Here is a 72089-nt window from a genome sequence, read left to right as displayed (position 1 = left end):
TCACTCCTATATTTTCCTAATATTTTTATAGTATTCTCGCTTACTCTTTATTACTTATCACACTTCTTCGATCCACCAAGATGTGTCTTTACCCCGTGGCATGCTTCCTTTAGATTCCCCTAGAACTTCCTTCAGTACTTCCTTTATAACTATGCTCCATCTTAGTCTACACTGAATCTATATCTAAATCCATGTTACGAGACCAAATATCTTTTGTGGTCATCTTATCCACAAATATTTGTTGGTTCTATCTTTACAGCTTCCACCACTTAATCTTAGTCTCCACTTGTGGTATTCGTTTTCTTATACATCTCCTATTTCGAAAATCAAGCACCACTACTCTATGTTGAGTTGCCGTACTCTCACTAGGGATCACCTTACAATCAATATAACTCTTTCTCCAAACACTCCTTTCTAGGAAAAAGTCAATTTGGCTCGCATTACCGCCACTCCGATAAGTCGCTAAGTGGGAGGTTCTTTTCATAAACCAAGTGTTCATGATACTCAAGTCATAGGCTAATACGAATTCCAGATTATCATTTCCTGCTTCATTCCTATCTCCAAAACCAAAACCTCCATGGACACTCTCAAACTCATCTCGCCTAGAACCCACATATCCATTGAGGTCACCACCTAGTACCATCTTCTCATCCCTAGGAACCTATTGCACCACTTCCTCCAAATCCTCCGAAAAATCTTGTCTTATAGAGGCATCCAATCCTATTTGTGGTGCATATGCACTTTATGATATTCACGACCTCGTCCCTTACCACAAGCTTAATACTCAGAATTCGATCGCTCTTCTGAATTAGATTCGACAAGAGTTATCACATACGTATGAATGAGAGTGGAGAATCAATTTGATTGATGAGGGGAAAGGAAGGAATGGATGGGAGAAATTTTACTATATGTCTGACACACCACGCCGTCTGTGCACCAGATCAATAATTTGATGTCATGTTATATATTTTAAGGTTTAGAATTTAAAATTTGAGGTCTAAAATTTTATATAAACAATTAATTAAAATATATAATTAACTAATTACATAGTGTTAATGTTTTATTGTTTGAGATGTTACGTGATATCAAACTATTCATCCTAAGCACCATATCATTCATGCGTTAGGCATATGGTAAAATCTTTTGAACGAATTATTCCTATAGATCTGGAAACGTAATTTCTATTCCTAACTAGTTTTGTTTAATCAAACAATCTCAAATCGAATTATTGTTTCTCATTCTCATTCCAGACCAATTTTCACCCAACAAAATGTTAGAAATTAATATAAATGTTATTTTTTAGCCTTAACTATTAGCTTAATTTTTTAATTAATTAGTTTCTTGACATGGTACCAAAACCTCTTAAACTAAAGTGGTCGAGTGTTCGAATCCTGATAAGTCCATTTAGTTGATTAAATTTCTACATATAGTAAGATGGATCTGTATTGTACACCCTTCAAACGCATAGAGCATGTTTGAAAGATCAAATTGTTCTTAAACCTTAACTATTAGCTAAACTTATAGTTTAATTTGATTCCTTTACCCCAAATACCCCCTATTATTAGCTTAGCTAGGATCATACTTAACAAACTACTCAATAATGGGTTTTTGTTTGAAGTGTTTATAATAAATTCCTGAAATTGGAAAATGGTTTTGAATGTTAATAATTGATGAATATATAGGAGAAAGAGTGGGTGCAGTGGTGTAGATAGATTTAGCCACATTATATATGATTATGAATTAGCCACATTATATATATATATTATTATTGTTATTGTAGTAGTTACAAAATCATGTATTATTATTAGAAATGATTAGTAAATATAGAAGGGAAGGGATTGGTACCCACTAAGATATAGTGAATAAATACAGAATAATTACTATGTATAGGAGTAATGATTTAGAATAAAAGATTTGTTACCCCACTTCCTAGATCTTTATTTTGGCTTTAATTACAACTACATAAATATCCTAGCTGGCTTCAACCATCATGCTAAAAAAAGGGATTACTAACTTTTAATTCTAAATGTTTTGGAATGATGAATGATTTCTTAATTATACTCATACCAATATTTACCCAAGATATGTTGCATATTTTTTCATGAAAAAACAGACTTCATGGAAAATCAAGGTTCCATGCACGTGCACCCATATTTTTTTTAATTTTCTGATTAATATACAGTCCGGAAATTGGGATTTAAAATTAATTAAAAGGGATAAAATATAAGAAAGTATACCTAAAAAAAGAAAGTAATGAAAAATTCACAGTGAGATTTTAAATTGAGATGAAGTACTATGATTAATCAAGAAAATTTTCGTAATGGTTAGATTTTTTAATATTACTTCTATTTCTATAACATAATTCCCGAAAGAACAAGATTTTGTTGCGTTCAATACCAAACTTATTTTTATTTTTTTATATTTTATATTCAGATTATTTTTATTAATTTGTGTAATATGTTTTTTTATTTTATAATTTATTTGTTGATTAGTTTAAAACATGTTCATATTAGACATTTTAAATACTAATATTAACATTTAAATATAATTTTACCAAACACTAACAATTAACCAGTTACCAGTAACAGCTAACAGCTAACAGCAACATCAACAACTATTAGCTAATAGCTAAACCAAACAGGTCCTAATCTAATTTTCGAAGTACCTCAATCATTAACAATTGTGATTCAATTCATTATTTTAAATTATAATCAAAATTATTCAAATATTTCAACTAATATATATTTAATCTTCAAAAATTCATATGAAATCATAAATTAATAATTTCATCCAACTCCATGTGTTAAAGTCACTCAAAAAATTATATAGATAGATTTTTTTTTATTAATTTTAAATCAAAATACTATTAGCAGATTATTTTTATGGCTACTATCCAGGGATTCCGTTTTGCTAGGGATGGGGGTTGGAGACGGGTTGTGCTGGAATCTGATTGCAAACTCATGATTGATGCATTGGAAAGAAACGGACAATCACTTGGAGCGGGCTCGATGATCCTCGACGATTTGATTTATAAAATGAGCCTGCTTGAGGAAGTAAAGTTGTCACATGTTTATAGACAGGGCAACTGTGTTGCCCATGAACTTGCTAGACGTGCTCGTCTACTTAATGATCCTTTAGTTTTTATTGAGAGTGTGCCTATGGGTGTTGACGCTCTTTGTCTAGCAGACCAATGTAATTTAATTCCTCTTTAATGCAAGTGCAGTTTTCCCCTAAAAAAAATTATTTACTCAAATAATAATGTGTATAAGAAATAGGAGATGGAGCATTGGGTGGTCCAAGAAGTTGAGTAAGAATTGATAGATGGTGTGGTTTCAAATTCCAACACCAAGAAATGAATGAGCCCTCCAACGTACGAAATCTCTTCCTCCACATGGCCACCTTTGGCCCCCACCTTTCCTAGTCACACCCTCTGTTTATTTATGGGTGTTGTTAAACTCAGCCCCAATTTCCCACTCCTAGTCCCGTGAAAGGACGAAATTACCCTTTCATGGGTTTTGGGGTAGAAAAAGCTATTTTTTTGCTCTCTCGACACGCGGGCGTATGAACATCACGCCTCACCGTGTGGTCGGGCGTGACAGCCCCACGCCTCACCGTGTGGTCGGACGTGGGACTATCACGTCCGACCACACAGTGTGGCGTGGGGCTGTCACGCCCGACCACACGGTGAGGCGTGGTAGACACACGCCCGTGTGTCGAGAGAGCAAAAAAAATAGCTTCTATATCCCGTAAATAGACCGTTAAACCCGTAAATAGTCTGTTAATCCCGTATGCGTATCACGCCCGACCAGTGGTTCGGGCATGTGGCTATCACGCCCGTACCACTGGTCGGACGTGATACTCATACGCCCGAACCGCAGGTCGGGCGTGATTCTCATACGCCCGACTGCGATTCCTGCAAATTTTTAAAAACCACTAACAGATTCAATTCGATGCAAAAATCAACGAAATAAAGCGGTAAATCTTACCATTTTAGCTTTTCCTTTACGGTTTCTATCACCATCCATGATTCGGTTCACTAATTTGTCCGGATTTGAGCAAAAATCGTATAGACTTCTTGAGAGGTTTTGGGTTTTTTGAAATTTAGTGCAAAGGGTATTTCGGTCTATTCACAGGGCTAGAAGTATAAATTTGGAGCTGGGTTTAGTAAATCACTTATTTATTTATGTTTTTTGAGCTGGAATATATAGTTCCATTTAAAGATTTTCTTTCTTCACATTAAATAGTGGGGAAGGGGATTTATTTTCTGAAATCATCACAATATTTAATTTCTAGCTTTACTAGTGAAATTTATGAGGCATTTTGGTTCATTGTGATAGACTTATATTTCCTTTTGTTTCGTATAGTTTTTGGCATTATTAGGATAGGAGTATATATATATATATATATGCATATGTATTAAATATTAACCATGGTAATTAATTAGGTTTTTACATAAACAATGAGACTTTATTAATCACATTATTTAAATTATACAATGTCGATATTAGAATCTGAATCCATGATAATATCTGATTGAAAGAGGTTGTTTATGTATGCTCTCAGACTTGCAATTGATGACATATAGAAATGTCCTCGAGCCCAAGTCAATCTTTTGACCAAAGCCGAATGAGGTCTTGAAATATTCACGAGACTCGTAATATTCCTGATAAGGTTTTCAATGACATATAGCAGACTTAAATCAAAGATCTAACATAAAAGTTATGACATGTTGTACTTCCAACCAAACTCTAAAATCCATGATTTTATATTGAATAGTTGACTTTTGATAAGGTTAAAATTAGTCTAAGTGTTTTTTTGAAGAGTCGTTCTCCTAATTTCAAGAGTTGAACAGAACTAAACATGCATGATTACAACATCAGACGGAAAATGGTTTGGCGAAGTTTGGAGGCTTTTCAGAAGTCTCACAAGTTGCTAGACATGTTCATGGGCAGGATCGATGGGTTCGAGCTACACCTATGGGTTCGAGCTACACCTAACTGAGCTTACTATATAAATACATTGTCCTAACCTAGTCCGTACTATTTTCGGGTAAATTACACCTATGGCCACTGAACTTTACCCATTTTCACATTATGGCCACTAAACTTCATTTCTTCCCGGTATGGCCACTGAACTTTACACGTTTTAACACTGGTGGCCACTTAAAGTCTCAAAACGACCATTGATGGCTAAAAATAAAAAATCCAAAGCATTAATGATATTCTAAGGAACTTTAATTCTTGAAATTTTCGTTTTGAGGTCATTTAGGTGGTGTTTGGTTAGGAGAGAGAAAGTAAATTTTTAGAGAGAGAAAGCTCCAAAAAATGTGATTTTCGAAAATAAAAAATGTGGTTTCATGGTAAATGTCGTTCTGAACAACTTTAATTCTTGAATATTTTCATTTTGAGATCGTTAACGGTCATTTTGAGAAGTTAGTTAAAATTGAGTGGCTACTGTTGTTAAAAATAAAAAATCCAAAGCATTAATGATATTCTAAGGAACTTTAATTCTTGAAATTTTCGTTTTGAGGTCATTTAGGTGGTGTTTGGTTAGGAGAGAGAAAGTGATTTTTTAGAGAGAGAAAGCTCCAAAAAATGTGATTTTCGAAAATAAAAAATGTGGTTTCATGGTAAATGTCGTTCTGAACAACTTTAATTCTTGAATATTTTCATTTTGAGATCGTTAACGGTCATTTTGAGAAGTTAATTAAAATTGAGTGGCTACCGTTGTTAAAAAGTGTAAAGTTCAGTGACCATATCGGGAAAAAATAAAGTTTAGTGGCCATAATGTGAAAATGGATAAAGTTCAGTGGCCATGGGTGTAATTTACCCTACTATTTTCACATCAGAGTCGGAAAGCACTAGGTCAGGCTAAATAAACCAGTTCCCAAATCCGTCCTGACTCCTCAACAAATATATTTATATTAAAAAATAAATTAAAACGAAAATCTATATATAATATAAAACAGTAATGATGGAGCTGAGGTGTCACTTCCTCCTTTTTTACTGATAAAAAATATAATATAAAATATAATATAGTAACTTTAGTTATATTATTATATTTATTTATAAAAAAATTATTTTATCCGTACTATATCTAAGAGTTATGCAGAATTTAAATTAATCCCTAAAATCTCTCTAATTCTCTTCATATCTATATCTAAAAGTTGTGTAAGGATCCTCTAGAGTTGAAAATCTTCTAGAGTTGGTGGAGTTGTAATCTCAACCATTAATTCTAACATTAATGGATGAGATTTAATTGATAAATTTTAATATTTAATTAATCATTTATTGATCAATCAAATCTCATCCATTCATTTTGTAATTAATGGTTGAGATGATTACAACTCCACCAACTCTAGAGGATTTCAACTCTAGAGGATCTCTAGTCCTAAAAGTTCTACATAATTTAAATTAATCCCTAAAATCTCTCTAATTCTCTGCATATCTATATATAATATAAAACAGTAACGATGGAGCTGAGGTGTCACTTCCTCCTTTTTTACTGATAAAAAATATAATATAAAATATAATATATTAACTTTAGTTATATTATTATATTTATTTATAAAAAAATATTTTATCAATACTATATCTAAGAGTTCTACAGAATTTAAATTAATCCTTAAAATCTTTCTAATTCTCAGCATATCTATATCTAAACGTTCTACATAATTTAAATTAATCCCTAAAATCTCTCTAATTCTCTGCATATCTATATATATAATATAAAACAGTAACGATGGAGCTGAGGTGTCACTTCCTCCTTTTTTACTGATAAAATATATAATATAAAATATAATATATTAACTTTAGTTATATTATTATATTTATTTATAAAAAAATTATTTTATCCATACTATATCTAAGAGTTCTACAGAATTTAAATTAATCTTTAAAATCTTTCTAATTCTCAGCATATCTATATCTAAAAGTTCTACATAATTTAAATTAATTCCTAAAATCTCTCTAATTCTCTGCATATCTATATATATAATATAAAACAGTAACGATGGAGCTGAAGTGTCACTTCATCATTTTTTACTGATAAAAAATAAAACATAAAATATAATATATTAACTTTAGTTATATTATTATATTTATTTATAAAAATATTATTTTATCCGTACTATATCTAAGAGTTTTAGAGAATTTAAATTAATCCCTAAAATCTATCTAATTTTCTGCATATCTATATCTAAAAGTTCTACATAATTTAAATTAATCTCTAAAATCTCTCTAATTCTCTGCATATCTATCTATATATAATATAAAACAGCAACGATGGAGCTGAGGTGTCACTTCCTCCTTTTTTACTGATAACAAATATAATATAAAATATAATATATTAACTTTAGTTATATTATTATATTTATTTATAAAAAGATTATTTTATCCATACTATATCTAAGAGTTCTACAAAATTTAAATTAATCTCTAAAAGCTCTCTAATTCTCTGCATATCTATATATAATATAAAACAGTAAGGATGGAGCTGAGGTGTCACTTCATTGTTTTTTTACTGATAAAAAATATAATATATTAATTTTAATTATATTATTATATTTATCTATAAAAAGGTTATTTAAATTAAATGTGAAAATAAAATAATAATATTTAATTTATATAGAACCATTATATCATTAATTGTAATTATTAAATTATATTTTTGTTAATATTTATATATTAAGATGAATCCGTGCATCGCACGTGTCAAAAACTAGTTAAACCTTAAAATACATCAAACTAAAAGTGTTAGTATAAATTGTTTAAAAAAAAAAATAGTTAGTATAAATAATATTTTTCGTTGGTGATGCATGCCTTCGTTATTGAAATAAGTGTTTTGAATTTACAGTTTCTTGGCTTTCATGCAAATACGTACTAAAGTTGGACTTGATTTATCTGAATGTGAATATACATTAAAAAATAACAAAATTTGTAATTGTTATTTTATTACTAACTAATTGAATGAACTGTGAATTATTATTCCGATACACGTATTGGAAAATTGTTGAAATTATGGAATGTGTGTGCAGCAGTATCGAAGCCGAACCAACAAACTTTTATTGGTACTTGAAGAAGAAAGGAAGCATGTGCTTTATTGTGAATTACAAAGATCTCTTAATTTATCAATTACCTGTTGGCTTCTACTCTAATGTTTTAAGCAAATGGATTCATTCGTCCAAAATAAAAAAAATGGAATTGAATATATCAAGGATCGCATTTATGAACTTTAAAGTTTACAGATGATAGTTTTAATATATATTTTTTTTTAAGAATAATAGAAGGAAGAAGAACAAAAGGAAGTAAACAATACAAGTTTTATGTTGTTTCCAAGAGGAAAAGATCTGGAATATATTTTTTGATGAGAAGAACGTGCAAACTATGTTGTTGGAGTTAGAGGCAGTATTTATTGATCGTTCGAAAGCATAGATGAAACTGTTGATACTTACACCATATTATAGAATGGAAGTCAGGATAGACCTGACAATTATCGTGTTCGTGTCGTGTCATTTCGGGTTCGTGTCAAAAAGAGTAAACTCAAACCCAACCCAAAAACTTTTGTGTCACAATCGTGTTAATCTGTTCGGGTTAGTGTCGATTTCATATCGTGCTTTCGGGTTACATGTAATTTTGTTATACATATATATTAATGATAATTTGTAAAAATATAAGAAGCATGGTACTATTTTTAAATATTTTATGTCATTTTTAGATTAGTATGTTAATACTAAGAATTGAAAAGTTAATGATGAGTATCAAGTGGAGAAATAAGTTCTGGTTTTGCCCCTTTTCATGTGGGTTTCTTTTTCCTCTGGTACCTTCCATATAGATATACTTTTTCTTTCATCTCGACCATCCTTCTCCGATTCCGTCTCCCTCCTGGATCTGCTTCTTCTGGTTCTGCGTCCAAGTCCGTTCATCCCGTTTCTGCCTCCCCTTGCTTCTGTCTCGTCTTGGCCTAAATGGGAAATTTCACGGCGAGTGCATCTCCAGCAGCTCCCGCGAGAGGAAACCTGGAGCGTCTTCTAGGCTGTGAGGCGCATCATTATCTCTGGCCAGATCTGGCAGATTCTTGGAAGGTAGTTGATCGAGGGAAGGAGAAGGGAGAAATTAGTCTCTTTAATGGTCATCCCTTTCTAGCCTTCACCAGTAGGCGTGCTTTTAAGGTTTCGGGTCCAATACCTCCGTACCACCCTTGTTGGTTTGTACGTGTTTTTCGAGTTTGGTTCTCTGATCCTTTTCTTTGGCCTGCTGAGGAAGTCCTGGAAGTTCAAGAAGTTCTAAAAACCGCTCTCCAACTTGAGGATCTGGATCTACAAGTGTTTTGTATCTTTTCGGATTCCATTTTTGCTGCTCTGGACTTTTATGTTAATTTTGTAGTTGGAATCTTACTTGTTTTGCTTAGATCTTCTTTAGCCGTGTTGTTTCGATACTTTACTGTATCTTTATTTCTCCAATCAGCGAACCGGGTTGTCCCTTCTTCTGTTCGGACTCCCGGTTCTCAGCCTGATTTTCTGGTGGATTATTATCCTACTCTGACATCCGATGTAATCTCCTTTATCTAATGAACTATTCCCGTAAAACCCATTAAAAAGTTCGTTAATATCATGTTAGAAGGTCATATAATGTGTTTATAACAATTTAGGAAATTCGAATCAATATTTGCAAGTAATAAACAATTTTATTATCTTTATTAATAAAGTAACATAAAAAATACGTGAGAATATAACAATTTTTAAAAAAAAAAATTGCGCACAATGCGCTTACATTAAAGAAGAAAGAAAAATCCCCACCAGACCCGGATGTGATTCGAACCCATGACCTCCCAAGGAATATAACAATAATTTTCAATGTTCGTGTCGTTTTCGGGTTCACATGTCAACCCTAATCCAACCCAAAAATTTGCGTGTCAGTTTCTTGTCAACCAAAAAATGGCACATTACCTACTAAGCTAAACCCAAACACAAAAATTGCGTGTCAATTTCGTGTCGTGTAATCAGATCGTGTGCACTTTTACCATGTCCTGGATAGTCGAGGAAAACCACATGTTGTTTATGTTGATAATAAAGAAACAAAGATTATTTCAGCCAAAGAAAATCATCCTGAAATGAACTATTGTGCTATAATTTTCCTATCAAGCATGGAGATCCGGCTTAGCTTGCCATTAATTGGATCCTCCTTGTTGATACCAGATTTTTATTTATCTTTTTAGAAACCTAATTGGCTTGATACATACGCAACCCCCTGAACTTGTCTTTTTTTTATTTTACCCCATAAACTTAAGGGACAACCTATTGACCCCCTAAACTTCCAAAAAACCACCCAATTTACCCATTCTCTTCGACGTGGCGCTGACCTGGAAAAATACAAAGCTGCAATAATCCAAGCGCCACGTCAAAGAGGAGGGGTAAATTAGGTGGATTTTTGGAAGTTTATGAGGTCAATAGGTTGTCCCTTAAGTTTAAGAGGTAAAATGAAAAAAAAGGACAAGTTCAGAGAGTTACGTATGTATTAAGCCAACTTAATTCTTCCCGATTAGGATATCATAATCCTATTTTAACTAGGAGTATTTGGCAGACATATTTATCTCCAAAATACATAAAATTCCGCATCTTTAATTATCTAAATAGATAGAGTAGAGTCGTATATAAAAGTGCACACGATCTTTGTTTCTTTATTATCAACATAAACAACATGTGGTTTTTCTCGACTATCCAGGACATGGTAAAAGTGCACACGATCTGATTACACGACACGAAATTGACACGCAATTTTTGTGTTTGGGTTTAGCTTAGTAGGTAATGTGTCATTTTTTGGTTGACAAGAAACTGACACGCAAATTTTTGGGTTGGATTAGGGTTGACATGTGAATCCGAAAACGACACGAACATTGAAAATTATTGTGCTATAATTTTCCTATCAAGCATGGAGATCCGGCTTAGCTTGCCATTAATTATCTTCACTCGTATATAAAAGGTCTAACTCTATTAAATGATATACTTTTACTTCCGGTGCAATATTACTCCTATTATTGCTATTATCCCTAATAACAAAAAAAAAATCCAAAAAGAATGGTTAAGATGCAAAAATACCCCTAATGTTAAGTCAGGAGCAATTTTATCCTTAACGTCTAAAATGGTGTAATTTTGTCCCTTATGTCGGAAGCCAAAAGCAGTTTTATCCCTAACATTGATAAATTGGGTCAATTTGAGAAATAATTCATCAAACTGTCTTCTCGGTCATGAATCTTGTCATCTACACTTCACACATTAATTCCTTATTTTATCAGTAACAAATCACAAACCTATGTTGGGATGTGAAAAAAAATAAGAAAAAAATATTACAAATATACTGTCTTTTGTACGAATTAGACAAAAAAAAATTCAAAAAATTCACCGAATTTATAAATATTAAACTCCAATTTTATTATTAAATTACAAAAAACATTATATCCTTTTTTTTTAGAACAAATTGATATGCAATTGGTGCAAAATAAAGAAAAAAAAATGATTGTATGTTATAATAGTGTCTGAAATTGATACAATTATCAACGTTAGGGGTAAAATTGCTCTTGGCTACCAACATTAGGGGTAAAATTGTACAATTTTAGACGTTAAGGGTAAAATTACTCCTGATCCAAAACGTTAGGGGTACTTTTGCTCTTGGCTACAAACATTAGTCTAAAAATATTTTACATAGCGTTTTACCCCCCTTCAAATCCTGGATCCGTCACTGCTCTTAACTGACTTGACATCGAAAAGTCCCTCACTAAGATGTGGTGAACATCAAAGAAGCACATAACCGATTCTTTCAGAAGTCATATAAATCCTTCGAAATAATTTTTCACTTATCTTATCAATGACTGAGAAGACAACTCCGTTAATAATGTCTAAAATTGGCACAACTTGCTAACTTTAAGTCCTTAATTATTCTATTTATGACACTATTACTTTTAGCTAGAAACAATAAAACTTTTTTTATAATTTGTCCTTAAAACAATTGTACCAATGTCATTAATGTTTACTTGAATGGTTAAAAGTTTCAAACCTCTTAAGTTAGAAATTTCAAATTGAAGTCTTAGGAATCGCTTAAAGAGTGTTTGACAAGCTTCAAACTGAATAATCAATAAATTATGTAAAAAATATACCCGTGAGATTTTTTTTTCATATATTTGAAATTGATAATAATAAAATTACAGTACATCTATTATTGGGTGATATATATGATTATCTCTAATGATTTAGTGCATTATTGTAAATTGGGACCTAACCTACTCCTTATGGTTAAGAGAAGAAGGCAATACTTACATTCTGGCAAGTCAATTACTTGTTTGGCAGTTTGTTTTATGGCAACTTCTAGGATACCAGGAAATACCAAATATGCATATGATGTACCTCCAAGCATAACAAGCACTTTTTTTTTATCAATTAATTATGTCCAAAAAAATGATTTTGTGGCTGAATGAAATTAGAAATGATGATCCAATAATATTTCATTACTTCTAATCCTTTTGGTACAACCAAACACGTGCTCTGATAAGATATATATCAATTTGTATAATAGCCACAAAACCCATGAGCTTAATCCAAATTACCTGAAATCACTACATTAATTAGTATTAGTTAACACTTATTATGGTCTAATTTGAGTAACAATACAGTGAAGATATTATAGAATCTGTCCTCTCTGCACCTAGATTGGAATCCAAAAATTGTTCTTTCATTTTCAGTTATAAGACACCAACTAAATCCAAGGAAAGAGTTGAATAAAGATTTGCTTTGAGAGCTACTTAATAGGATGGCTAAAATGCATTTATGGTCCCTAAACTATAACACTATTAACTTTATGACCTCTGCATCTTATTTTGTGGCCAAAATTCTTTGAATTATACATTATGCTAACAATAAAGTTCAAATCAAAGAAAACCCATTAGCATAATGATGACCTATAAACATGTATTTGACAATAATTTATGGTAACACTGATAAAAACAAGAGTCAATAATACGTTCAAATTTGTTCATGTGTTAAATTTTTTTCAATGAATTTTCTTTTATTTAAATTTTCACGTGAAGTTTAGAAGTCATAATATTAATAGTGTTATAGTTCAAGGACCATAAATGTATTTTACTTTAAATAAGACTATAAAGCATTCTATATTTTTTAGTTGCAGAGGGAAAGAGTGTGTTAGGCAATTCTCCCATAAATACTTTAAAGAGTAGATTTATATCCTGAATTTCTTAACATGATATCAGAACGATTATATGCTCTTTTAATAAATATATAACATTAGCTAATTATAAAGACAAAGAGTTATACATAAGTCGGAGTCAATCCATCCTTTAAAGGTATCTTTCATGTTAAAATTAAGACGGAATTTCTTCACATGAATAAAAGAAACTAGTAATTTGGATATAGATGAAGGTATAAATAAATGAAATCTAAGAAAAAAAGTATCAAAAATAGGGATGACAACAAATAGGGATGCCAATGAACAAGGTATTCCTGGGTAATGTGATTCTTATAAGTTATACCCTTGTTTATTAGTGGAACTATTCATCAAGTCTCATTACTCTAATGAGTATACATTTGAAATCTCATTCTCGTTTTATTTAATCTATGGGCATGTATACTTGTTAAAAATCAGCAAATAAATTATAAATTTAACGAAATATAAATAAAATCAACATTTCACAAATTTAACAAACAAATTTAAAATTCAAAAACTTAAATTTTTAAATAATTCAAATTACTAGCAAGAAATTAAAGCAAAAGCTATTTAGTCATCTTGATATTTTTTTTAATTTTTTCTTCCATGTTTATCCGCATGCTTGATGGGTAGCGGGTATCCAGGAGATCTTTCTATTCTTGTCCCATATCCGTCATGGGCACTTTTTTAAATGTCATTCCCATCCCAAATTCTTTTAAATAATTGCATTAAGATTAGATAATACCGAGTATCAGCAAAACTCATGCTCATTTGACATCCCAAATGAGAAGGGTAAAAATTTGGAAATAAGATGCAAAAGTACTTCTAATGTTCAAAATCAAGAGCAATTTTACTCCTAACATTTAAAATAATACAATTTTATTCCTATGATTGGCGATCAAAAGCAATTTTACCTCCTATGACAAGTTTGGTAAATTTTAAACATCATTAAAAAAACACATTTTATTCTCGTAATCTGAATCAATTGCATATTAGTTGGTTCTAAAAAAAATTACTATTAAAATGACCTAGGTATGCCGTGGAGATAACAAGATTCATAGCTAAGAAAACATACGCTTGATGAATTATTTGTCAACCCAACTTGTCAACAGTATTTTCGCACTTATTCCAAAAAATTGTGAATGAGTTTCACAGGAACAAGTTGTAAAGGAAAATTTCTCCCACTCTCCCCTAAGAAGACCTACTATGAGGAAGGGGTATGGATAGAGATTCTAAGTGATTCCCTCATGATAAAAAGTAAAAGAATAAAATGAATAAAATAATAGATTCAGAGGAAGAAAAAATAGGAATAAAGAAAAAAAAAGAAAAGAAGGCGGCCACAATAGAAGCTTATCATTTGAGTAAGACTATAGACCCTCTAACAAATTCCCAATCACATGCCCCCTTTCCCCTATTTAACCCCCTCCCATCCCCCTCTTCCCCCTCCACACACTCTTTCTTTCTTTCAATCTCAAATCAAACCATACTTTGCTCTTTTTTCTTCCTAAACTAAACATACCCTCTTCTCTTCTTAATGTTTAATAACAGTAGTCGTGATCATACTTGTATTAATATACCAACCATGTTTCCTGAGGATTTTCTGGCTCGGAGATGTATATGGGTGAATGGTCCTGTAATTGTAGGAGGTGGGCCTTCTGGTTTAGCTGTTGGTGCTGGTCTTAGAACACAAGGTGTACCTTTCATTATCCTTGAAAGAGCTAACTGCATTGCTTCTCTTTGGCAAAACAGAACCTATGATCGTCTCAAACTTCATCTTCCTAAACAATTTTGTCAACTCCCCAATTTTCCATTCCCTGATGATTTTCCTGAATACCCTTCTAAGCATCAGTTCATTACTTATCTTAAATCCTATGCTAAACACTTTGATATAACACCTAATTTCAATGAGACTGTGCTGTCTGCTAAGTATGATGACACTTTTGGCTTGTGGCGAGTCAAAACTGTTTCTACAAGCAATCCTAATGTCCCTACTGAAGTTGAGTACATTTGCCGGTCGCTTGTTGTAGCCACCGGCGAAAATGCTGAGAAAGTTGTGCCGGAGTTTGATGGTATGGAAGAGTTTTCTGGCGATGTTATTCATGCGTGTGACTATAAATCCGGCGAAAGTCATCGGGGAAAACGTGTTCTTGTGGTTGGCTGTGGTAATTCAGGCATGGAAGTCTCTCTTGATCTTTGTAACTACAATGCAAATCCATTAATGGTTGTTCGAAGCTCGGTAAGCAAGAAAACATTCTAACTAATTCTGCTATTCTAAATTGGAAGCAATTAATGTAACGTTCTGTTTTTTCTGTTATCATCTACAGGTTCATGTTTTACCAAGGGAGATTTTAGGGAAGTCGACATTTGAATTAGCAGTAACATTGATGAAATGGCTACCACTTTGGCTTGTTGATAAGATACTGCTAATGTTTGCGTGGCTAATTCTGGGGAACTTAGAAAAACATGGGTTAAAGAGGCCATGTGAAGGGCCATTACAGCTCAAGAATTCACAAGGAAAGACACCAGTATTAGACATAGGTGCTTTGGAAAAAATAAGATCTGGTAAGATCAAAGTTGTTCCTGGAATCAACAAGTTCTCCAATGGAAAAGTAGAGCTTGTTAATGGTGAAATTCTAGAGATTGATTCTGTAGTTCTGGCAACTGGGTATCGCAGCAATGTTCCTTCTTGGCTAAGGGTGAGAAAAAAGTTCTCTTTTTTCTTTTTATTTAGTTTGAATTGTTAGGATTCATGTTTGTTTGACAGTTATGGAAGTTAGGTTCTGTCAATTTTCTGATTAAGACATATAGTTCCAGAAAAAAAAAATGAAGCTGTGGTCAGATTGTTAGTTAGTTTTGTTTGATTGACTATTTTTTTGTCTTATCCCAAAAAAAATCTCAACTTTCTAATTCTGTCATAGCTATATATAAAAAAAAATTGAACTTTTTTCTCATTAAAATTTGTGTTTATTATGTCCAGGAGAATGAATTTTTTTCAGAAGATGGAATACCGAAAAACCCATTTCCAAATGGGTGGAAAGGAAAGGGTGGGCTTTATGCAGTTGGGTTTACAAGGAGAGGGTTAACTGGTGCATCTCTAGATGCTATAAGTGTTGCATTTGACATTGCTAAGAGCTGGAAAGAAGAAACTAAGCAGAAAAGGAAAAATATTGCTGCTCGCCATAGGAGATGTATTTCCCATTTTTGAATATAAATTCACAATTCTGTTTTTAATTGGTTTTATTTTATTCATCACAAATTGGATCAGTTCATTTAGAAAATAATTTAGACCACCAAAAACAAATTGACACATTAGCCCTCTCCTTCAGAAAACCCAAAAATTTGCAGATAATTCCTCTTTTTTTCTTAATTTTTTTGTACAAAGGAAGATGAGGCTTCTTATAAGTGTTTACCTCTATTTGTAAGTTATTTTAATGAAAATTTCCCTGGTTCAAAGAAACTATGTGTCCAATGTAACAACTATTTAAAAAATTTAAACTGGCTTTATATTTTAATAATTTATTTGTTAGAAGACAAAAAGAAAAACAAAGTCAAATGAAAAGGAATGCTTGCTGATCTATGGTCTACCTAGTAATAAATATGATTGATGGGCTATATCTCCAGTGTTGGTCCACAGAGGGCCCAATAAATATTGTGGACCCCAGATCCATTATTCCTCCAATATCACAAAATCTCTCTATGGTGATTCTGACTCTGACTAATATGTTATTTTGTATTTCATTTAATTAAATTATAATAATAGCTTTTTCATGTTGCTTTGCACATGGATTTTAAACTATAAGTGGAAAACACAGTTGAAGTCTCAATATTGCTATATCCTACATTATTTAATTTCTCAATCTTATTGCTAAAACATTACCCAATTCCTCCATATTAAAGATGTCTTCTTTAAAATAAAAAATAATAAAAAAAAAATCCTCTATAAATTTATACAACTAAGGCAATTTTGACAAGATTTGAACTTTAACTAGCATAAAATTTTAGAGGATTTAATGTATTTTAAAAAATGAATGAACTGACTAATCTATTTCACAATAAGTAAATAACCAAATAATTATGTACTTTATTATAATAAAGAAAAATGAGTAGACATTTATTTATCAACTTTTATGTGAATTCCCTTTACTGAATATTTTCATAATTGTGTTTCTTAAATGTTTCCATTAAAATGTGAGTATTCACTCTTAATAAGATTTGAATTTTAGATTTGATGTAAAGGAAGAGATGCACTTACCTCACTATGGCTCAGATAGATGGATAGTGGAATTCCTACATTATTTAAAAGCAGCAGCAACAACAACAACAAAGCCTTAGTCCCGAAATGATTCGGGGTCGGCTAACATGAACCATCATATAAAACCGTGAAAATCAAGTCGTGTCAGCGACACAGATTCGCTCCCTCCACTCCGTCCTATCCACTACCATATTTTCCTCAATTCCCAATAAACTCATATCACTCTCGATCACCCTCCTCCAAGTTTGCTTAGGTCTTCCCCTACCCCTCACCACTACATCCCTTTGCCACTCTTCGGTTCTCCTAACCGGCGCATCAAGCGCTCTACGTCTCACATGGCCAAACCACCTTAGTCGGTTTTCTCTCATTTTATTCTCAATAGATGTAACCCCTACTTTTGTCCTAATTATTTCATTACGCACCCGGTCCTTTCTCGTGTGACCACACATCCATCTCAACATACGCATCTCCGCCACCGACATCTTATGGATGTGGCAGTGTTTCACTGCCCAACACTCCGTACCATATAACAATGCTGGTCTAATTGCCGTCCGGTAGAATTTTCCCTTCAATCTATTAGGCATGCCGGGATCACAAAGGAAACCCGTAGCACTCTTCCACTTCGACCAACCAGCTTTAATCCTATGGGCAACATCTCCATCTACTTCTCCATCCGTTTGGATAATAGATCCTAAATACCGGAAGCAATCCGAGGCCTGAACAACTCTCCCATCTAGGGTGATTGTCCCTGCCTCCCTACTCCTACGGCCGCTAAACTTACACTCCAAATATTCTGTCTTACTTCGACTCAACTTAAAGCCTCTAGATTCTAGAGTTTGCCTCCATAGTTCCAACTTCATCTCCACTCCTTCTTTCGTCTCATCAACCAACACAATATCATCTGCAAACAGCATGCACCATGGTATACCATCTTGAAGTGAACTTGTTAGTTCATCCATAACGATGGCAAAAAGAAATGGGCTTAGTGCGGAACCTTGATGCACTCCAATCGTAATAGAAAACTCTTCAGTTTTCCCAACACTAGTACGTACACTCGTGCATACTCCCTCATACATGTCCTTTATGATGTCAATATATTTCCGCGAAATGCCTTTCCTTATCAAGGCCCACCAAAGTACTTCCCTTGGTACCTTATCATATGCTTTCTCCAAGTCAATGAAAACCATATGCAAGTCTTTCTTCTTATTTCGATAGTGCTCCATTAATTGTCTCATTAGATGGATGGCTTCCATAGTTGATCTTCCCGGCATAAAGCCAAACTGGTTTTCCGAGATCTTCACCGTCCTCCTTAGCCTTTGTTCAATCACTCGCTCCCAAAGTTTCATAGTGTGACTCATTAATTTGATTCCCCGATAGTTGGCACAATCTTGGACATCGCCTTTGTTCTTATACAAAGGGATTAAGGTACTTTTCCTCCATTCTGATGGCATCTTATTATTTCTCCAAATTTTGTTGAAGAACGTCGTCAACCATTCGATTCCTCTTTCTCCCAAACATCTCCAAATCTCAATAGGGATGCCATCAGGTCCTACTGCTTTCTTCAACTTCATCTTACTTAATGCCATTTTGACTTCACCCTTTTGAATTCTCCGCAGGCATTCATGATTTATCATATCGTGATGGATACTTATATCTCCAACATCTTGTTGGCGATCTCCATTAAATAAGTCATCAAAATAGGACCTCCATCGTTCCTTGATATCCTTATCTCCAACTAGGACTTTCTGGTCCACATCCTTCACACATTTAACTTTTCCGAGATCTCGCGTCTTCCTATCTCTCATCCGAGCAATTCTATATATGTCTCTTTCCCCTTCTTTCGTATCCAATCTTGTATACAGATCCCGATTCACCTTTGCTCTAGCATCTCGTATGACCTTCTTTACTTCCCTTTTAGCCTCTTTGTATTTTTCGTAGTTCTCGTCACTCCTACATTTCCCCAATAGTTTATAGGATTCTCTCTTACTCTTTACTGCTTGTCGTACTTCTTCTGTCCACCAAGATGTGTCCTTACCCGGTGGCATGCTACCTTTAGATTCCCCTAGAACTTCCTTCGCTACTTCCCTTATACTATGCTCCATCTTATTCCATATTGAATCTATATCTGAATCCATATTGCAAGTCCAAATATCTTTTTTGGTCATCTCATCCACAAATTTTTGTTGATTCACCCCTTGCAATTTCCACCACTTAATCTTAGTCTCTACTTGAGGTGTTTGTTTTCTTATACATTTCCTACTTCGAAAATCTAGCACCACTACTCTATGTTGGGTTGTCGTACTCTCACCAGGGATCACCTTACAATCAATATAACTCTTTCTCCAAGCACTCCTTACTAAGAAGAAGTCAATTTGGCTCGCATTACCGCCACTCCGATAAGTCACTAAGTGGGATGTTCTCTTCATAAACCATGTGTTCATGATACTCAAGTCATAGGCTGATGCGAATTCCAAAATATCATTTCCTGCTTCATTCTTATCTCCAAAACCATACCCTCCATGAACACTCTCAAACCCATCTCGCCTAGAACCCACGTGTCCATTGAGATCACCCCCTAGTACCATTTTTTCATCCCTAGGAACCTGTTGCACCACTTCCTCTAAGTCATCCCAAAAAGCTTGTCTTATAGACACATCTAATCCTATTTGTGGCGCATATGCACTAATGACATTCACAACCTCATCCCCTATCACTAGCTTAACACTCATAATTCTATCGCTCTTCCTAGACACCGCTACTACCTCATCAATATACTCCCTATCAATAAGAATACCTACTCCATTTCTACCCTTATCCTTTCCTGAGTACCAAAGCTTATAACCCCAAGGAGCTATCTCTCTAGCCTTGGCTCCAACCCACTTAGTTTCTTGTAGGCATAATATATTTATTCTCCTCCTCTTCATAACATCTACAATTTCAGCTAATCTTCCTGTCAAAGAACCTATGTTCCATGTCCCAAAGCGTAACCTACTACCCTTACCCCTACCCCTACCATTACCGTGGACTAGCTTATTTACCCGCAACCCTTGTATATTTGACACCACCCCCGGGTCCTGGGGTGGCGCGCCGCTTCGGGGCGACGACCTAGCAACCCTTGCACATTTATCACTACACCCGGGTCTAGGAAGTGCAGCGCGTCGCTGAGTAGGGAACGCCCCAACGGTATTTATATTATGGTTCATGTCATAAGATGTGGCTAAGTTTTACGCTGGCCGCCACAAACCTACCGCAACCCTCCTCCTTTGTCCGGGCTTGGGACCGGCTGTAAAGGCCACCAAGTGACCCTCACAGGCGGAGTTACATTATTTAAAAGCAATAAGTAAATATGCATTTTGGCTTCAGTTCACAAAATTGAGCAAGTACTTTCCATCCATTATGTATCACACTTTTGGAGTCAGAAAAATGGCAATATTATCAAAAGTGGCAGATACTCGTATCCTTATTTATACTCCCTAAAGTAATATACAACTTAAATATAAGCTCCATAACAATTCTGTTCAGAAATTGTATGATTGTGAGTTGAAACCTAATAACAGTCACGAGCAGGTTTTACCTTCGATTAGATCTATAATCGAGCCGATCGAACTTCAACATGTTTATGCTCGGTTCTGTAGAAAATTAACGAGCTCGAACCAAACTTAGAGTTCAGTTTGAGCTCAAATTTTGGTTCAAGTTCGATTTATTAAGAAAATTAATTGTTCGTGAACAATTCGCGAGCAGCTCGTTTATTTTGTTTACGAACTTCACTCGTGAGCAATTTTTTCATTTTATTCATAAACTTTGCTTGCTAGTAGCTCATTAATTTTGTTAACGGCTCATTAATTATATTCATAAGCAACCTCACCAGTGTGAACAAATAATAGAAATACTACTATTAAAATAATAATCGTGTTAAGCTTGCTTACGAGCCTGTTTACGAACCTATAACTGATGATGGTTGCGAACTTTCGAGCCGAGTTTTGACATGCTCAAGCTCAGTTTGTTCACGAATCAACCTCAAAATCGTGCTCAAACTCAGTTCGTTTATAAATGAAGTCAAATATAGTCGAACTTGTATCGAGCTGCTCATAAGTAGCTCGGCTCATTTGTAATTCTATTCTCAATCAGATAGCTTGGGGTGATCCTATAAAATCTAAAAAGTGTGTTGAGCACACTTCCACAAAAAAAATAAGCCACTAATATATAGCTCGTTAAGATTAAATTAAATTACTCAAAGAAGCATAACTCGGTTGGTACACTTCTAAAATTAGAGGTGGAGATTGTAAGTTCGAACTCATCCTCGTAAAAAAAATCATAAAAAAAAAAATTAAATTAAATTATGAGTCACTGGACATGTGGAATCCACCACGTAATGATAATTATATTCTTATATAAAAGATATTCAATTGGTCAAGATAAAGGATATAATAACAACTCTTCTCTCTCTAAGTTAATACATACACTCTCTAAAGACTTTACTAACTTAATCATTGGAGTGTAAACACGTCAATCAATGGTCCCACCTTAACTCCAATTCTTTGCAAGTATGAAGGCATTGGAACTCTCTAGCAATTTAAAATTACCAAACTACCCCTTTCATTGACATCAAAACCTTAATTAACTAAAAAAAAGAGAAAACTGTGTGTTTAAAATGAGAGCTAATTAATCAAGGAATTGGTGAGTTGGGAATGAATGAAAGTTGCTGGGAAAATGAGTAGTTCATAGCATTGAGACCATTGAAACAAATCTATAATACCACCACCGCCACGAGAACCACTATCTTACAATAGATAAATTTATATATAGCAAGGAAACAACTGCATCCATAGAATTGAGTTCCACCACAAAACAAAATTGCTAGTTTAGTCTTGAGCACTAACACTTAGCCATATGCATATGCAGCCAAACTTTATTTTCCCTTTCTTTCAACTTAGAGTTGAGCAAGAAATAGACTCTATTGGCGCATTTAAAAAGCACAATGCCTAACCATTTTATCTATCAAAAAAGAAATTCAATTCTAAGTGAAAGTGAAGAAGACATCCCATATGAGTACCCATGCTTTTTATTCACATGCACTAAACTAATTAAAATTTCATCACTCACCACACCACCACAAACTCAAAAAGCATTAAAATAAACAATAAAAAGAAGTCTTAATAGCAAATTCTATCTTGTTATTTAGCAAAAGGAGCAAAGATTTGACAGTTTAGAAAATGCATTACTTGTAGCCTACAACATTAAAAACTGTTGTCCAATTCCATTAGAATTTCAAGGGTTATCTATCAGAGTCCTGCAACCTTTTGCTTAGACAACACAGTTACCAAAAAATGACAAAACACATGGGAGTGGCCTCCACCCCCACTTAGTTTCACATTAAAAGCCCATTCCTACTTGCTCTGAATCTTATAATACATGTATGTATATTTACTCTTGTGAACTTAATATGACTCCTGAGTAAATGCAGTCAATAATTGATGAGGTAGCGGACACGTGAATGCATGTATTTTCTTTTCAAAGACCTTCAGCAGTTTTAGCCTGGAGAATGTCTAATTCTAAAAGTAGAACATCTTGACTCTTAGTCAATATTAGTAATTCCACATGCAAAATATGTTGGATATTCAAACAGTGAATTTCTTCTATTGTTTCATCCTAAGTAAATGAGAATCCAATGAATCTTTCAAGTGAAATATGCTAGTCTAGAAGGTTGAAAATGCATTCATTGCACACTATGCTTCATCATCCTAAATTTTTTTATTTTTATTCCATCATTCCCCTGAATTTGGACTGGAGGAGGGAAAGACTAAAGGGATAAAACTCTACCATACATACAAATTCGGATTTCAGATCTTACTTAAGGTTGTTATAAAAAAAATAAAATAAATAATGCTACTAATATCTTCAATTTTTACACATGTAAGGGTCTAATATTTCAATGGGTAAATTACACCCATAGCCACTGGATTCATTCATTTTCACGGTACAGCCACTAAACTTTAAGCGTAACATAAAAGCCACTCAACTTTACACTTTCTAACTTTATGGTCATTAAACTTTAACTAACGCCTCAAAATGACTTAATGGCCTTAAAATGAAAATGTTTAAAAATTAAAGTTGTTTAGAATGATATTTACCACGAAAACACATTTTTTTTCTAAAATCACCATTTTTTGAGCTTTCTCTTCTAAAAATTCACCTTCTCTCTCCTAATCAAACAACACCTAAATAACATCAAAATGAAAATTCTGAAAAATTAAAGTTTCTTAAGGTATCAACAATTTTTGAAATTTTTTATTTTTGGGTCGTCAACGGTCATTTTGAGGCGTTGATTGAAATTTAGTTGTTATAATGTTAAAAAGTGTAAAGTTGACTGACTTTTATATTACGTTTTGAAGTTTAGTGGCTACATCGTGAAAATGAGTAAAGTTTAGTAGTCATGGATGTAATTTACCCATATTTCAATCTTATACTATGTATCAATTATAATTGCACACTTTAAACTTTTAATGAACAAAATAGAAGTGAATATAAAATTTGATTAAAAGGATGTGGTTGCTTGACATGCACTTTTAACAAGTCATTCCTCTCCTATAATAATAATTTTTTAAATGTCAAATTCCAAAAAATATTATGTTGACACAAATGACATGGGTCGCACTCTTTTATCCAAATTTGATATTCACGACTAAATATTCTGTTAACATGACGTTTTGATATATGTGATTATTAATTTTTCATAAACTCAATGTCTCAAATTAGAAGCTCAAGGGTTCAATGTCTAAAAATTGAAAAGATTAGAGGTTTCAGAATAGGTCTTTTCTAACAAGAATGAGCTCTTAAACACACCAAATAATAGGTTGGTGGTCTAGCCAAGCTAGATAGCATATACGGTAGAGTATATATTTTATTAGTCCTTGACGTTTTTTCTTATTACACTAGTATTACAAAAATACATTAAAAAGACTTCAAGTATATATCCATCAACAGTTTAATCCCTGTTAAAATCCATCCAAAAGTTTGCTAGTTAACCAAAAATCTGTTAATCAAAGCATTGACTAACATATTCTTCTTACATGTTTGAGTGTTAAATAGCTGATTAATATATTCTTGGATGGTTTTAAATGGGAGTTACTAAACTATAGTGGGAAACAAAACTTGGAGACTTTATAATGTACTTGTAGTTTTGTTAATACGAAAGTCGAAAATTGGCTATTGTAGTAAATAAGAAGTTAGAGACTAATAAATTATTTATCCTATAAATCAACTTCTTCATTGTACAATTACACAATTTTTAGAGGCACAAGTACGGATGCAACGGACACAGGTTTTGCAGGGTCGGATACTACCGAACCTTAATGGGACTACTTGAACTCTCTATAAAAAGGTTTATAGGAGTACTTGAACCCTGTATAAAAAGGTTTGGGACGGAATATGATTTAAAAAGTTAAATACCAGTGACAGACGGGTATGGGAATACATCACGAGTACTTGTTACCCGCCATCTATACAGGTAAAAAAAAAACAGATAAATGAATACGGATAAAAGATGGAAGGAAAAACTAAGAGCATCAAGATGAATTATTTATTTTAAGTGTCTTTACTTTTTTACTAATTTGAATTACCTAGAATTTTAAGTGCTTTAATTTTGAATTTGTTTATTAAATTTGTAAATACTTTGTTAATTTTTTATAATTTATTTGTTGATTCTTAACGGATACAAATATCCGTGGATACTCGCAAATTAAATGGAATAAATGTTTAGGATTCGACTTCAAGAGATATGGTGAAAGCAAATATGTACCATCTTGGATCTTAGAATTCAAAATGTATACTGATTATGATTAAGGTAACAAGACCGAACACATAATTTTAATAATAAATAGGTAATGGTACACGAGTAGCCTACCCGTTACCATTCCTAGACGCAACACAAGTAATAAAACGGAAACAAAATTGAAGGATCGGAAACAAAATTGAAGGATAGGGTGACAAGAAAATTAAAAAGGATCTGATTCACACCAACTGGGACCCACCAATCGGACCCAGATGTAGGGCGAAAACAATGTGCCAGGGAGACCATGCTCACAAGAAAAAAAATCTAATATTCTTTCACAACAGAGAGTTCTAATAAGCTTGCAAAAAAAAACATAGCAAAAATAATAGGTGAGACGCATGCTTATCTAACTGGAGGCAAACATCTACTAATACTCCAAAGTTTGCAATTTATCTTCCTTAGCTGGTAAAGATTGCAACTTGCAAACAAACAAGAAAACCCATCCCATCCCATCCAAATGCACCGTCCCCTGCCAGTGGCACCACTGGAACACCGGCAGCTTATATTAAAGGCTTGGCAGGAGAATCCTAGAATGGTAGAGCAGCAGAGGTGTATCTAGGTAGACAAGCTATAAAACCCCTATGGCTTTTGGCAACAAATAATGAAACAAGACTTGGCCAGCCATTACCATCCCATAACATGCAATTTGCGACACCACATTTAAGTTCAATCATTGGATAATATCTTTAAGGAACTACATATCTATCTATCTCTCTTTGTTTATTTCCTTTTTAGGAAGAGTATGGAGGGTTCTGTTCAATGCCTTCCTCAAATATCATTGTCATTTATTATTGTAGATCCTATCTCTTAAATTTAATTTTGCATCTATACTAATAAAATATTTTAGGTGAAAATTTATGAACTATTTCTCCCTCTTTTCCTCAACATCATAGATCACCAAGGAGAAAAAAATGAAAACTTGGCAAGTTTAGTACTAAGCAAATGCAGCAGAAGCAGTATGAGAGAACTTCAATGCGACTCTATAAGTTAAAAGCCATGCATCCTGACAAGAAATCACCTGATATTATCCGTTTCTTATGTCCAGAGCGAGGAATTGAATCACCCTGGATTATTAGACAATTAAAAAAGACAATTATGTTGAGACAAACAAACAAAAAAAAAAAATCTTATTATAAAAAATATGAACATTCTGAACTATATTAAGTCAACTGCTCCAATTGTCCTTCAACTTCATCCCAAGTACTCCACTCATCACATATAAATTTATACATGTATTTGTCTATTGAGAATTGTCACATACATGGCCAGTTGGCCACATCATCTAGTCACTTACTCTGCAGCATCTGATCTATTTGGCCATTCTGGTTGTACATTTCCACAATTTTCTTTGCATATGAAGGTGTGGACTGGTCAGCTCTACATATTTTTCAATTTACAAGCATTAGAAGCAATTCCAATGGAATAATACAAGAACTATAACAGATAGAATTATACCTTTCTTTGCCCCAAGTGCGGTTTGTATACAGATAATTCCTGATCGTATGGTAGTCTAGTGAATAACGAGCAAATTCCAATCCCTTTGGGCCAATCTGATTCCAAAGAGGCCAGTCAGAATGTACATATTTGTCTTGGTTTATGTGACCCCAAATGCAAAAAAACGCTCACCAAGTTCAGTAGGGAAGCTATCAAATTTCCAACAAACATTGGGGCAGGTTTTGAAGGGCCCTTCCCTGAGGCACAATGATAAGACGATTTAGAGAAGAGAGATTCTTTTAAAAGTGCAGAGGTACTTTGTGCATGCCATGTTGGACAATGACCACCATATGTGCATTTTTCCAGAGCTTAAAACTCGCATCCAGAGTTGGATGTTCAAAAGAAAGTTGAATAAAGTAATAACAGAAATGTCTCACATACCCAACTTTGCATTGTCATCTGCCTTAACAGTCTCAATAACAAATGGTCTGCGATTACCCTGAAGTAGAATATTCATTTTTAGTAAAATGAGAGTTCATGAAGTTACTGAAGGAACCTAAACAAGAATAGGCCATGTTCTTACACTGCTGGTCGTTGGAGTGATCTGCAGAAGGTCTTTTACCAAGCTCAGCATTTCCCTTCCTCGTTCATTCCTGCAATATGAACCCACAAAAAGAAGGGGAAAACACTCAGTTGCCCTAACATATGCAAACAATAGATATAATCATAATTAGGAACTTGCCAACCTACTAGAATATTTTACCTTACTGTGACATATTGTGGATGCTGTGTCATGCTGACTCCAGGATATTTTGGTACACCCATATAGCCAACGACCAGATCCTGAACAGCCAGCACCAAGCAAGGTCACAACCGATTAGGTTTAATTGATTGCAGCTCAAGTATCTTTGTTTTACAATATCGAGTAAATGTATTTAAGTTATAGTTTTTGACAAGGCTACGAGGCAAAATGGACTATAAGAGAGAGAGACAGACAGTTAGAAGGGCAAAGTAGAAGTGGGATAAGTATATTGGAGATAAGCCCGTTAACAGAGGATTAAAAAACAGAAATGATGGAATATTCATTCAAGTTTATAGAAGCTCACCGCTAAAGCATTTGTGTAGTCGAAACAGCTGCAGAATATAGGGGAAAAAATATATTATTAGAACACGAATATCTAAACTAGTTTTATTCTTCGTTAACTTCTAGATGCACTTTACAAGCTAAAAAGGTTTTCTTCTTTGTGACAAGTTATCAGCTGGTTGACAATTTTCGAAAATCTGATTAACAACCGCGTGATAAACTAGTTCCTACTCCATTCGCGTAGCAAGTGATGTCCTCCAGTCATGAAAGATATTAGTCTACTCATGAATAGTACTGCACATAAAGAACAAGGAATTACCTATAACAAGATGGAGCAATAACATCAACTAACTCATTTGCTGGTAGACAGAAATAAGGAACCTGTTTTAGTTAAGATTGGAAAAGAGATGAAGCAGCAAAAACTATAAAACTTGTACCAAACTCAAAGTAGAAGGAAAATGCTACCTCTTCTATGCGACCATCCAAGTGCTTCAAGTGGACCTAAGAGAAGTACAATAAAGTATCCATTCTTAATATAAAGAATAACAATAGTTCTAGTAGCAAGCAGAAGATTATACAAGCCAAAGTCAATCATATATTAAAGAATCATCAAAAATAACCCCCCCTCTCCCCAAAACAGTTAGGGATATACTGATACACTCGCATCCATGAAGAAGAAACAACTCTTACTTAATTCCAATACTCTATTTTTTCAATGGATAAGTAGTCTAATCACAGTGATGAGAGGTCACAGAAATATAGAAGTAGATTGACAATGTCCAAGAGACCAAGGAAGGATTAATCGGTACAAACCTTGTAATCTTGCATAAACTCATAATGAAGAACTGTTTCTGGTTCATCACTTGCAGCCTTTAGAAACTTATCAAGCCCTGGTCGAGTCCCATTGTCCACTGTTAAAAAAGAGTTATAGTCGTTATTTAAATTCTGTGCACTTCTGTTATATAGCTAATAGATAATTAGATAATGATTGTGCATTGTGCTGTTATTTATCTTCATCATCAACCAGCACCTTATACTATTGTGCCAACTTTAGATTCCGGTGATCAGGTACCCATTTTTTAAGAGTATGCTAGTTAATATTTGGCATATGCACTAGTAATCTGCATCAGGGACATCTACATTATATGCATGCCTAATTCTTTCATTGACTGGTAGTTGACAGTGTTTCAACTCATTTGATAGTGTACTCTAAATTTGCAGATGCAGTTGCAAGTTAAAAGAATTTAAAGCCTCTGATTACCACAATTGGTGCCCAATACGTATAGCTTGTCCAAATTCAAATGATGCTCCACAGATCTTAGTGCTGCAGTTTAAGAAATCAATCTGCATTACCATAGTACAAGTCACAATAAAGAAAACAACAAAGATAGAAATTTCCAAAGGATTTGTTAAACTGTACCTTGCACTTGGCAACCAACACCACAAAAAAGAAGACGCTTGACACCTGCAGCCTGTTGTATGTAAAAAAAATCCATTTGCCTCACTGAGCTTTTAAAGTAACACAGAATTTAGGGTCAAAGAGAATTTTCTAAAAGCAGTTACCAGAAATAGAGTAGAGACATCAAATATATTTACATAAAGAGGATAATATGAAATGCGAGTTATTGAATTTGAGTGCTAACGTTCAAACAAGAGGCCATATTTTACACGTCCAAGAATAACAAAAGAGAAACTCAAAATAAGGGTCACAAGAGGTGATAGAGATTGTACAAATAGTGGTGATCTCCTAGATCAACCTACACATCAGCCAAGGGAATTGAGAGTTTATACTCGAAAGAAGAAGACGGGACAGCAAGGGTAGAATGGGAACATCACATCAGTCAGTTAAGCAAGGGGATGAGGTGTCTATAGTTAGTTATTTATCTCTTCGTGAGCTGGCAGACCTTGGGATCTGTATTTAGAGTAATGTTTGTGTAATGAACAAATAGAGATGAATAAACTCTCCATTCCTATATTTTCTTAATACTTGGCAAATCCTATTACATCCTATTTATATACAATAGGATGCTATACAAGGTGCTGTATTTCTGTTGATTAATTTATGATTTAGCTGCATATAAGGAAGACAACTATATGACAACTATATAATTCTGTAACACTTCCCCTCAAGCTGGAGGGTTATCATACCCAGCTTGATACAAATAAAATTGATTCGTGTTCTGACATGTAGAGTTATGATTGTACCATCTTCTAACTTTTCCTGAGTAAAATGACAATCTAACTTCTGTGTTTAGTCCTTTCATTCAATACAACCTATGAAGCATGGACTCTTCCCCGGGGTCGCCATGGCGGTGTTGGACTCGCCAGGGACACGGCGGGGACTCGGCAGTGACACGGCTTATAGTGAAAAAATGTAAAAAAAATTTAAAAGCTATGAAGCACGGACTCTTCCCCGGGGTTGCCGTGGACGTGTCGGACTCGCCGGACTCGGCAGTGACACGGCGGTGACATGGGACTCGGATGGGACTCGGCAGTGACACGGTAGGGACTCGGCGGGACACGGCAGGACTCAGCTAATGGTGAAAATATGTAAAATTTTAGGGTTTTTTTTAAATCTTTTAAAACCTATGGTTCAATTGACAAAAAAAAAACCTAAACTACATCTAATTCTCACCTATGTATCGCAATTATAAACGCTTAGGGCTTCTTTCTCTTCCTTCTTCGATTTGTTTTGCGATTTACGATTCCTAGCGATTCTCCCGTGATTTCATCTCCTGCTATTCTCCTGCGATTTCATCTTCTTTCTTCATCTTCTTTCTTGTCGTTGTCTTGTCTGATTTCATCCGCACCAAAATCCTTGCAATTTTATCCTTGCTATTAGAGAATGACTTATTTGTGATTTAGCAAGTTTTATATATATATATAATTGTATATAAAAAAAAAGGGCGGCCCGGTCGCACTACGCGTCCCCGCTGAGCGAGGGTCCGGGGAGGGGTCCCACCACAAGGGTGTACTGGGGGCAAGCTTTCCCCTGCCAATTTATTGGGCAAGCCTTCCCCTGCCAATTTATTTGGCAAGAGGCCGCTCCTGACTCGAACCCGTGACCTCTTGGTCACACGACAACAACGTTTACCGTTGCGCCAAGGCTCGCCCTCTCTATATATAATTGTATATAATTATATAAAATTTGCCGTGTCCCGCCGCACCCGTGTAGCATATTTTCTAAAAATGTCGTTTGCCGTGTCCGCACCCGAGTCGGTGCTTCATATTAAACATATGATTCAATTACAAAATTTGAAAAAAAAAAAAACCTAAAATACATCTAATTCTCACCTGTTGTTATCGCGATTCTAAACTTTTTGGACTTCTTTCTTCTCGTGCACTTTTTGTCAAAAAAACCTAAAATACTTTGGTTTGATTCTTAATTTTATTTGAAGTATCGGATGTTGTTTTTGATGAATTAATGAGTTATCTTATTATGGATGTGTTTTTATGATTTATAAGTAATTTGTGATTTGAGTTTATTGGGATGTAGTGGTGAGGGGTAGGGGAAGACCTAAGCAAACTTGGAGGAGGGTGATCGAGAGTGATATGAGTTTATTGGGAATTGAGGAAAATATGGTAGTGGATAGGATGGAGTGGAGGGAGCGAATCTGTGTCGCTGACACGACTTGATTTTCACGGTTTTATATGATGGTTCATGTTAGCCGACCCCGAATCATTTCGGGACTAAGGCTTTGTTGTTGTTGTTGTTGTTGTATAAGTAATTTGTGATTTATCAAGTTTTTTTATATATTTTTATATGCCGTTTGCCGCACCTGCACCCGAGTCGGTGCTTCATAGAATACAACATTATTGGCTATGTAAATAGTTGTGTCATTATCGCACACAACTTCATTGGTTTCGTAACCCAACTAAGTAGATGACGTAGCCATACAAGCTCACATGTAGTCTGTGGCATAGCCATATATTCAGATTCTGTCGATCTAGAAACAACACTTTGCTTTTTACTCTTCCAAGATACAAGATTGTCTCTAACAAACACAGTATCTGGTGGTAGAACACCTATTTGAATATCTCCAGCATAATCCACATCTGTGAAGCCTTCCACGGTATGATGACCATGGTTTCGTTACAACATACCATGTACTAGAGCACACTTTAGATATCTCAGAATATGACACATTGCATCCAATGTGAAGTTCTAGCAAAGGACATGAACTGGCTTACTAAACTCACTAGAAAGGCTATATTGGAGCGAGTGATTGTGAGGTATTTCAATTTTTCAACTTTTCTTCTATATGTTTTAGGCTTCTCAATAAAATCACCATCTTTAGCTTTTAACTTCATATTTGGTATCATAGGTGTATCACAGGTCCTTACCTCAATCAAACCATGCTTCAATCAAACCAACATCAGTCAACAAGTCTAGACAATATTTCCTCTGACTTAAACTTTTATTCCCAAGAAGTACTTCATTGGTCCAAGGAATGCTTTCAACTTTGTAATTCTCGTTGTATCATTCCCAGTGATCACTACGTCATCAACATACACTACTAAAAGAATACATCTGATGTAAAGAAAACAAAATGATCATGTGAACTTCTACGAAGTCCAAATTCAATTACTGCACCAATCAATCTTCCAAACCAAACACGAGGAGATTGTTTCAAGCCATACATAGATTTCTCAATTTGCATACCTTCCCAAACTCCACTTAAGCAACAAACTCAAGTGGTTGCTCTGTATAAACCTCCTCACGTAAATCACCATTTAAGAATGTATTTTTAACATCGAGTTGATGAAATGCCCAATTGTATGTATTGGCCAAGGATATGAACAGACGGACCGAAGAAAGTTTGGCAACTAGGGACAATGTGTCGAAATAGCAATGTCATATGTCTAAGCATAACCCTTTGCAACGAGCTTGTCAAGCAGGCAACATAACTATCATGATTCATTTTCACATTGAACACCCACTTACAACCAATAGCTCATTTTCAAGGCAGAAGAACCATAATGCTTCAATAAGAGATGAGGGAACAGTAACACACTCTAAAGAAACTACAAAAGACTTGGAGGAGGGTGATAAGGATTATAAGATATAAAGGAAGAAACAGGATTAGCACAAGTGTGGTGTCACGTATCAACGTAGAAAGAAGGATTAAATTGATTGGTCCTCAAGTTAGTTGTTATTTCAATTATTTCTTGTTTCTTATGTATTTTGTTTGGTAGTGCTAGTTTGTTATTTACCTTGCTGATACAGTTAGAGAATAGGACAGCTGTGGGTGCACATCTGTAGAAATAGTACTTAATGCTGAGTCAGCAGTACTATTATTCTCTTTATAGCTCATGAATTGTAAGGCTACATAATCATATTATGAATCAACAAAAAGCCTAATTTCCTTCTCTCTTCTTCTCTAATTCTCTGTTTCTCTTCTCGACTCCGGAAGGAGCAGATTGATTCAAGCCAAGCTATGGAAGAGAAGTTTCAAAGAGCCCTAGTTACTCTTTCAAAACTAATACAACCCAACACCCAGAATATTGAAACTCCCCAAACACCTACTCACAGCTATGAATCCATTCACATACCTCTCCCTGCTTCACAAAAAGTCCCAAATCCAACCAAAGGCGTGCTGGGAAGCGGACCAAGTGGATATGTGGTTTTAGAGCCCTCTTTACCTAAGAACACACTATTTAACACAGACCCAGGTGCCCCTAGGAGCACAACATTTCACAAAATGCTACCCAAATGTGAGTTACCTTCCTTTGATGGATCAGAGGTTGAAGGCTGGGTGAGCAAGTGTGCTAAGTATTTTCAGCTATTTGATGTTGCTGTGGAGAAGAGGGTTGAGCTTGTAGGGCTCTATATGCACGGCAGGGCAGAGAATGGTTCAAAAACTGGACCCGATTCACCCTGAAGCCACTTGGGAGCAGTTTACTGAAGAAGTAAGCAAACGGTTTCAGGACACAGCCATTGCTAATGTAGTGGAACAGCTCACCAAGCTGGGGCAGGAATCCACAGTGGGGGCTTACCAGGACAAGTTCGAAGAGCTTAAGCTAAAAATGGGGAAGACTCATCCTGAAATTAGAGAGTCCTACACTGATAGCTTTATTGCTGGACTCAAGCCAGAGCTCAGATTTGCTGTACGATCTTATGAGCCTTCTGATATTTACACTGCCATCAAGCAAGCAAAATATCAGGAAAACCATCTCAAGAATATCTTGGAGATGGTTAAACCCAAGCCAACCTTCAGATCCCCTATTATATCCAAACCTTGGGCTCCTCCAACTACAAACCTTAAACCATTACCAAACAACTCTGCTCTCACCCCAAACCTCACTACCTCTAATCCAGATTCCAAACCATTAACCACTATCAAGAGAGTCTAAGGCACATGCTGGAAATGTGGAGATAGGTACTACCCAGGGCATGCTTGCTATAACTGCTGAAGAGGAATTGGAGGAACTGGGGGCTGTTGTATCAGAGGAAGAAGAAGGCATACATCAGAATGAGGGAGATGCAAGGGCAGAGGAGCAGATTACAGTCTCCATCAATGCCTTGAATGGGGGCATGACTGATACCACAATGAAGTTGAGAGGTACTCTTAATCGTAAACCCATAATGATATTGATTGATAGTGGCAGTACCCACAGTTTTGTGGATTTGAAGTTAGCAAGTGAGGCTAAATTACCCTTAATAATGGTCAAGCCAGCCATTGTCATTGTGGCAGATGGGAGGCAACTCTCTGTTACCTCTAAATGCAATAGTTGCAATTGGACTATGCAGAATACTAAGTTTTGTTTTGACTTGAGGGTATTGGAGTTAGGGGACTATGATTTAATACTGGGGGCAGATTGGATGAGGAGTCACACCCCTGTTACCTTTGATTTTGCAAACAATCTACTTTTAGTCCATAATGGTGGTAAGCAAATAGCTCTTAAGGGAATGGTGGAAGAAATGACATTAAAAATGATGTCCCTTAAATCTGTGAATAAAATGGTCACTAGGGGATGGAAGGGCATAACATCTAAGTTATTTGTAATGATCATGCAAACTGATGAGAAGGCAGAATCTCTTGAGAGGCTCAATCCCCTTCAACCATTACTCAATGACCCTATACAACCCTTACTTCAGAAAAACACCCATTTATTTCAAGCACCCACTTCCCTACCTCCTAAAAGAGTCCATGATCACTTTATTCCCTTGAAAATTGCCACTGACCCTGTGAATGTAAGGCCTTATAGATATTCTCATCAGCAAAAGAATGAAATAGAGAGGTTAGTGGAGGAGATGTTATCCTCCGGAGTCATAAGGCCTAGCAGTAGCCCCTATGCATCACCTGTGTTATTAGTAAAAAAGAAAGATGGAACTTGGAGGTTTTGTGTGGATTTTAGGGAATTGAACAAGGCCACTGTGAAGGATAAATTTCCCATTCCTGTGATACAAGAACTTCTAGATGAATTACAGGGGGCAACTAAGTTCTCTAAGATTGACTGAAGGTCAGGGTATCACCAAATAAGGATGAAAGAGGATGACATTCATAAAACAGCTTTTAGAACCCACTCAGGGCACTATGAATTCATGGTCATGCCTTTTGGGCTTACTAATGCTCCTGCTTCTTTTCAATCCCTAATGAATTCTATCTTTCAACCTTATCTCAGAAAATTCGTGCTTGTTTTTTTTTTATGATATATTGATTTATAGCCCTACTCTTGAGTCCCATGTGAACCATTTACAGCTAGTGTTCCAATTGTTGACTGAGCATCAACTGTATGCAAAAGCCTCAAAATGTGTAGCAACAGACCCTGCCAAGGTCTCTTCCATGAGCAGTTGGCCGCTTCCTACGTCATTGAAGAGTTTGAGGGGGTTTCTAGGCTTGACAGGCTACTATAGGCGTTTTATCAAAGGTTATGGAACCATTTGCAAACCCTTAACCGAACTACTAAAAAAGGATCAGTTCCTTTGGACTCCAGCTTCTACAGAAGCCTTCAATCACCTCAAGAAGCTTATGACTGAAGCTCCGGTATTAGCACTTCCAGATTTCAACCAGCCTTTCATCTTAGAGTGCGATGCGAGTGGTACAGGCATTGGAGCAGTTTTAATGCAAAACCAGCGACCAATTTGTTTTTTGTCTAAGGCCCTCTGTCCTAGGAACCAAAAATTGTCAGCTTATGAGAGGGAATTCTTGGTAATTCTACATGTTGTTACTACATGGAGACAGTATTTGGAGGGTACCCATTTCATCATTAAAACGGACCAAGAAAGTATCAAATACCTGCTGGAACAACGCTTGCACACATCACTTCAACACAAAGGCATTTCAAAACTGTTGGGTCTAGAGTATTCCATTCAATACAAAAGGGGGACAGAGAACAGAGTCACGAATGCTTTGTCCAGGAAGTTTGAGGATGCGAACAACGAGGCAGTTCAGGTCATGGCAATTTCTATGGTGGTGCCTACTTGGATGGAAGAGGTACATGCATCTTATGTTCAAGATGAGTTGGCAACTAAGTTGATTCAGCAGTTTGCTGTTCAGCAAGGCTCTACAAGCAATTACTCCTATCAGGATAGAATCCTTAAGTATAAACACAGGATCTATATTGGGGCCACTACTGACCTTCGTCAAAAACTGATCCAAGTTTGCCATAGCTCTCCACTGGGAGGCCATTCTGGCATCCGGGGAACCTTAGCTCGGCTTCACCAAGGGTTTCATTGGCCACAAATGGCCCTAGCTGTCACTCAATGGGTCACAGAGTGTGACACTTGTCAGCGTTGCAAGGCTGACTTGGCTCCTTATCCTGGCCTGCTACAACCCTTACCAGTGCCAGAGGCAGCTTGGAGAGACATTGCAATGGACTTTGTTGAAGGCTTACCTAAGTCTGGGGGATATGACACAGTACTAGTGGTAATTGACAGGTTTACCAAGAGTGCTCATTTCATGCCTCTCACTCATCCTTTCTCGGCTGCAGCAGTTGCAAAGGTCTTCCTGGATAACATTTTTAAATTGCACGGCATGCCTCGCACCATTGTTAGTGACAGGGACCGGATTTTCACAGGTATATTCTGGAAAGAGTTGATGCAACTCTTGGGGACTCAGTTGCTTTTTAGTAGTGCATACCATCCTCAGACAGATGGAAAAACAGAACGCTCGAATCGATGTTTAGAGGGGTATCTTAGATGTATGTGTTTTTTGAAGCCTAAGCAGTGGGCTAAGTGGTTGGGGTTGGCTGAATACTGGTATAATTCTAGCTTTCACAGTGCTCTCAAGATGAGCCCATTTCAGGCTCTTTATGGGACAGTTCCAGCATTGCCCGTCCTTCCCCACAATAGTTCAGACGTGGCAGCTGTGGAAGACTTTTTGCAGGCCAGAGATAGTATGAATTCATCACTTAGAGACTACCTTATTCAAGCTCAAAATCGTATGAAGCAAATTGCAGATCAACACAGATCTGACAGAGAGTTTAAGGTAGGGGATTGGGTTTTCCTTAAACTACAGCCTTACAGACAGTCTACTATAGCAGCTCGTACTTCCCTGAAGCTTTCTGCCAAGTTCTATGGTCCCTTCCTAGTCTTAGCTAAGATTGGTAAAGTGGCATATAAGCTTCAATTACCACCTACTTGCAAGGTGCATCCTGTTTTCCATGTGTCCCTATTAAAGAAGAAGCCAGATCCTAAGGTTCCCACCCTCACCACTGTACCTCCCTTAGAGGATGGCCTTACAGACATTCTGCCCTTGAAAGTTTTGAATACCAGAAATGCTCTGATAGGTGATCAGTTCGTGCCACAACTTTTGATCCAATGGGTAGGACTCTCCACATTAGATGCCACTTGGGAGGATCAAGCTATGCTCATCAAACAATTCCCAGAATTTATGCATTCTTGGGGACAATAATGTTCTCAAGGGGGAGGATTTGTCACGTATCAACGTAGAAAGAATGATTAAATTGATTGGTCCTCAAGTTAGTTGTTATTTCAATTATTTCTTGTTTCTTATGTATTTTGTTTGGTAGTGCTAGTTTGTTATTTACCTTGCTGATACAGTTAGAGAATAGGACAGCTGTGGGTGCACAGCTGTAGAAATAGTACTTACTGCTGAGTCAGCAGTACTATTATTCTCTTTATAGCTCATGAATTGTAAGGCTACAGAATCATATTATGAATCAACAAAAAGCCTAATTTCCTTCTCTCTTCTTCCCTAATTCTCTGTTTCTCTTCTTTCTCATTCTTCCCTTTTCTACGTTCTACTTTTGCCCTAACCTTTTACTGTCAGAAAACCCTAATCCTGACATGTGGGGTACCTTTACGAAGAGCTATAGGAAGATCAAGGCTAGGATCTCAAGCTGGTGAAGGATCTTGAGGCGAAGCAGAAGGAGGAACACTAGGAGGTGATTGAGTCGCATGTAGCACACATCGAAGGTAAACCTGACGGACAACAAGTTGAGGAGGAACAGAAACGACTTGTTGTTCAAGTTGAGAAGGGATAGAATCCACATGTTATCTTATAGTATAAACAAGATAGTCATCCTCAGAAGTACTAGAAGGAGAAAAGAAAAGATAAAAGTGGAACTAAAGAAAGGAGTATCTTCAAAAAAGGTAACATCGGCAAACATCAAAATAAAGACCTAAAGAGAGAGAATAACAATGATAACCTTTTCATTGACAAGAATAACCCACAAAGACACATTCACTTGTTCAAATTGAGAAGGGATAGAATCCACATGTTGTCTTACAGTATAAACAAAATAGTCATCCTCAGAAGTACTAGACGAAGGAAAAGACATAGTGGAACTAAAGAAAGGAGTATCTTCAAAAAAGTTAACATCAGCAAATACCAAAAACCGACCTAAAGAGATAATAATAATAATGATAACCTTTTCGTTGACGAGAATAACCCACAAAGACACATTTAAAAGCTTTAGGATCGAGTTTAGAGAATTGAGGCCTCAACAACGCTTGCTAAGGGCAAAGCAAAGAGAGAGGTATTTGACCTTTAAGTACAGAGGAGGGCATACGATTAATCAAAGTACAAGCTTAGCATCAATCCAAATTTCTTTAAGAACCTTAAACAAGAAGCATAAGAGCACTAGCAACATCTAGTAAGTGACGATTTTTCCGCTCTACCTGCCCATTTTGTTGTTGGGTGTAAACACAAGAAAATGAAAAATATTCTTTAGTATTGTCACTTAGCAAGATGCATACAGGTTTATTGAATTGAGTCCGGATCTCAGCATGGAAAGTACATAAAACGGAAAACAAATTTGAACAATTTTTATAGGATACAACCATGTAACCCGAGAGTAGTCATCAACAAAGGTTACAAAATAACGAAAAACCCAATTTTGACCGAATAGGACAAGGGCCTCATATATCATAATGGACCAACTAAAAAGGAACATCAACATGTTTATTTATGCGGGAGGATAAGGGACTCTATGGTGTTTTGCCAATTGTCAAGATTCACATTCTAACCCTCATATTTAAGACTGGGACACAAGTGTTGTAATATTCTAAGAGGAGGATGACCAAACTGACAATGAAATTTAAGTAGAGATGGAGACGTACTAGTACATACTATTATCTTGGAAACAGACATAATACTAGAATCAAGAAGATACAACTCATCCTTTATTGTTCCCTAATCTGCTTCGTCTCAAGATCCTGAAAAATGCAATGGTCGGGAAGAACAAGGCACAACAGTTCAAGTCTTTGGTAAGTTTAGTAACGGTCAAGAAACTGCCTGAAAGTGGCTCCGAAGGCTTCTGAGCGAGTACGAATCTATTTCTTCAGATGCGGGTTACAGTATCAAATCAGAAGGTCAGGCCTCAGAAATACGCTTTGAAAGACTATCGAGAAAGTAATTTTAAAAAAAAAAAAAACCTAATGGAGATTTATAGCATCATTCAAGTAAATACATATTAAGATCGTAAAAACATAAGCTTGCAATATAGCTACACCTGATTCCAGACCGGTTAATGCAAGAACTATAAAGTTTCGAGCGGGCAATCATACATTTATTTATTTTTTATTCATATGGATTACGCCTCTGTCTATTTCTCTGATGACCCTCTTATAATAGGGGGTTCCCCTAAACTCAGAATGGTTCTTTAATGTTTTGCGAAACGCAACTGACGACACCGGTTTATCCCAAGTACTAGGGGAAATGCAAATTCTCTCAATTGTCTCCGATTTTTAGTAATATCGGAGTCGCTGTACCCGTCCTCACGGAGGGCTTCTAAAGGAACTGAGATATGCATAAAATAAATGATAATCTAATGGTCTGTGTGGGGAAGGTTGTTCCACATCCAATTACTGAAACAAAAGAGCCATTAGCAAGAGTAACACACGGCAAAAAGGAGGATGTATTGCCAGTCATATGATCAATGGCACCATAATTGATCACTCAACAATGGGAAGACATTGAAAATGAAGCAACAGAAGTACCAATATTAGCTAATGTGGCAGTTGATATAATCCCAACTATTTGCCTTGCAATAGTATGTCATTTTAGCCTCAAGATCCTTAAACCGCAACAAAATAGAGAGAAATGACAATTGATACAATACCCAATCAAAAGAAACACCAATTAACATAATACTATCACCATTCTATTCAATCACGCAACAAGGCAGTGAGAAATACCAATCAATAGAATTCCCAACAATAGAATACTATCACATTCTAACAGGAACCAATAACCAAAATACCACAAGCAAATAGAACATAGTAGATCATTAAACCAAGAATAGAAGCAACGGTAATGAGGCGACAATGGAACAGTAAATCGAGCTCAAACAGAAGCTCCACGTGCCGGCGCGTGGGAGAGGAGGCGAAATGTACGGTGGCGTGTGAGAGTCACGTGTTGCTCGGATCAGACAACGGTCGAATTATTTGTATACAATAGCATGTGATACAAGGAAACTTTATTTATGTTGATTAACCAATGATTTAGCTACAAATAAGGAAAGACAACTATGACAACTATACGATTCTGTAACAGTTTGCATGAGGAGAGAGTAGGCTGTTTTTGGTTTTTCTTCTGCATCAGATTGCAAGGCTCTACTTAGTGTGGATAGGGAAGATTTTTCCTAAGGGGCTTAGCCTATGTTTTGTCTGTTATTTCTTTTCGGAGTAATCAATAAATTTTCCATTCCCTTCTTCTACCTATCTTCTTTCTCCGTTTGCTTATCTTACATTTCTGTTATTGTTTCTATCAAGATGGGACTGGCTCAGTTGGCACACCAAGAGTAACTCTATAAGTGTGCCAGCTGCACAACAGTAAAGCTTTATTTTTAATCACGAGAACTTCCTATCCACAGAAAAAAATATAGAATGAATAAGTAAAATACCTCAACCAATGCAAGGGTATTAAGATTTGGTGATAACGTTGGCTTGACACCTTTAGCAGCAATAACTTCATCTGGTGTCCTATTGAAAAAAAAATGGCAGAGCTCTTCAGAAAATAAATGACCTAAAAAAATACAATGCTCCACAATAATAAGATGCCATCATAAACCTGGCTAACACGGGCCTTGGGGAGAGTCTGTCCTCTGGGTCACTGTAACAGAAAAAAAAAAACATGAAGAAACTTAATATACTAAATGATCAATACACAGTTCCAACAAACTGATGTAATCAATCAGTCGTTAACTTTCTCCCTTTTTTTTTTTTGCCCCACCTTTGCACACATACAACGGCTTCAACCAAACCAGCTTTCAGCATCTCAATTGCGATCGTTGTCACTATCCCAGTCCATTGCGCTCCTGTTATCCAAGGAGGTAATGTGAACCTATTAAGTTAAAACTGTGCAACTATAACTTACCTTATAAACTAAATAAAGGGTTCTAGTTTACTTTTAGTGATAGCTTAGAAAGAAGAGGAAAATCGTGTTCAAAGACAACTTGGGATGCGATTTTCAATTTTTTATATGGAATCACTTTGGAGATCCAAAAATTTAATGGTGCTTCATATTATTTAACAATAATGGATGAAGGTGAAGAAAGCTTTAAATAGCATGGATCGGTGTAAGCCAATGTAGGTTATAAAAAATCCAACCAAGGAGAAAATGTTGCTTAGCAGAAAAGCACCTTCTACAGGCTTAGTTTTACGAGCATAAAACAGCTCTTCATGGACCCCCATGTACATGTCATCTAAAGAATCCATCTTCCTTCCTCTACCATGAACAATAGGTTCCATGCGCTGAAAATTACCAAATGAACATTCAGAGAATACACACGCACACACAAAAGGTTAAGGTAAAAGCATTAGATAAAATGCATGATTCATGATAAAATCAGAGACATAATCACTTCACAAACATTCCTAAGTGAACAAAACAATAAAAAAAAAAAAAGAAAAAGAGCCAAACACTCCACATTGGGGTTGAATATGCATATACCAAATAAAGAAAGGATAAGAAAAGAGGACTCACTTCGATTTTAGACATCCCATCCCCAAGAAAGGCACAAGCATTCTTCACATGAGCAATGTAATAAGTATCACACAATCCACATTGACTGCGCCAATAAGAAAATGTGAACTACGAAAAAGCAATTAACAAACAAAAAACAAACAATAAAAAAATTGACAAGCTCTTATCGGAACCTGCAATGTTCCTTTGCAGGATATGTGCCACCAGGTGGGATAGGTCTGGAGCGTTGCCTCCAATCGTCTCTAAGCTTCACAGACTTGTTTGTGGAATTCGAATTAACATCTGCACCTCAGAAAACAAGCCAATAGTTGAAGATAAATAAAAGAGTAAATGGATAGGTAAATATTGAGTTGGTGTCTACCTTTAGAAGAAGATGATGAAGATGAAATGATGGGCAGTGAAAGCTTGCAGAGTGTAGAATTCATTATGCAGAGCGGGAGAGACGAAAATAAAGAGTAGTTGTGCACCACATATATATGGCTGTGGATTTTCTGGGCCGGCGAAAGCTCGGTGCTTTTCTGATAGGCCCTATGTAAAACGACTGCGTTTATTAAAAAGATTCCATTTGTTAAAAAGGTTCTTATCTTTTTTTTTTTTTTTTTGCAGATTAACTTTTTTTATTTTTAATTTGATTCATTAAAATCTCAATCTTATTAGTAAAGTACTTAGAAGTTGTTCTTTTTTACTTAAATTGAGCATAAGTAAATTTAGTTCAGTTCAGTTTAGTTCAGCAGCGTTCAGTTCAGTTAATTTAATTTTAGTAATTATTATTATAATTATAATTATTTATATAGAATTTATCGTTATTTATTATAATTATAACTATTTATATATAATTTATTACTTATTTATTATAATTTATTTATTTTTTTTGGTAAGAAAGGAAGGCTCAAGGTCCAGAAAAATAGAAACAAATTAAGCACGAACTATTCTACTGAGCGCCAAACCACGAAAGTCGTCAGACAGAATATTCTGGAGGCCTGCAGGAGGCACATCAAACTCATGATGACCCAAAGGACTTGAACCTGCGAAGTTCGCCAACCAGTCAGCAGCACGGTTACCTTCTCTGTAAATATGCACGAAAACAACCGTCCACTCACGATCCCTAAGTTCCTTGCACCGAGATATCAGCCAAGAGTACGGATGATTGCTCTCATCCTCCCGCGAGATTAAATGTAGCACCGCACGAGAATCAACTTCCATAATAACTTTTTTATAGCCCACTTCCCATGCCAAGCGCAACCCAAAGAACAATCCCCATAGCTCAGCTAACGCGACAGTGCAGTATCCTATGTTTGCTCCAAATCCACCCCTCCAACATCCATTGGCGTCTCTAATCAGTCCCCCTGTCGTCGCCAATCCCGGATTACCTTTACAAGCACCATCCGAGTTAACCTTAACCCACCCCTCATCAGGTGGATACCAACGGATCCATATACTCGTCGCCATACCGACTTGTTTCGAAGGTAAATTAGCCTGAGCTTTACCATATTCAATACAAAATCTAATGATCTTATCCACATCATACTCGGTTCTATCATGTCTGCTCATCTTATAAAGACGTATTATTTATATTCATCATTATTTGTTATAATTATAATTATTTATATGTAATTTATAATTTAGTATTATTTATATATAATTCATCATTATTTATTATAATTATAATTATTTATATATAATTTATTATAATATATATATATATATATCATTTATAATTTAGTAGTATTATTTATATATAAATTCATCATTATTTATTATAATTATAATTACTTATATATAATTTACATTTTATTATATATATAATATATCATTTATCAGTATATATATATATATATATATATATATAATTTATCATTATTTATTGTAATTATAATTATTTATATATAAAATATATCATTATATATAATTTATTATAATTATAATTATTTTGTTCAATTTAATTAAGTTCAGTAGTTTTTTCTGAATGAAAGTTATTTATTAAGCTGCCGAATCGGCCAAAAGAATATCAATAAGAAATGGAGGTGGACATGTATGCCCACTCTCCACGAAAGACTCTGAAACAATCGCCCATGCCAAGCAATGAATTACCGAACAATCGACAATCAGTCTGAAATTACATAAAGATAAGAATTATGGGAAGCAGGTGATTTTAGTTCTTGAACAATCGACAATCAGTCTGAAAGTCTACTCTGCTTAAGCCTGTCGACTTGATCTAAGGAAGTACTTCTTTAAGCGCTATTGCTTCCGCCAGAACTGGGTCAAACAATCCATCAAGTGCACCGTGGTAGGCGTGTGTGCTGGTACCTTCCCGATTCAGTAGAATAAATCCCATCAAGCAGTAGCCCGCTTCCTGAAAAACTCCCGTATCCACATTACAGGTTAGAAAACCAACAGCAGCAGGTCGCATCCATGGAGTTGGGGCAGGCAGAGAAGAGACTTTATTTTTTCAACCAGAACAGCATTCTAGATTGATGTTGATAACATTTACGTCAGTCAGAATTCAAATAGTGTAACTGTAATTAGTTGATGATTAAATAATTTTTAATTTAAAATTAAAGAATAGGAATTGACATTAAAATAATGAAAAATATCAGACTTTGTGATGCTTTTTCAATATTTTATATAATTCAAAGTTCAAAAGTTATCCCATATACATAGCTGAATCCCTTGTACACCAAAAGTTAAAACTTCGAATATAACAATGTTAACCATAGATTAATATGGTTGTAAGACATGCTTCTTTATTAATTTGCCCCGATTAGGCTTTCCATTTTAGAAAATTTTCTTAATCGAGTATGGAGAGACTAACAGTGTGTTCGTAAGAAGAATTGGAGCCAAGGGGAAGAAGCGAGGCCAAGAGATGAGTAGAGTTGACAATGGGGCACGAATCTCACATTTCACGTTAAAAATGTATCGACCATTTCATCTGTCTGGTAGGATCCGACAACAATTTGTAAGATTTGAAAAGAAATAATGACAAAACTGAAGTTACAATGGAATGGTTGATTTTGTAGGGCCAATGCTGCATGGTTACGAACATCAATCAAAATAACAAACACAGTTCATACATATTTGTTCGTATCAGTTCTTTATATCCCTTCAATAGCCATCAAATGTCCAATTAAAACTTGTCCAAGTATAACGTAATTACAGAGCAACAAGGGACTTATTATCTATCCAAAAGAAAAAAATACCAACAGGATTTTCAGAACAATTGGAAGCCCACTTAAAAATGAACATTTTGAATGAGTGCAAAAAGAATGGATGCTATGATTAACTCAAAATATACAGATTACGACCTCTGCTTCATTCCCAAAACATGGGTAGCAGAGCGGAAAGCACCGCAGAACTGAGCATCTCTTTCTTGATGAGCAATCCTGACTTTAAGTTCAAAGAAGTTTGCTGGTTCTTCGTTTTGATGGCCCGCCTGGGAAGAGCTTCATTATCCAACCCAAAACCCTTTCCACCACCTATTTCGAAAAATGTATGTTTACATGTTAGCATATAATACATAGATGCAAGAATACTTATTTCTAGACAAGTGGGTGCATAGAATCAAACAAATAAACAGAAAGGTCCTAGTGTGGAGATAAAGAGGGCCATGAAACATAAATTTCCCTATCTATAACTCGTGATCCGGTCTGGAAGCAACTTTTATGATAAAGCAGGTAAGGGACTAAAACTTTTTATCGGATATGAATCCACACATAAACAGAAATAAATCAGTCCAATATGTGACTTGGCCGTAGAAACTTAGAAAAGATACACTTCAGTCATCTCCTGAACATTTAATGGTCTGCGTAAAATGCCATACCTCGTCACCCTCATCTGCATATGTAGTATTCTCCAGTGTGTTACGAGTTTCAGGTACCTTTGCCAGAACAGTCTCATTCACCATACTTTGAGCAGTCAAAAGCTCTAACCTTTGGGTCTGAGCCTCAAATTTACGTGACAGCTCATTATTTATATCCTTCATTCATCCAAGGCAAAAAAAAGTGTTTGATCAGTTGGTTTATATAAAATCAAGCTGGAGAACATATTAAAGCAAAAGATTTATCCAAAAATTCTACTTCTCCACGTATATGATCAAACATTAAGTGTTCTTATTCTCGTCAAATATCTTGACGATATGACAACAATAAACTATATTAAGTTGATTCTCGCTATTGAATTCCCTTACGCTTGAATAATTTGGAGAATGTAGCATGAAGATGAAAGCATACAAAAAGATATTGACATATCTTTGTAAGTATTCTTCCTTTAAAAAATAAAATAAAAAATAAAAATATATACATATACATGGCACTATTAAAAAATTCAACTATGCAGAGGACATCGGACAGCCAACTCAGATATCCAATTCTACGTCGAATTTTCTGTCAAGCTTGTTTATGTTATGGTGGTAGCTAAGGTTATTTGATACCTACTCCAGATATTGGAGGAAAAAGGATTTAAACCAACGACCATTTGATTCTCTTAAATGATAGATAGCACATGAAATTTATTGAAGAAAAAAAACATGTGCAGGAAAGTGTTAAGATGGAAGTAAGGAGCAATTCTACTCGTGTTCATGGAATTGCAGAATCAAAATGACATAATTGATCTTTCCATCTCCATAACAAGTGCAATTGAATTTTCCATGGAAGAACAAATTTACACTGCAGTCAAAACCATCTTAGCTCACTTCAGCACAATAGTTCACTTGACCTTAAATTACCTTGAGTCTCAAACATTGAGATGACTCGGAAGCTAGAGCTTGTATCAACTCTTCCTTTTCCAATGCTAACTGCATCACAATAACAAATTCTTACTACAGATATTGGTATAGCCACAACAGCTGTTCTTTAATTCTCATATACAAAAAGAATGGAAAATAAGAAAATATGTAAGGAGAAACACAAAATTCGAAGAAACGGTAAACTCCATGGACTATACCTCAGAAATCAGAGTATTTATATTTTCAATCATTCTTATCTGATCTGAAGGAATATACACAGATGAAACTCCAAGATTTGACAATCCATTATCAGGTAGCATGTGAGTACTCCGAGAATCATTTCCAGTAAGAGACTCAGCATCAGAGGTTCCCTGAGTAGAAGGATCTGGATTGATATCTGCAATTTGAGTAAGATCAAAAATAAGAAACCATTATTTAGAACTAAAAAAAAGAATGAAAAAGAAGCGTCGACATCCTGACTTTAAAGAACAAAAAACATTTAGAAGCCAGTGCAGCACCATAAAGAATTACTCTTTATTTGAAACCTCAATTTCATTAGAATCCAAAATAAATAAAAACTCAACGGGACCTAGTGAGCAAACTGCACTTATTAGTTCATTCAAAAATACAACATAGAACATAGGTTTCCCAATAATTAATGCACAACTTCACAAGAATGGAGACCACCATCCATTACAATTAAGTTACAAGGACCACTAGTTGCAGCATACCTAGCTTGAGTATCTCAGCTAATTACAGACTAAGACTAAAAATTATTTGTGGCAAGAAAACTTCGTTCAGAAGTCCAAGCATTTCATGACAATCATATGCACAAATGCTATCCCATAGAGAACAGTTATTTTTATGCACAAAGAAATGTGAAACCCAAACTTTAGCACCAACCTTGACCTGATTCAAGTATATTCTTTGGACTAAACTTTGAGCTAGGAAGTCAAAGGGACAAGCCCGAAATTTTTTCCCACCTAATAAGGTAGCCAAATTTTGCGTGAAACATGAATATACTAGCCAGAGAAAACATCATTATACAGAAAATTCTACCTAAATCTTCTGTAGAAGTTGACATATCCTTTTTAGAACTGGCACTCTTGTCAAGATCAATAGACTTCCCACTTTCTGAAGCTGTCCGTAACTTGGATTGCAATAGTTTTTTCTCTGTATCATGAAAATTACAATGAGTCGGCAAATAATGAAACAAAATATGTAAGAACCATCAATAAATAACTAATCTTTTCATTTGTTATTTTCAACTGATTGAAGACATAGCCCTGAAGCAAACACATCCGGCTTTTTGGGACATGAGAAACCAGTTCTGAAGATTTATTTGGATTGATATGTTCATAAGCATTTAGTTCTTAAAAAGTTATTATAAACCACCGACATTTATTATTATAAATGGGGATGGGTGCAGGCCTCCTGAAGCAAACAATCTCTTAACCAGAACCAAGAGAACTATCATGTAGAGATGAATGCCGAACGGACCATGAATGGAAGGAGAGAGCAGGTGGATGATTAAATCTAAGAACCCATCAAAGTGTGGTGTATTTCATATTCTTGAAAATTAAATGCCGTGCAACCTCACCAGAATTGAATGCCATTTACAGTATTCATAAAGAATTTAGGCAGTAAATGGAGAGCCCAAAGTTCAGCATGATAACATGCATAAATACAGATGGAAGTGCATACACATGGCCCTCGTCCCAACCACACACCAATATTATATCCTCTAGTTCATGGTTTTACTATGATGTGAGAGAGGATCATTCGTGTTAAACCATACCTTCTTGAAGAGCATCAATTGTTGATTGCAAGTCCTGACGGTCTTTCTCCAGGCTGGACATTTTCTTCCTGAAAAATTTAATGTGATGTTAATTTCAGCCAAATGTCCGAAGACTTGGAACACCGAACTCCATTGCCAAAAGAACCTATGCTATTCAAAACATAACACAGGACTGCTGCAAAATACTGCTAAAGCAATACATAAAAAACGAAGAACCACTTTGCATCTACTGAATCGAAAGCAATACCTAATAATAGTGCCAGTATACAAACATATGTATAGCCTAGAGGCAACCTAGATAAACTTCAACATTATGGATTGTCCTTGCACACTTCAGGTAAACCAAGCATGTGCAATTAAACAAAATGCTTTTTTGCATGTTTTCCATAAGGCTGTTGTTGCAGATAATTTTACCCAAGCACCCATTTGGATGTTTTACCCAGAAAGCAATCAAACCCAGCTTTGAAGATGCTCTCAGGCTCCTATAACCAAAGGCATTACAATAGCACCCAAAGAAAACTTCTATTTTCAATTTATTGTACCTGTGTGCATATAATATCACAAAGACGATGTAACAGTACTAGAAAATCAATTTAAGCCAAAGAAAAAGGACACTGCAAAAACTTCCCTTTCAGTGAAATAAAAACAAGAAAAAGAAAACATACTTGTATGAGGCAAGTTCAGCATGTGAATTCTCCAATTGCCTCCCTAGCTTTAGTTCATTGGACCTTAGTCTGAGAGCCTACATATATTAGTTGCACAAGTTGAAGCAAGGAAAAAGTATTAACCAAGGTCAAAATGTCACAATATTTTTGTTGTATTTCTATTAACATTGGTAAAGGGGCCAAGAAAACAAAACAAAAGCCGAATAGTCCTAGTTCAAATTGCTTTATCTGATATTAATTGGATAACTTGTGACAAATTTTAGCGAGTACAGGTAAATTATATGAAATAAGAGTGATACATAATAAGATATAGTAAAAATGAAAATAGAAGAACTGAACATAAATTAAATCATCTAGTGAGGCATATCATACATATCACAACAAAATTGCATATGACATGAAAAATATATTCATAAAAGTTAAATGACAAACTATTGAATTTTTCCTTAAAAAGATGCAGTATTAAACCCATAAACTGGGACATAAAATTTCATAAATTGATAGGAAGGGACCAAGTTAATGATGGTGTTCATACACCCAAATTCAGATAAAGAAAACAAGGACCAAATTTAATAATTTGACATTTAACTAGAACATTACACAGAAGATCCATTAAATATCGTATCATTCAACCTAACCTCAAAATACAGAAAGTCCATAAGGAGTTCTAAGGAAAAGGGAAACATCAAAATAGAACTGCTATAGAAAAAAAAAAGGCAGTGAAGTGAACAGAATAGAGACCAAGTATACAAAGAAAATTCACTACCTTTTCTTCCAAACCAATAACCTCTGAAGCCAATATCTTGGATCGTTCATCAGCAGCATTACACTCGAGTTTCGCATTTGCGTATTCCATTTTTACAGACTCGAGTTCCACCTGAAAACATAAATTTGCACACACAACAATGAAAGACACGGCATATTTGAAATGCAAGAAATATTCATTGAGCATTGAAATTGGGGAGATGGAGAAAAAAAAATATGGAAGCAAAACAGTAACCACAGAACAATCATCTCTTGTCGGAAGAACAAATATTACACATCACAGATTACAAAACTTTACCCAATATAATCTAACAACCTTGAAGTACAGATATAATCCAGGTAATCCCTTAACCAAACACTGAACAAGTGAGCTTATGAGGATAAAATATTGACAACAAAACAACATACACTTGTCATATATTGTACAGCAAGTACAAATGACGGAACAATTCAATGTAAGATATTCACTTCCAATAAATTCTTTCACAAGTTTCAGTTGATCTTCCTTTATATAATGGTCATACAAGTTTTTTTATTTGACTGTTTGTTTAAATCACTTCAATTTTAACAAATTTCTGGGTCTGTCTTGGCTGAACTTCAAATTGTCGGAATTCTTAGGCGATCCCACACCTTGACTTAGTTATCCAAAAACTCCAAACTTTTTCAATTGTATGATCCATTCCAAACACTGTATTGTACAGCAGAGCACATGAATTTGCATTCTAGGTGAATATCCCTTGGAAATTAGTTACGAGTGAGCAAGTGCATCATGCACCAAGCTCTTGTGCACAAATGCTGTCTATAGCTTACACAAATATTAGTCTCATCTGGTTTATCTCAATAGGTTTGGTGATATTAACATCAATATTCCTAATTAGTTACTATGATCAGCAATGTGCACCAACATATTCATCCACAACAATTTGAGGAAGAATAAATACATGTCACCCTGCTATTGAGCTCAAATAATGTGACAAAATCCAACAAGTGTAAATCTCTTTCAGCTTCAAGCGATATTAATAAGCAACAGTTTCAGTGAAGAAACAGGTAGCCAAACAATTACTGGCACAGGTGGTAGACGTACTCCCTTTTCAGTCCAATTTGTAAAGAAATCCAATGAAAGAATTTTCTCTCACAATTAGCTTATTCTTTTTTTTTTTTTACTTTTTTTTTCCTTCTCATGTTTGAAACTAATGATAGTTTAGTCCATAGATGACACAATGGGAACAACAACCAAACATGGATGAACATGTTTATTGGAGTTTGTGTTGTGTTTTGCTTTTCCAGCACTTCAGAAAATCCTACCAGAACAGAAAAAGAACAAAATTCCCCATCAATTGGCATTGTTCATTGAAGAGTTATGCTTCACTAAGATGAGGCTAAAAACGTGTCAGAGGTTAGCCAATCATGGCTGTAACCACGAGGTTATTGAACTTCAGATGCTCCAAAACAATTTTAGATAAAATGTAAACGACAGGGAAAAAGTCAACATCGCAAGTTTTGATTACTGAATTAGCCAAATACACAACAAAAAAGAATCTAAATATCTTTCTGCAAGCATGCACTGAAGTGCACAGCCCTCAACATACCAAGATTAACACATAACAACAATATAGAAAGCGGGTAAAAAATTATTACTGACCAAATGGGCATTGATTTCTTGTTGCAAGTGCTCCATATCGGATTTTAGTTGGTTGACAAAGCTTCTCTGTTGAAAAAAAAAATGTCAAAAATAGTAAGTAAACATAACTACATAAAAGAAACAAATCAAATGTGATCAAACAAACCTGAATAAATAGAAAACCAAGAAAAGTATAGTGCAAATACAAGACGCTATCATAAATACCAAAAAACCCATAAGCCTATGGTAATTGCATCCTTATTTTATTGCAACAGTTAGGAATTAGGCAACCCCTATGGGACAAAGGATTCATAATCATGTCAGACCAAGACCACAACATGAATATAGTAAATTAGTAAGTCACCTAATCAAACAAAACAAAAACAAAGCAAGGAAAAATCGGAGTAGGATTTACTATATATATCTCATCCCTAAATAAAATTTAATCTAAATGGTTATAGATTTGTCTTCCATAATCATAGGAATGGTTACAAGGTAAATAAATAAATTTATATATGAACCACATTTCATAAGACTACCTGTTGGTTATAATTATCAGTCAACGATGAATTTTCAGCAGCCAAAGACTCTGCCAACGCACGAGAAGCTTCAAGGGCTCTTTGCAAAGAGAATTTTTCTTGTGTCAAGTCCTCAATATGCTGTACAACAAGACCAACGAATTTTAAAAGAAAAGAGAAATGACAGACATGCAAAGTCAAACAAGCAGAAATCAATATCCATCAAAGAAAGTGCAGTTTTGCTTGGTCTAATTCACCACAAAAGAAGTGTTAATACTCCAAAAGAATACTACTCAAATTGACTTTATGAAAGAAAAAAATCTAGGCTTTGAAGCTCTTCTGCATAGCACAGATGATGAACATAGCAACAGGAATGCTGAAGAACCAATATATGATGTCAAGGTATTGCCTTAATCACAATAAGAACTTCAGTTAAGCAGGACGAACAATGCTCAATAAACACTTGCATACCCAAAACTAACATAGCTTAGGTGAAATCACAGAAGCCATGCAGCTATACCACCAAAACATGATGTCTTATTAAGAAGTTAACCTCCATGGTAATGGTAAAAGCAGAGTGCACTTACATGCCAATGACCCCATCCTTTTTCATGGAAAATCTTTGATATTGTAAAGATTATATTATTATTTTTCAACAAAAAAACTTTGGGATTGCTAAATCACCTTTTACTCAATTCTTTGGGCTGGGTGTTACTAGAGAGGCCAGTAACCTGGTGATCGAAAGCGTAATGTTCAATGATTTTTGTTATATCCTAAGGCATCCGCAGTACTGTTCTGACAGAAAAGGGGAAAAATTCTAAAGACGATATTTGAAATATAAAACCCTGCATCTCATCATTTTAATGCTAAACTATAATCACTATATTAATTAGTTATGAAATTTAACTTTTAACAACATTGACGAAAGCTTATGTAATGGCAAACCAAAAAAAAAAAACACAGAACCATGTAAACACTTCAATAACAGATTGAGTACCTGTTCAAGAGCAGAAAAATCTTCATTGTTTTTAGATGAATGGAACCCATGCTCTCTCATCAAGCCATTCCCAGCACCTCCTGGTGCCATAAGATCAACCCCATTACTAGCGTTTACTGAGAATGGCATTGCACGTTGTCCTCCAACACCAGTCTCCACTGGTTGACTCCCCAAGGTAGTTGATCCTAGACCATCCATGCCATTTGAATTTAGGTAACCAGGCATAAATGGCTCCTGTTGGTCAGTGCGCTGGAAAGAAGTCCATGAAGAAGCTTTAGAAACATTAAGAGAATCAAGGAAGGATGGACGAGATCTACGAGAATTAGGTTCATATGTCCCTTCAAGTTGTTGAACATTATTCAAGGAGCTCCTAACATCTGAACCAAAACCACTGGGTTCAGATGTTTGCATGACTTTTCCATACATACTAGAAAAACCACCAGGGGAGCTACTAAAATTTCTTTCTCCAAAATACGAATTCGTGGAACCATTCATCTGCATGTCTTGCTCAACCTGAAGACTGGAACCTCTCAAGTTGTTATTAGGTTGACCATGGTCCACTGCAATGCCCCAAAACAAATAAAGATGCTTAATTACTTCCCAAATAAATAATCAAAGGAAGTACAGACCCAGAACCTTGTTATATAAACAGGTAGAAATGGAAAACCAGACAGATCAAGTTGCATATAAAGCAGGAGTAGAACGTACTGCTGTACTTAGTTTGTAACTGAGAGGAGGAATCTTGAGATGGGGTAAATGCAGAATCATTCAAGAAACTATTGTATTTGGTTGAATGCAATTGATTCAATTGGCTAGAACTACTATCAAATCCTTGATTTTCTTGTGATTGTGGAGCAACATAATGTAATGCACTTTGGCTTGCAATGTAAGTTTTGGAGTCATTACTCATTACACCAGATTCCTGGCCATGATTACCATCTTCTGTTCTAGCAAATCCTGGAGTATCATATCTACTAAAGTCATGATTATTAGTATGTATCTGCACTAAATCTGGAAATGATTTCTTGTAATCGCTGGTTGAGGAAGGGTTTCCATCTGCAACTTTCAAAAGTGGAGGCTCAGTTTTGGTGGCAGTAATATTTACATGGTCATCGTTAACAGTTACATCAAAGGGTTCAACAGTTCTTCCAGGTCCATCAGATGTGCCAGCTCCAAATGTATCTGTAAGCCTTGCACGCTCATCCTCAACAGGTTGTTTCTGAACTAAGCTGGCATCAGAAGCACGAGGTTGACTAGTGGCTGCAGATTTTTTGGCTCTGTCTGCTGCTTTTTTCTTGCGGAACTCCTCCAGCTGCAGCAAAACAGAGTGAGAAAACATACAGCCCCAGAAAACTGAAATGAGACTATAAGATTTTAGAAGAGGGGAACAACTCTTTCCAGTGATGTTTCATATATTTACTCACTAAAGCTTAAAAATCAGATTAAATATAATAATGTGGATACAAAGAAATGATACAAACAATTGCTGCCACTAAGTATGGGAAATCAATTAAAGACCTAGACAATGGTCCTTAAAGTGGAACAATATAATACACTGCTGAAAAAGAGAGGTCTTATATGTCTGTTGTCATAAAAAGTTTCTGAGAATATCATAAATGATAATGTTGAATATAAATGATGATGCAGAGGTTCTAATATAACTTAAAACTCATATTGTTTTACTAAAACTAACACATGAGACTGCTATTACAACAGCCCATTCTTCAAACATCTATCTAGTACCACCATGTAAGTTTGGATGACTACATCACTCAGGATCAGTCACTCAACGTAACAATATTAAAAAGATGAGCTTTAGTTTTTCTTGATTAACTTGATCATTCAGTTTCTCTGGGCCTGCAGTCCGACTAACACAAAACAGATAATTTTGAATTTCTAGAAGAATGGTCATCTAATTACAGCACATATAGTGGATGCACTCAACTAAAATCTGTGCTCAAAACATGAAGACACCATGGTTCAATAACCTCTAAACTCGCAACATTAAAATGATTCATTAAATTGTAATAGCTCGTATAATACCAATTTTAAGTGCCAACTGAAAATAACGACACTATCCGTATCTGTTCTCTATCAAAACCAAACGCAGGAAAATAATGAATTCGCAATAACAAAAAATAATGATGGAATCCGGCACTAAATTTCAATTCAAAACCCGTGATATGTACGGAAATGCATCTTGAAATATCAATGTCATTACAAATTTCCGTACTACAAATTCCAATTTCCCATAAAAACAACGAAACAATTAGTCATACCCGTCGTTTCCCGGCTTCAAGATGCTCCTGTTTCCGCGAACTCGGTAATACCTGAGCCGATGCCATTTAACCCTCTAACAAATCCCCGACAAATGAAACCTCAAATCTCATCCAATTATATCATTACCAGAAAAATAGTTCCACTCCGTCACCGATCACAATCCAAACTGTAAGACAAAAAAGCCCTAAAATTGAAATCGAATCGAGATCAGGGAAAGGTGAAAGCGGAGTGGAATAAAGCCAAAACGTAACGTTTAACGGTAACCTAAATGAATAGGAATTTGAAAATAGTTTGAATATGAGGAAATGGGGAAACCTTTAAAAAATCTTTTGGGAATGGTACAGACCAGAGTAGAGGAGCGATCGGATCGGAAGGAAGAGAGAGAGGAAGAAGGGAGGAGCTGTAGGCGTGTGGAAGCTGAGGTGTCCCGGCAGATCTCCTCGAATTTCTCTGCTGTTTATTTCAGGCCTTTTTCAAACGAGAATTAAGAATTTACGAAAATGGCCTTTTTTTTTTTTTTTTTTTTTTTTGAGGAAACTTTATCTTTTTACTTTTTATTTTTGTTTACGGAAGGAAGGCTAATCTACTGGAAACCAATCCACTTATATCCTCTTAAAGAATACTCTGGATACCTACAAGAGGTACACCATACTCGTGATAACCCAAAAAGACATTCATCGCGTAGCTTGCCATCTAATCGACTGTTTTATTTCTCTCACGGTAAGTATGCAGAAACCAAATGTCCCTCTCTATTAGTAGCAAGGTCTCTGCAGTGATGAACGAGCCAACCATAAGGATGATTCCTTTTTTCTCATGAATCCAGCAATAATCTAAAAATCTAGCTCTACAATTAGCTTCTGAACTCCTTTTATCCAAGCTAGATTAAGCCCATAAAAGAGCCCCCATAACTCAGCAAGAGTCATTATGCAAACACCAATATTCACTTCAAACTCACTTATCCAATTGCCATTATTTTCCTGTAAGAGCCCCCTGTAGAAGCATAGCTCGGGTTACCCTTTACAAGCCTTATTTGTATTCAATTTCACCCAATCAATGTCTGGAGGATGCCATTTGATCCAAATAATACTTTTGGGATAGCATTATTTGATCGAATACGCGAGCATACAAACACTCATAAGCTTTAGCAAGAGCAAATTAAACTCTGAAATTAGGCAAATTGGTTCCCATGAAAACTTTCTCATTGGCGCCACTTCCACATCCACCAGAGCACCATAAAGAAGACGAGAGACCAAGGAACATTAGAGTACGTGATTGTAACACTAATATCAATCATCGACCAGGTGATGTACCAATTATTATAAAATTGCTTCTCAAATTCGAAGGGACAAAGAACGGTCAAACCTCTTTAGCATTGTTGTAGTGGCGAAAGATATAATCGTGCGTTTCTTCAAGGCCATGACGAATGCAAAAGACATTAGAGTAATGTATTAATACCTATTAAATTATACTTGATTAAAAGGGCGGCTCGGTCGCACTACGCGTCCCCGCTGAGCGAGGGTCCAGGGAGGGGTCCCACCACAAGGGTGTACTGGGGGCAAGCATTTCCCTGCCAATTTATTTGGCAAGAGGCCACTTCTAAGACTCGAACCCGTGACCTCTTGGTCACACGACACCAACGTTTACCGTTGCGCCAAGTCTCGCCCTCTTAAATTATACTTGATTAAATTCAAAAAAAAAATTATAGTTGATTAAAAACGTTGACTTCAGATTCTTTCCAAATTAGTTTTTCCAAATAAAAAATGTTAGCATCAGTTATTAAATAGTCTTTCTAAATTCCCTAATTTATCTCGGATTCTTTCCAAATTTCCTAATAAAAACTTTGGGCATCAATTCCTTATTTATCTCAAAGTATTTCTATAATTATCTTTCCCACCTATCAATTCCAACAAAAATTTATAATTTATCTCTCCCTTTTTTAATCACACTTCAATCCCAAAGAATATTAAACAGTAATATTATCCTACATCCGCAGTTCATCTTCTCAATTCATCAATTATATAATTAATTTGTTTTCTAATCACCTCACTGTGAAACTTCCAATTACTAATAGCCTTTTTTGCTGTCTTTGAGAAACTCTATCAGATTCTGATTGACTCGGTCATCAAAAGAAGTTTCGGAAAAACGTATCAAAATCTTCCAATTTCAAGAACTTAGGTGCTAAACCTCGTTAAATGATGTGATTTTCAAATTTGTTTTTTCACTTTTCCGTTATCATGCTTTGTATCGTAAAGAGCATAGAATCTATTAGAACTATTTCATAATTTATTAAATTTAAGAAATTTACTTCTAGAAATGCTCATAGATATCATTTTGTATAAGAAATTGGATGCTTAAAGCAATATAAAATGTTTTTATTAGATATTTTATTAAATGTAACAAGAAAAATGTCATTTTTAAGTAATCTTCTTTTATACAATTTACTTTTCTACTTATTTTTTTATTTCTGCTTATTTATTAGGGTCTCATTTGGTAATTCGCCCCCGGGCCTCTAAAATCTCAGGATCGGCCCTGCCAACTGGTCTGATCATAAGCCTTCTCAAGGTCTAGCTTCATGACCATCCAACCTTGCCTACATGTTCTAGTCCGCATAGTATGAATAGTTTCTTACAAGAGAATGATATTGTGAGTGATTTATCGTCCCAAGATGAAACTAGATTGAATCGGGCTCACAATGTTTCTAAGATAAAGCCTAAGCCTGTTAACAATACATTTGGTGACAATTTTATAAAGCACATTACAAAGGGTGATCGGGTGAAATTAAGAAGAAGTTTCCGGCACCACAACCTTGGGAATAATAGTAATACTGGTCTCATTCCAAGGTTCGACATGATTCCCGAATTAAGAACATTGTAAACAAAATCACAAATTTGTATTCCAACCTTACTCCACAATTGTTGAAATAATAAAGCATGGAAACCATCTAGCCCTGGGGCTTTATAGGGAGCTATACTAAAAATGGCACGATGAACCTCAACTATATCGAATGGCTAAGTGAAGTCCATATTGTTTGACAAGTCAAGAGGGGGGAAGGAGTTCTTAGTAGTGAGAGTAGGACAAAATCGCAAATAGCGTATAGATGATGGAAGTAATTGAGAATCATAGACTAAAGCTTGCTTTTCTCGCAAATCCAAACACCATTTTCATCCTTTAGGCCCTCAATTTTGTTTCTATGGTGTCTAATTAAATTCAATTTGTGAAAAAAAAATGTATTTTTGTTGCTAAAGCAAAGCCATTTTATCCTCAACTTTTGATGTCAAACCCGATCCAAAATAGAATCGAATATGACAGTGAGACGTTACCACAGACGTGAACGAGTCAGAAGTAACATCTCACAATCAAATGTTAAGAATTACAAATCATGTTTGAACTTAAAAACATTTTCTACATATACTTTTACATTTGTAAAAGGTCGAAATCATTTATAATTTCCAATTTCGAATCCTTTTCTCGTGTGTTTTACCAACACGAGTTCGAAACATAGAAAATTACTCCAATTCTAACTTGTTAACTTTTAATTTGCCTAATCTCACAAATTAACACCATACTTGGACATTCAAACAAAAATCCGGCATACCACAACTTTATATTCGATTCAAAATAGGCGACGTAAGTTCCTACATATTCACAAGCACAAAAAAACGCCTATATCTACATGTACAAAATGGTATGCAATACCCTAGAAGACGACTTGGACAATCGTGGCCGTATCCAATCCTCGCCCTAGTGTCGAACACTTCCCTCAGTACCTCGTACTTCTTCACCTAAAAACATTAAAACATTTGAAAATATGAGACAAAAATCTCAGTAAGCAACTATCAACTATAAAAACTAGTTTTTACGTAAAATAGCTATATGTATACATTTGTGAAAACATTTAACCAAACCAAACCTTAAACTTATTAACTTGTAAATAACATCAAATTTAAATAGAATGTTAATCAATAACCTCAAATCAAATTTAATCAAAACACAACGATTCTTATATAAACATTTACTAAAAACCAAAGTTCGAATCAAATTCAATATCGTATCCATCACCGAGTATCCCCTCGTAAATCGATCCACAACACGTAAACATAATCGAGACGTCTCTTTAACCATGCATAATCCGGTATTGGTCTTACCCAACACTTCGCTGCCAATACCCGACTAGGTCTTTAGACTGTGTACACAGGCCATGTTCCTCACTGAACATGGTCTTCAAATATCAAACCACCCGTCCGGACTACTCTTGATGGATACAAACTTTACCCAAAATCCAACCAAACTTCAATTTCATCAAATAGATCCAACTTTACTACAATCATCAATAAATCGAAATCCAACATTTACTGAATCAAAATAGCAATTGAACCCTGAAGAAATCCAAAATATCATTAAAACCCTTAAAGAAATCCAATTGAACACTAATTGAACCAAAATAACATTAAAACCCTTAAAGAATTCCAATTGAACACTAATTGAACCAAATTCCAATTTGAACACTAATTGAACCAAAATAACATTAAAACCCTTAAAGAATTCCAATTGAACACTAATTGAACCAAATTCCAATTTGAACACTAATTGAACCAAAATAACATTAAAACTCTTAAAGAAATTCAAATCAACATCAATTGAACTAAATATCCCTTAAGAAAACCAATTCAATATAAATTGAACTAAATAATAATCAAAATCTTAGGAAGAACCAATTCAACATCAAGGTAAAACCAATTCAACATCAAGGTAAAACCAATTCAACATCAAAATAGTTCAAAATTACCATTGTGAACTCATTTCCTTCAAACTTGAACACAATCTCAAATCAACAACCAATACTCAAATAATTTCTAAGAAAACCCTTAAGAGACAAATTCATGGAGATTTATAGCTTAATATACATATATTTATACATGCAAACCAAAAACTAGTTGATAGTTACTTACTTTAGCCTAAATTTGAGATTAACACCACAAAACCCTAAATTTGTCTCAAAATCTGCCTAGCCCGTATTCTCTTCTGACACCTCCAAATCAAAATCCCTCCAGTCAGAAGTTGCTTCTATATGTCTAGACTCTCTAGTTAAAATTTGAGATCATTTGGACGGTTAGATCTCCAGAAACACCCAAAACGGTGGAGCTGCCCTGTTTTTGGTGGTGGTGGAAGGTGGAGGAGAATGGAGAGAGAGAGTGGAGGAGGAAGAACAATGTAAAAGGATGAATTGATCCAAATGATTTTCAATTCTCAATAAGGCTATATATAGGCGTTGAATTAAGTGGTTAATTAGTCTTTTTGGTCCTCTAAAAATCTAATTTCTTTTAAAACTTACCCTAAACTTATAATTGTTATAAAAATGTGCAATTACCCTCAAAACTATACCCGTAACACCCAATTAATCGACCAATCCTATAACGAATCTAATATAACTTAGGGTTTGGGGTATAATAAATAAAATTTAAGGGCACGGACGTGACAATTCTCCCCACCTTAGAGAATTTCATCCTCGAAATTTTACTTACCCGAAGAAGTGAACAAATGAGGGTATTGGTGTTTCATATCCGCTTCTCTTTCCCAAGTTGCTTCATCCCGAGAATGTCTGTGCCACAATACTTTCACCAGTGGTACTGTTTTATTCCTTAACACTTTTTCCTCTCTAGCCAAGATTGCTACTGGTTCTTCTTTATAAGTCAAATCCTCTGAAAGTTCGATTGGTTGCTCCTGGATAATGTGATTTGGATCACTTCTATACCTCCGCAACATTGACACGTGAAAAACATCATGAATGTTTGAAAGATTTTGAGGCAACTTCAAACGATATGCAACAGGTCCAATTCTTTCCACAATTTCACACGGACCAATGAATCTAGGGCTCAATTTTCCTTTCTTGCCAAATCGGAGTAAACCCTTCCACGGTGATACTTTCAGAAATACTTTATCTCCCACACTGTACTCAATCGGTCTACGTTTTAAATCTGCATAACTCTTTTGTCTGTCTTGAGCTTCTTTCAGTTTCTGCTGGATAATTTGTACCTTTTCAGTCGTCAATTGCACTATCTCAGGCCCCAATAGCTGTCTTTCACCCACTTCAGACCAACATAACGGAGTCCTACACCTTCTTCCATACAATGCCTCATAAGGTGCCATATCAATACTAGACTGATAACTGTTATTATATGCAAACTCCATTAAAGGCAAATGCACGTCCCAGCTACTTTGGAGATTTAGAATACTAGCTCTTAACATATCCTCCAAAGTTTGAATTGTACGTTCACTTTGACCATCTGACTGTGGATGGAAGGCAGTACTGAAGTTCAATTTAGTTCCCAATGCATCTTGAAAACTAGGCCAAAATCTTAATATAAAACGAGGATCTCTATCAGACACAATAGAAACTGGCACACCATGAAGTCTCACAATTTCTTTGACATACAACTGTGCCAACTTTTCTAACGAGAAAGTTACCTTCACTGGCAGAAAATGGGCTGATTTCGTCAATCTATCTACAATTACCCATATAGCATCATTACCATGTTGTGTACGAGGCAATCCACTGACAAAGTCCATTGTAATGTGCTCCCACTTCCATTCTGGAATAGGAAGCGGTTGCAAAGTACCAGCAGGTCGTTGATGTTCGGCTTTGACTTGTTGGCAACTCAAACATTTGCTCACATATTCAGCTATTTCTCTTTTCATCCATTTCCACCAAAAATGATCATGAAGGTTTCTGTACATCTTTGTACTCCCAGGATGCATTGCATAGGGGGAATCATGAGCTTCTTCTAATATCTCCTTCTTAATATCACTAATATTTGGAACACACATTCTATCTCCAAACATTAGCATACCATCTATTGAAATCTTGTAATCAGTACACTTTCCTTGCACAACTTCATCTTTAATCCGCTCCAAGAACTTATCTTGACTCTGAGCTTCTCTGATTCTATCCCTAAGAATTGGTCTCACTTTCAACATTGCACATAACACTCCTTCATTTTCACAATTCAACTCTACATTCAAAGCCCTCATTTGAAGTAACAAAGGCAATTTTACAGATTTAATATAACTCAAACGTCCAACATTCTTGCGACTCAAAGCATCAGCTACAACATTAGCTTTACCCGGATGATATTCAATTGTCAGATCATAATCTTTCAGTAGCTCAATCCATCTTCTTTGCCTCAAATTTAATTCCTTCTGACTCATTATGTACTTCAAACTCTTGTGATCAGTGAAAATGCGACATTTCTCACCGTAAAGATAGTGTCTCCAAATCTTCAAAGCGAACACAACAGCAGCTAATTCAAGATCATGTGTTGGGTAATTCAATTCATGTTGTCTTAACTGTCGTGATGCATAAGCAATTACTTTATCATTCTGCATCAACACAATTCCAAGACCTTGCCTTGAAGCATCACTATATATTGTATACCCTTCACCCACTATAGGTAGTGTCAACACTGGAGCACTAATCAGTCTTGACTTCAAAGTATCAAAACTGTTCTGACACTCGGGTGTCCACTTGAATTTTACTCCCTTTCTCAGCAACTGCGTCATTGGAGAAGCTATAAGTGAGAATCCATTCACAAACCTTCTGTAATACCCTGATAACCCCAGAAAACTACGCACTTTATGTACATTCGACGGTGCTTTCCAGTTAGCTACAGCCTCAACTTTCTTAGGATCCACTAGAATTCCCTTAGCTGATACCACATGCCCCAAGAACATAATTTCATCAAGCCAAAACTCAGATTTACTAAATTTGGCATACAACTGCTTCTCTCTCAGAATCTGCAAAACTGTCCTCAAATGCTTGCTGTGGTCTTCCTTACTCTTAGAATACACAAGAATATCATCAATAAACACAATTACAAATGTATCTAAGTAAGGTTTAAATATTCGATTCATCAGATCCATAAATGCAGCAGGTGCATTAGTTAACCCGAATAGCATTACCAAAAACTCATAATGCCCATATCGAGTTCTGAAAGCTGTTTTCTGAACATCTCCTTCTCTGATCTTCAACCGATGATATCCGGTTCTCAGATCAATTTTTGAAAATATTATTGCCCCTTGCAGCTGATCAAACAAATCATCGATTCTAGGCAACGGATACTTGTTACGGATTGTAACCTTATTCAACTGACGGTAATCTATACACAACCGCATTGTTCCATCTTTTTTCTTCACAAACAACACCGGAGCTCCCCAGGGTGACACACTAGGTCGTATATAGGATGACACACTAGGTCGTATATATCCCTTATCTAACAACTCTTGCAACTGTATTTTTAATTCTTTCATTTCTGCCGGTGCCATTCTATATGGTGCTAGGGATATAGGAGCAGTACCTGGCTGTAAGTCAATTGCAAACTCGACTTCTCTTTCTGGTGGTAACCCTGGTATCTCATTTGGGAACACATCTGGATATTCATTCACAATTGGCACATCTTCTAATTTAGGAGGTTTTTCCCTGCTGTCTATCACATATGCTAAAAAAGATTCACACCCCTTCCTTAACATTTTCAAAGCTGTCATAACAGAGACTATATTTCTATGTACACCTCTCTCGCCTTGAAACACATATTTTTCCCCATTAGCTAATAACAGATTAACTTTCTTCCTACAACAGTCTACCAAGGCTTGACACTTAGATAATGAATCCATGCCTAATATCACATCAAATGTTTGAACCATTAAAGGCACCAAATCCGCATGTATAAAGGACTCTCCTAATTTTACTTCACAATTAGGATAGACATATGTACATACTAAAGATTCTCCCATAGACATGCTAACAATTAAACATTCAGGCATCAATTTCGACTCCCACATTACATCAGACATAAATAAAGGCGACACAAAGGAATGCGTAGCACTAGGATTAATAAGCACATAAGCATCTTTTCCAAATAAAGAAATCGTACCAGTGATAACTTCTGCAGATGCAGCAGCTTCTTGTGGAGTCATAGCAAAAACTCGAGGTTGAGTTGCAGCTCTATCCGACTGAGTACCTGATGCGCCTCACGGCAGTCGCACCGCGAGACTCACTAAGGGATAAGTGTACCCCGTCATTATCAAGTAATAAAATTCTGGAAAGTCCAAGTATCGTCCACAGGATTTATTTCTGCAAGTATCGAGTTACTTGGTTTCAGGTGTTATCTAGGCTTAGAGGGTTTTGAGTTGGTTTTTCTTAAGTTAATCTACTCCTAGGTTGGATTATACTACTCCTAGCTAAGTTATCTGATTCTAACTAAGTTATTCTACGCCTAATTAAGTTACTCTACCCCTAATTAAGTTAAACTACTCCTAAGTGATCTTTTACCAAAGCAATTATCCGAAGGAACATGAAGGGATACGATGATAATGAGAATAGATTGTTTAAGCAATTGAATTAAATCTAAGTCACTTGTGTCCGAGGCGATTAACCCGACCTATCCTCCTAAAGTCCCTAGTTCGTGATTCCCTTGTAAGGCCGAAACTAGCTCTAAGGCTCAGCAATTTGGGCTTAATCTTCTATAGGATCGTCAATCCTATAGGCACTGACTAGGTCAGATTCAGCTCGCAATATGTGCCAACTTAATTTTGGGATTATCGAATGAGTTAAACCAATCAGACAAAGCGTAAGACAAAGATTAAAGCATTAAAACAATTGAATGAACAAAAACTATAATATATATCAAAGATGAAAGTATTGTCACGAAGATACAATAAGCCTAGGATTCATAACATGGATCAGAGGCTAGACAGAATATAAAAGAAGAAAAATCCCTTTCAGGGAACCTGTCTACCAATGCAGGCGTCTTCCTAGGACTTAAGGATGGAGCTTGAGTAATCCTCGGTGAGCGGAGCTTCGGAGGTGTCTTCAATGGAGGTTTGAAGGATATGGAGGAGGTGGAGAGGATTTCTCAAGATGAAAAGCAAAGAAAATTACAAAAGATAAAAGATACCTAATTACATTGGAAAAATCCTATTTATAGGCGTGGCTCGGGCCTTTTTCTTGACCTATTTCGTGTCCTTATGCAGGTAGGAAGTCGTGGGGCCGATCGTGAAGTCGTGGGGGCGGAATTGGTCTTTTTGACCAATTCCCGCAGGTCTGCTCACCGAGCAGGGCGAGCTGCTCGGCGAGCAGGCACTGCTCGTCGCGAGCAGGCACAGCCTGCTCGGCGAGCTGGCCTACGAAGGCCAGCTCGCCGCGAGCTGGCTGATAGGGGTCAAAAACCCCTATCTTTGGGTACGATTTTAGGACGGGTTTTAGTGTTATTTAGTTAATAAGCGAGCAATTCTCGCATTTAAATGCTTTTGTGTGAGTTAGTTAGAAATTAGAAAGGTTTTATTTACTTTTCGTTGTTTAGGCTCGTTTTATGATCAATTTAGGCAAATACGGCCAAAATGGCATGCATATTATAATTCCGTTATCTTTTGAAGCTAATTGATCTGTCAAAAGTCGCACCAAACAAAGCGTTTGCTCAAATAAGCGATTGGCGGGTCAATTTAGCCTTTGGACTAATGTTGTCTGGAGTTTTTGTGCATGCGCAGGGACAAGTTCGGGCGAAAAGACACTTTATTAGCATTCGGCAACCGCGCGGGGGCGCATCGGGCTAGACTGCTCGACGAACTGGCCTATTTTAGGCCAGCTCACCGAACAGGCCCTCAGGGGCCTGCTCGGGTGAGCTGGCACGGCCAGCTGGCCTTCGTAGGCCAGCTCGCCGAGCAGGCTGTGCCTGCTCGCTGAGCAGCTCGCCCTGCTCGGCGAGCAGACCTGCGGGAATTGGTCAAAAAGACCAATTTCGCACCCACGACGCCACGATGGACCCCACGACTTCCTACCTGCATAAGGACATGAAATAGGTCAAGAAAAGGGCCCGAGCCACGCCTATAAATAGGATTTTTCCAATGTAAATTAGGCATCTTTCATTATTTGTAAATTACTTTAGCCTTCCCCTTGAATTTCCTCTCCATCTCCTCCATCTTCTTCGACCTCCATTGAAGCTCCTTCAAAGCTGTTCTCGAGGAATATTCAAGGTCCGTCCTTAAGACCTAGGAAGCCGATTGCAGAGTAGACAGGTTCCTTGAAAGGGATTTTCGTATCACCTTTTACTTTACTTTGTTTGTACTCTTTGATACAATCTATGAATCCTAGGCTAATTGTATCTTGTGACATTATTCTTCATCTTTAATAATACTTTAGCTCTTATTTTGTTCTATGCTTATTGATTTAATCTTTGTCTTACGCTTTATTCAATTGGTTTAACTCATTCAAAAGCCCCAAAATCGAGTAGACACGTATTGTGAGCTGAATCTGACCTAGTCAGAGCCTAGGAGATTGACGACCTCTTAGTTGATTAAGCCCAAATTGCTGAGCCTTAGACCTAGTTTCGGCCTTACAAGGGAATCACGCACTAGGAACCTCAAGAGCCTTGAATACAAGTGACTTAGATTAGGTTTTTAATCAATAGACCTAATAACCTAACTTCATTATTATCGTTCATACCATGTTCCTTCGGGTAATTGCATTAGTGAAAGATCAATTAGGAGTAGTTTAACTTAGTTAGGAGTAGTTTAACTTAATTAGGCGTAGAATAACTTAGTTAGAACTAGTATAACTTAGCTAGGAGTAGCGTAATTCAACCTAGGAGTAGATTAACTTAAACAAACAAATTCAAAACCCACAAAGCCTAGATAACACCTGAGACCAAGTAATTCGATACTTGTGGTAAATAAGTCCTGTGGATTCGATACCTGGACTTTCCAGATTTATTACTTGATAACGACGGGGTACACTTATCCCTTAGTGAGTCTTCTTCACCGAAGGCGCATCAAGTTTTTGGCGCCGTTGCCGGGGATTTATTTCTTCTGCAATATCGAACCAAAGGTCAATTTGTTAGTTTAGGCATTCATTGTAAATATCATTTGTTTATAACATCTATACTTATTTATATACTTGTTTATATACTTAATTATATTCATATACAAATACTTGTTGATATATTTCTGTAACATTACTTGTACTTATAAAAATCGTTCTTCCAGCAATTATGGACAACAGAGCTCCAAAACCGTCCATGAACGATCTCAACGCAAAAATGGACTTCCTTATGGCTTCGTACAACCGTGATAGCCAAACAAGGACACCGTTTTGCGCAAGATGTGGCCAGAATCACCCCGGTGAGTTATGCCACGTCAACTACTACGTACCCAGAGGTGAGAATGTAAGTTACTTGGGTAATCATCAAAGGTATAATTTTGAACCCCCAACTTACAACTTTTACGATCAAGAGCATACGCGATATCCACCGGCGCCCTACATGGCACCCATGGATAGGGGGTGGGCAAAAAAACCGGACAAACCGGTAACCGAACCGAAAACCGATAATCCGAACCGGAAAAAGTGGTTAACCGAACCGTTGGTTTTCTTAATGGTTTAAAAAATAGATTGGTTTCGGTTTCGATTTCGGTTTTGGGTTAGAGTGTTCAAAAACCGCGGTTAACGGTTAACCGAACCGTTTAATAAATATATATTTTTAAAAAATTAATATATTAAATACCTGTATTATAACTATTAATATACTGTATTTAGAAAAATTAAATACATACTATACTATACTAATATACTATAATATCATATTTTTTATACATATACTGATATACTATATTAATATAGTGTTATGATATAAAAACAAACAAACCCTATTTTTTATTTTTGCTGAACAAACAAACAAACAAACCCTAGTTGAAGAAAAAGTAAAATAGAAGAACAAAGGAAAGGAAGCCGCCGTTTCTCCTCCCACACCATCGTTCTTCCTTATCTCGATCTCTTCACACGATCGTTCGTCATCCTTTCCGATCTCCTTACACGGTCGTTCCTCATCCCTTTCGATCTCCTCACATCGTCGTTCCTTATTCTGTCTCGCGCCGCCGTCGTTCCGATCTCGCACCATTTTCGTTCCGATCTTGCACCGCCATCTCGCACCGTCGTCGTTCCGATCTCGCACCATCTTCACTTTATCGACAGCCACCCATAGCCCTTCACTCTTCTTGCTTCTTGCTCCCTTGTACGATCTGTTCCATTCAGCAGAAGCAAACCTAGATCTTCCTCAAGGGTGGGTTTTGAAAAGCAAATAGAGAAAGGAGGCTCAAGGCTGGATTTTTTTTAGTTTTGATACTAATTACCAGCTAATAGAGGAAGGAGGATAACAAATCAAATCTTGAGAACCAAAGAAAAGAAAGTCTTTTACTCATAGATTCATTTTAATTTCAACCTTCATTTTTTTGTTTGTTTTTATCTTCATTGTAATTTTTTTTTGTAGGAATTTTTACTGTAAATTAATTCTTCCTCCATTGTTTATTTTTTATCTTTCTAATTGTTTTGCTTTAAATTAATAATGGAAAGTGTTGCAAGTGTATTAGATATTTTAGATATATTAAAAAAAAAATCTCCACTTATGTTTAGCTGTGTTCAGAAAACCATTTTTTCATATTTCATCAACTTTTAATTAGATTGTATTTAAAATTAAATTTGTTTATATATTTAAATTTTTGTGTAATTAGCAATTGTTGATAAGGATCCTATACAAAATTACGGTTAACCATTTGTTTTGGTTAACCATGGAGAAAGAAAAGCTAAATGGTTAACCGGAAAATTTAACCGAAAATATTGGTTAACCGTTGATACGGTTAACCGATATTAATGGACCGGTTTCGGTTTTAATACATTAAAAACTGATAGATTCAGTTCGGTTAATAAAATACCCTACTGGACCGGTTAACCGAACCGTGCCCACCCTTACCCATGGATACCCTTCCATGTCCCCCTTCTAATTCTGATTTCTATGGCAGGCAAACAGAGTGTTCAGGAGGAATAATGACCCTTTTAAGAGAGATATCCGTCCGACTAGCAGCCAACGAGGAGGCATGTAGGACCCTGAGCAACCAACTCGCCGCAATCAGACAGGAGGAAAGGGAATGTCAAGAGGCTTTCCTCTTACAAGAGGAAGCGGTTCAAGCCATCGCCCTAAGGAGCGGCAAGGAAGTGGACACACTCGTGGAACCTCAATCGCAAACACAACCATCACCGCAGGTAAGTAGGGAACCGGAAGCGGTAAGCAACCCCGGTCCCGTATCTGAAACTCCAGCTCCTGAAGTAGCTGTAGAAAAAGTAGTTAGGCCTTATGTACCTAAACTGACATTCCCTCAGAAACAGAAAAAGGCCAACTTAGATAAGAAATTTGCTCGGTTTTCGGAAATCCTTAGTAGATTAGAAATCAATATTCCATTAATGGAAGCACTAGAGGAAATGTCGAACTATGCAAAATTTCTCAAAGACATGTTGTCAAAAAAGAAAAAGTTTGGGGAAAATGAGATAGTGGCTTTAACAGAACAATGCTCGGCCATAATCACTCATAAATTGCCCCCCAAGCTTAAAGATCGGGGGAGCTTTACCATCCCGTGTAGGATAGGCAACATGCACATAGATAGGGCATTATGTGATTTAGGAGCAAGTATTAATCTTATGCCTTTATCAATTTTCAGGAAATTGGGACTCGGAGAACCTAAACCAACAAACATGACACTGCAGCTAGCGGACAGGTCGATCGCACGACCTAGAGGCATAGTTGAAGATGTATTGGTGAAGGTGGACAAACTGATCTTCCCGGTCGATTTTGTGGTCCTCGACATGGAAGAAGATGACTCCGTCCCCATTCTTCTTGGAAGACCGTTCCTTGCAACCGGTAGGACATTGATAGACGTCCATGGAGATAAATTGGTCCTAAGGGTGCAGGACGAAGAGGTAACATTTAACGTTTACGAGTCTATGAAATTTCCTCAAGAGCGTTCCAAAAGTTGTAATTTTGTGGATGCACTAATAGACGAATGCATTGAGGAAGTTGACCTTAACATAAGAAATACCTCTTTAGAACTCGGTCTAGGTGGTGAGGAAAGTGAAACCTCGAATGAACCATTTGAAGACCTCCCACCTGAAAAATGGTATTGGGTCAAGGGTCGAAAAGAGGACCTTGATCGTGAGATCAAACCTAAACCCAAAACCTCGCTAGAGGAGCCTCCAGAATTGGAGCTTAAGCCCTTGCCCAACAATCTGAAATATGTTTTTCTTCAACCTCCCACAGATTTACCCGTTATTATTTCTTCTTTGTTGACAGTTGAACAGGAAGAAAGATTGGTGGAGGTGCTGAAGCAACATAAAGGGGCCTTTGGGATGGTCAATCCACGACATCAAAGGCATCGACCCCAAAATCTGCACGCACAGAATTTTCCTTGAGGAAGAGATTAAGCCATCTGCCCAACCTCAACGACGGCTCAACCCTAATATGAAAGAGGTGGTAAAAGCCGAGGTTATAAAACTCCTCGACGCAGGTATCTTCTTTCCAATTTTTGATAGCCAATGGGTAAGCCCGGTTCAATGTGTGCCCAAAAAGGGGGGAACAACGGTAATGGAAAATGAAAAAGGGGAATTAATCCCAACTAGAAAGGTTACGGGTTGGCGTGTATGCATAGATTATAGGAAATTGAACGAGGCCACCCGTAAAGACCACTTTCCTTTACCATTTATTGATCAAATGTTGGAACGGTTGGCAGGGCACAAATTTTTCTATACTCTAGATGGGCTATCCGGTTATATGCAAATTCCTGTGGACCCTTTGGACCAAGAGAAAACCACATTCACTTGTACCTATGGAACTTTCGCATATAGGCAGATGCCTTTCGGGCTATGTAATGCCCCTACCATGTTCCAACGTTGTATGATGGCTATGTTTTCTGACATGGTCGAAGAGTTCCTAGAAATTTTCATGGATGATTTTAATGTTGTAGGACCTACTTTCGACCAATGTCTTGAAAACTTGGACCGAGTCTTAGAACGTTGTGAAGACAAAAACTTGGCACTCAATTGGGAAAAGTGCCAGTTTATGGTCCAAAACTGCATAGTGTTAGGACACAAGGTGTCGGGAAAGGGGATCGAAGTCGATCCGGCAAAAATTGAGGTGATTGAAAAACTGCCACCTCCTACCAGTGTAAAATTGGTTAGGAGCTTTTTAGGACATGCGAGGTTTTATAGACGGTTCATAAAAGACTTTTTAAAAATCACTAAACCCCTCACTCAATTATTACTGAAAGATGCTGATTTTAATTTCAATGAAGAATGTATGTCTGCATTTAAATTGCTGAAAAAGAAATTAATCGAAGCACCTATTATGGTAAGCCCGGATTGGTCCCTTCCCTTTGAGTTAATGTGCGATGCTAGTGATCTGGCTGTAGGAGCCTGTCTTGGGCAGAGGGTGGATAAACTTTTTCGCCCAATTTTCTATGCTAGCAAAACCTTGAATGATGCACAGCAGAATTATTCCATAACTGAAAAGGAATTGCTAGCCGTAGTTTTTTCCTTTGACAAATTTAGATCTTATTTAGTGCTATCTAAGGTAATTGTTTTTACTGACCATGCAGCTCTAAGATATTTGATGAGCAAGCAAGATGCAAAACCTAGGCTGATTCGTTGGATCTTA

The 72089-nt window shown here is 36.0% G+C and overlaps 3 protein-coding genes across 5 annotated transcripts; 1 reads left to right on the top strand and 2 right to left on the bottom strand.

Moving 5' to 3' along the window:
• The first annotated feature begins 14687 nt into the window (after positions 1 to 14687).
• On the top strand, positions 14688 to 16752 carry LOC136219441 (probable indole-3-pyruvate monooxygenase YUCCA3). Its single transcript, XM_066006851.1, has 3 exons — positions 14688 to 15447; positions 15536 to 15907; positions 16189 to 16752. The coding sequence occupies exons 1-3, from the start codon at positions 14746 to 14748 to the stop codon at positions 16414 to 16416; spliced, it is 1302 nt and encodes a 433-aa protein (XP_065862923.1). The 5' UTR covers positions 14688 to 14745; the 3' UTR covers positions 16417 to 16752.
• Positions 16753 to 26404: 9652 nt separating this feature from the next.
• LOC136219440 (7-hydroxymethyl chlorophyll a reductase, chloroplastic) lies at positions 26405 to 42665 on the bottom strand. Its single transcript, XM_066006850.1, has 19 exons — positions 42567 to 42665; positions 42379 to 42487; positions 42206 to 42290; positions 41862 to 41973; positions 41453 to 41537; positions 41291 to 41332; positions 41124 to 41202; positions 29233 to 29284; positions 29074 to 29136; positions 28626 to 28723; positions 28278 to 28313; positions 28132 to 28193; positions 27835 to 27862; positions 27492 to 27571; positions 27312 to 27381; positions 27170 to 27227; positions 26921 to 26985; positions 26750 to 26844; positions 26405 to 26671 (listed from the first exon to the last, which is right to left on the bottom strand). Exons 1-19 carry the CDS (start codon positions 42628 to 42630, stop codon positions 26581 to 26583), a joined length of 1374 nt encoding a protein of 457 aa, XP_065862922.1. The 5' UTR covers positions 42631 to 42665; the 3' UTR covers positions 26405 to 26580.
• Positions 42666 to 45257: 2592 nt separating this feature from the next.
• Positions 45258 to 56035, bottom strand: LOC136219439 (protein BLISTER). Of its 3 annotated transcripts, none has more exons than XM_066006848.1 (14): positions 55885 to 56035; positions 55569 to 55753; positions 53998 to 54601; positions 53290 to 53849; positions 52314 to 52433; positions 51796 to 51861; positions 50155 to 50265; positions 49389 to 49465; positions 48724 to 48791; positions 47985 to 48098; positions 47144 to 47322; positions 46926 to 46994; positions 46023 to 46178; positions 45258 to 45678 (listed from the first exon to the last, which is right to left on the bottom strand). In XM_066006848.1, exons 2-14 carry the CDS (start codon positions 55632 to 55634, stop codon positions 45598 to 45600), a joined length of 2271 nt encoding a protein of 756 aa, XP_065862920.1. In that variant the 5' UTR covers positions 55635 to 55753; positions 55885 to 56035; the 3' UTR covers positions 45258 to 45597. The 3 variants fall into 3 exon arrangements, with proteins under 3 accessions (XP_065862920.1, XP_065862921.1, XP_065862919.1); XM_066006849.1 differs by having other exon boundaries at positions 55569 to 55735; positions 55885 to 56026; XM_066006847.1 differs by having other exon boundaries at positions 55569 to 56022.
• Positions 56036 to 72089: the final 16054 nt, after the last annotated feature.

The sequence above is a fragment of the Euphorbia lathyris genome, chromosome 2, assembly GCF_963576675.1.
Source record: "Euphorbia lathyris chromosome 2, ddEupLath1.1, whole genome shotgun sequence".
Classification (NCBI taxonomy): domain Eukaryota; kingdom Viridiplantae; phylum Streptophyta; class Magnoliopsida; order Malpighiales; family Euphorbiaceae; genus Euphorbia; species Euphorbia lathyris.
Note: the sequence above shows the minus strand (reverse complement) of the source record. Positions and strands in the feature narration are given on the sequence as shown.

Coding starts and splice junctions, on each gene's coding strand:
- LOC136219439 (XM_066006848.1), bottom strand. CDS start 55,634: ATGGCATCGGCTCAGGTATTACCGAGTTCGCGGAAACAGGAGCATCTT. Junction 51,862..52,313: donor CTGATAATTATAACCAACAG/GTAGTCTTATGA, acceptor TTTTTTCAACAG/AGAAGCTTTGTCAACCAACT. Junction 50,266..51,795: donor AAGAAATCAATGCCCATTTG/GTCAGTAATAAT, acceptor TTATGTTTTCAG/GTGGAACTCGAGTCTGTAAA.
- LOC136219440 (XM_066006850.1), bottom strand. CDS start 42,630: ATGAATTCTACACTCTGCAAGCTTTCACTGCCCATCATTTCATCTTCA. Junction 27,382..27,491: donor CCACAATATGTCACAGTAAG/GTAAAATATTCT, acceptor TTCATATTGCAG/GAATGAACGAGGAAGGGAAA. Junction 26,986..27,169: donor AGATGACAATGCAAAGTTGG/GTATGTGAGACA, acceptor ATTGTGCCTCAG/GGAAGGGCCCTTCAAAACCT.
- LOC136219441 (XM_066006851.1), top strand. CDS start 14,746: ATGTTTAATAACAGTAGTCGTGATCATACTTGTATTAATATACCAACC. Junction 15,448..15,535: donor TAATGGTTGTTCGAAGCTCG/GTAAGCAAGAAA, acceptor TATCATCTACAG/GTTCATGTTTTACCAAGGGA. Junction 15,908..16,188: donor ATGTTCCTTCTTGGCTAAGG/GTGAGAAAAAAG, acceptor TATTATGTCCAG/GAGAATGAATTTTTTTCAGA.